The 60948-nt window shown below is 44.2% G+C and overlaps 4 protein-coding genes and 1 non-coding gene across 8 annotated transcripts in view; all 5 read left to right on the plus strand.

Annotated features, from left to right (window-relative positions):
* The window catches only part of KHDC4 (KH domain containing 4, pre-mRNA splicing factor), a 13851-nt gene extending 5148 nt beyond the window's left edge, over window positions 1-8703 (plus strand). Inside the window, 13 exon segments of the mRNA XM_075192738.1 lie at window positions 202-281; window positions 473-525; window positions 676-839; window positions 1169-1380; window positions 1502-1562; window positions 2028-2085; window positions 3362-3619; window positions 4141-4298; window positions 5287-5293; window positions 5296-5398; window positions 6489-6583; window positions 7171-7238; window positions 7241-8703. Of these exon segments, the coding sequence (XP_075048839.1) occupies window positions 202-281; window positions 473-525; window positions 676-839; window positions 1169-1380; window positions 1502-1562; window positions 2028-2085; window positions 3362-3619; window positions 4141-4298; window positions 5287-5293; window positions 5296-5398; window positions 6489-6583; window positions 7171-7238; window positions 7241-7372 (1449 nt within the window). The 3' untranslated portion in view covers window positions 7373-8703.
* Window positions 1644-1774, plus strand: LOC142109471 (small Cajal body-specific RNA 4). The gene has a single exon (XR_012680390.1).
* A 7052-nt stretch (window positions 8704-15755) lies between the features above and the next one.
* On the plus strand, window positions 15756-23034 carry NOP9 (NOP9 nucleolar protein). 2 transcript variants are annotated; one of them, XM_075191831.1, is made up of 11 exons: window positions 15756-15847; window positions 17022-17304; window positions 17583-18035; window positions 18870-18950; window positions 19037-19178; window positions 19536-19728; window positions 20103-20243; window positions 20327-20446; window positions 20669-20899; window positions 21803-21908; window positions 22515-23034. In XM_075191831.1, exons 1-11 carry the CDS (start codon window positions 15779-15781, stop codon window positions 22670-22672), a joined length of 1977 nt encoding a protein of 658 aa, XP_075047932.1. In that variant the 5' UTR covers window positions 15756-15778; the 3' UTR covers window positions 22673-23034. The 2 variants fall into 2 exon arrangements, with proteins under 2 accessions (XP_075047932.1, XP_075047934.1); XM_075191833.1 differs by having other exon boundaries at window positions 15786-15847; window positions 17009-17304.
* A 3557-nt stretch (window positions 23035-26591) lies between these two features.
* VPS72 (vacuolar protein sorting 72 homolog) lies at window positions 26592-31744 on the plus strand. Its single transcript, XM_075191870.1, has 6 exons — window positions 26592-26800; window positions 28507-28659; window positions 29715-29835; window positions 30176-30352; window positions 30477-30621; window positions 31018-31744. The coding sequence occupies exons 1-6, from the start codon at window positions 26684-26686 to the stop codon at window positions 31391-31393; spliced, it is 1089 nt and encodes a 362-aa protein (XP_075047971.1). The 5' UTR covers window positions 26592-26683; the 3' UTR covers window positions 31394-31744.
* A 1307-nt stretch (window positions 31745-33051) lies between these two features.
* On the plus strand, window positions 33052-60709 carry TMOD4 (tropomodulin 4). Of its 3 annotated transcripts, none has more exons than XM_075193234.1 (10): window positions 33052-33180; window positions 42792-42941; window positions 43505-43661; window positions 45723-45845; window positions 49411-49500; window positions 49910-50040; window positions 53187-53294; window positions 55435-55578; window positions 59542-59686; window positions 60039-60709. In XM_075193234.1, exons 2-10 carry the CDS (start codon window positions 42822-42824, stop codon window positions 60059-60061), a joined length of 1041 nt encoding a protein of 346 aa, XP_075049335.1. In that variant the 5' UTR covers window positions 33052-33180; window positions 42792-42821; the 3' UTR covers window positions 60062-60709. The 3 variants fall into 3 exon arrangements, with proteins under 3 accessions (XP_075049335.1, XP_075049336.1, XP_075049337.1); XM_075193235.1 differs by lacking the exon at window positions 33052-33180 and adding an exon at window positions 39630-39733; XM_075193236.1 differs by lacking the exon at window positions 33052-33180 and adding an exon at window positions 41550-41574.
* Window positions 60710-60948: the final 239 nt, after the last annotated feature.

Consider the following 60948-nt stretch of genomic DNA (forward strand, 5'->3'; position numbering starts at 1 on the left):
TGGACTGTTAATGGTATTCAGTGTACCAGTCATGCCATACGGCCGTGGGCGTACTCCAGCAGCAGATTGCCTGGCAATGATACCTGAGCCACTGGACGTGCAATGGAATGGAAGGGATTTCTGATTAGTTAATATGTAATATTTGAAAGACCACAGATTATGAATATAATTTTCATACAATGCACACGTTTACCTCTGCAGATTAGTCGGCTGAGTGGGGCGGCAGTGTCCACGCGTGGGAGATACATGACGTCGGAGGAAAAGGCTAAATTGGGCCCTGGGTATGTATGTCCGGAGTGACACCATCTTGTTTTACTCATAGCTGTTCTTCCCGCAACCCCTCGTTCCCCTGCCCTCTATATGGCAGTCAGTCTGTATTAAATGACATGAGTTTTGACCCTTAGACTGTTTGTGCCATTATCCAGGGATTATTAGCTGAAAGTCTTTATTCCTCCACCTTTTGCGTTTGCAGAGATCGACCGCTCTATCTCCACGTTCAGGGCCAGACGCGGGAGCTTGTTGACCGTAAGTATTATATCTCTGCTAGGAAATGAGGTCACATTACTGGCTGCTGTGATTGGCACATGACTTGTGTGTGATGGATAATACTGTGTGTTATTGGTGTGATTGTGTTACCGTCCCCTGCCAATGTGAAACTGTCCTGTTTCTTCACAGGAGCGGTGAACCGAATCAAGGAAATCATTACCAATGGAGTGGTTAAAGCAGCCACGGGGTCCAGTCCGACCTTCAATGGAGCCACTGTGACCGTATATCACCAACCAGCCCACGTGGCCTCTCTGCCTCCCATAACACTCACCAAACCACAGTTCCAGTCGGGGGTACGGCTCTTTACCTAAAGATACAGTTCTTCATGACCTAGGTTCCCTGCTCTCTCTCTAACTGTTTGGGTTGCTTTGCGGCACAGTGTCCATATGCTATTACAAACTGTAGTATTTTGACGTAGCAAGTTGGACTCTTTCGTTCTTGGTAAAGATGTTGAGATTTGTGTCACTCATTGCTCTAGCTTAGGATCTGTCCCTGCCCACAGTGTAAGATACAATAGATCAGATACTTTCTCTCTTTGAAAATCTATTAAATGGATGTTGTTGGGGGGCTTACAAAAGCAGTCTGGGGGGGAGTGTAAGAGTTCCTTGTGCTTTACCCGCAGATGCACTATGTACAGGACAAGCTGTTTGTTGGGCTGGAGCATGCTGTGGCCTCGTTCACCGTGAAGGACAAGGTGGAAGGTCCGGGCTGTTCCTACCTCCAGCACATCCAGATGGAAACCGGAGCCAAGGTGTTCCTCCGCGGGAAGGGATCCGGGTGCATCGAGCCCGCTTCTGGGCGAGAAGCCTTTGAACCCATGTACATCTATATCAGGTGCGTCGCTGTCCTCTACACCAAAGACCAGTCTGAATTGGGTGTTCCCGACGTTTCATATTACAACATACTTCTGTAGCTGACCATAGAGCACTAGTAATTGGACGTATTCTCTCCTCAGTCATCCAAAACCCGAAGGGCTGGCTGCTGCCAAAAAACTGTGCGAGAATCTCTTACAGACAGTAAGTGTCGCTGCGCTACCCTAGTAACAAACCGTACTGTCAGCTCAGCTGTGGTTCTACCCTTTATATAATATGTCGTGTGTTGGAGGGTTAAGAAAGCAGCGTCTTTGAAGTGGGTCACTGCTGATACCCCCCTCCTATAGCAAATGTATGGCCAGAGAGCAGCCGCGCTAACAGACAGAGTTACAGGCTGACTGCGCCATCCTACATACGTCAAGGCTCCCGTTATATATATGTTGTCATCTTTAAATTTGGGTACAGCCATCTTGTTAGAGCCTAGCTCTGCGTTGGTGTGTTATAAATGGTGTTTAGAATTTGACCCATTTTGATGACCGTGTCAAACCAATGTAAAACACAATATAAACAAGCCCGTTGGCAGGAACAGTTATTGAATGCTATAACGGTATTACAATACTCATGGAGCCTGGAGAAGATGAATACTAGATATTTATTCTTTGTTCGCAGGTACACGCGGAGTACTCGAGGTTTGTGAATCAGATCAGTTCCGCTACTACTATGCCCGGTACGTATATCTCTCCTGCATCTTGTGGAAACTTAGTTGTTGTTAGCGCTTGTCCAGCGCATCTGTGTATCTAGCGCAATGATAACCTGAAGTGTTGGTTCATAGATCAAAACATTTAAGCCTGCATCGTAGCATCAGAGGTACCTCATTGTATGCAGGTCCTACACTGACCTATATGCTTCAAGCACCATTAAATGCCGTTAACATCTGGTGCACTCATCTCTGTTATAGGTGCTTACATCTAGGCTTGTGAGCCACACCCAAAAAGGCCTTAAATAGGCTTGATAGACAACACGTGGCAATATTTGCAAACAAAATCGGAGCAGAAATAAGCCGGCGCTTATTTAAACCCATGTTGGACATAGTACCAGTAATATAAAAGCCCCATATGTATACAAACAAATACAGTTATTGCCGGCGTTTGTCCTTAACACTGCATATCTGTGTGTATCTAGCAAAATGATACCATGGGATATTGGTTCATATTGTGATCAAAACATTTAAGCCTGCATCCCAGCGTCAAGGGTGCCTCGTTATATGCAGCTCACGACATGAGGGATTTTGTTTGTGTAGTGTCCTGCAAGCACCTTGGTAGCCAGCCATTAATATGGTCGCCCTCTTTCTGTAAACGGTGATACTGGGGGTGTTGGGGCTCTATTATTTGCCGTTGCCCGTTTTGATTGAAAAAACTTGTTTTGTTTACAAGAACAGTGCAATTTATTTTATATCTCCAGACTTTGACGCCACAACGGCTCTTCAGCAGATGAGAAATGTGTTAGGTGAGATGATCCTGCATTTCATTGGGGGTCTCTGTAACGGATAATGGCAGAAACGCGTTGTATGTTGGTCGCAGAGCCATTTTGGGCTTGATTTGTTTCCCTTATTGTGCAACACGCTAGGAACTGTTCACAAATACCTGAAGCTGTCTCCGTTAAAACTCCTCCCTCCCCATAGGTCCAGGGGACTATTGTAGTTCACTATAGTTCACCCCGTCCAGGGCAGAATCTCCTTGCCCCTCCCCCCACACCTATCAACGAGCTGCAGAAGGGAAAGAACCGCGCTGGCTGCTCTGAGCTCTCCAAACCGCATTTGTTAGAAACGCGTTTGAAAAGGGACGGACAGTGATTGAAGCTGGAGAGAAGAGTCTTTGGCTCTCTATTAGTTGGGCCTTCTTTCCAAGCCATTTTCTAAATGTGTACCGATACCCTTGCCAATTGGTTAAAATATTGTCTATTGTAGCGTATAAAGTTTCTGAACTGCGCTGTGTTCTCCGCAGGGTATCCGCAGCCACCGCCCATGGGCACCGTGACCATGCAGACGTCGTACTATCCAGCAAACGGCTTCCAGACGGGCTTTCCCGTGGCACCGCCGATTCCACCGCAACAGCCTGTGCAGGTGCCATACGTGGTTCCAGCACCATTGACCAGCCCCATGCCCCCATTGCCTTCCGTTGTGGCCACAATGCCTGTACCCCCAGTGCCATCTCACTATCCGATGCCACAAGTGCAGCCGCCAGTGACTGCCATACCGGTAAGTGCACCCGAAGTTGAGCAGATTATGGGGGACTACGTGCTGCTCGTTTCTATCCCAAGAACAGATTTATATTTTGAAGCCTTTTGGCACACAACCTAAGCCCCGCTATGCTACGTCTAATAAACATACAGCTTTTATGTATAACTTGACATGACTGTCCTATCACACAGCATGATATAGTGACACTATTCTGTACAAAGCAATTGTGTACCCCGCTGTACAATTTGGCCATTTTATTAACTTGAATTCCTCTTATCTGTTAGCTGTTATCACTCGTTTCATCTGCAAGGGGATAGATTCACCACTTGCTGATGTATAATTGGTCTGTGAAATTGGGTTTTCCTGGATCATAGCCAGATACTTGGCTCCCCAACTGTCCATAAAATCTTTTGTTGGTTTGCCGTGACCTCCCCATCCTATATGAGGACTACTAGACGTAAATAAGACGGTCAGGATTGGGTGCTTGGGAATGTTTGGCCACCATGATCCAAAACAAGTTCTGATCTCCCTTTCCACCTCCAGGTCCAATGAGTACTCCTTTCGTTCCACCTGCCCCTGTTAAACCCACCACCGCCGCCATCACCGCACCTCATCCGGCACAGAGCCTGCTCCAGGGACAGAAGAGACGTTTTAAAGAAGAGCTGCCGGAGGAACAAGACTCCAGCCTGCTGGGTTACCAGGTGCTTTACCCTATCCATATACATTGGGGTTTATATTGCCATATCTCCTCCCAGTGCCACTCAGCGCTACACACCGCCGGCCACAGGCCGCCTTTGCTTGAGCACAGTTTAAATGACTGAACCACTCCTGCTGATGGAATATTATTATAGCCTTGCACCCTGAACTTAAATAACCCCCTACGTAGGGCCAATGCATGTGTACGGTTGGGGTTATTTTATAGATCTCTTAACGCTACATTTATGCGGCGTAGTTGCCTTTAATCTACGTCACGTGCTTCTTACCGCTATACTGGCATGCTGATCTCATGTTGGTTTATGCTTGTGACCCAAGTCTCCTGACCGTGTTTGTTAGTTGAGCTTCAATCATCATTGCTCATTGAGGCTTCCTTACAGCGTTCCTGTCATCTCTAGCCTGGCCTCACCCATCCACTTTCTTCTCAAACAAGATGATAGAAGTGACCGGACTTGTTAACTGCATATTATAGGTTTTTCGTTTACAGTGGGAACAATCAATAACAGTTTACTGTATTTCAGAGCTGGACGTGTACGTTTTGGAGCTATGTTCTACTTCTCCCAAGTGGTATTTTTAAATCCAAATCTGGGATATTGAAGCTGAAATCCAACGCTTTGTTACGTTGTGGAGCTTACTGCTTGGGAGTACCACAACTTAGCTCCAGATCCTCTCTCTCTCTCTCCTCTCTCTTTATAACACAACCAATTGAAATTTTAAGTGGACAAGGAGCGGAGAAGCTTTGAGCAGTGGATGTCACCTGAGTCTCATAGTGCGGGTACACTGAGATGGTGCAGCTTTCAGATATTGCTAGTTCTGCTGTGTTTTTTAGTGGGAGATGTTCCTCTTGACTCCCGAGGGGCCTGGGTCTTCTGCCAGGGCCCCCCTCGGCAGGAGGGTTGTAGGCTGAGATTGAGGAGCAGGTTATGGCTGAGAACCTCTAGAATTGCTAATGCTGCTGTATTTTTCTGCTCATAGCATGGACCCATCATATGACTAATTTAGGTACAGGCTTCCTGGCCCAGAGCAAGATGGACGCTCCATTGGTCAAACCAGACGGAACCGCAGGCAAGGACCGAGAGAGGGACAGGTGAGGGCTGTGATTAGATGTGCTGTAATAGAACCGCTTGATTAAGCCTTCTAAGCAAGGAAAAGTGGAGGCGTTGCCCATAGCAACTGGATCAGGTTCCAGTTAACATTTATCCAGTGCATTCTAGAACATGATATTTGGAATCTGGTTGCTATGGGCAACACCTTTACTTTTTCATTTCAGAAGGCTCGACAAATGTATACCTTGGAGTAAATAGTTCAGCTTAAACAACGCCTTCTTTCTCTTATAGAAGCTGAAGGTCTTGGGGTCAATCAGTAGTTTGTTTTTTATTTTAGACTAAATTTGTTTAGTCTCTGGTAAAAGAAACAGTCTCTTTAAAATATAGATATTCTGCCACTACCAATCAATCATAAATATAGCAGTGCTCAAACTGATATATAGTGTAGGATGTTATTTTTTTATTTTTTTTAATGCACTCTATTTAAAATCGGCAGATGTTTGTTGCATATATAATTACATTTTCCCTTGGCCTGTTTCTTCAGGCTGCTTCTTAATGATTGATTATTAATTCAGATGTTCCACAGTGTTATGTGGACACGATGGCAACCACAGTCACATGACATATTATAACGAGCAGAGAGGCTTTGGAACGCCCCTCTGAGCTCTGTCCGCTCTGACATCCTCTTTCTCCTCTCTCCCCCCCCCCCCCCCCCCCTCTGCCGGTCACATGACCTGCTGATAGCTTTGACTCAGTGACAGCTATTACTGTTTGCCCTCCAGTGAGGTACTGAACAAGGAGATAGTCATCTGTAGGAGGAGAGACAGGAACAATGACTTGGATGCATGCTTAACAGCTACTTAACTTGTCTAAAGACAAATGAACCATTCTATAAAACATCCATTATTTAATATATTTACAATGGGGATTGTAGGGATTCTTCCCAAGTACACTGAACATTCTATTTTAATAATCTTTATATCTGCCCAGAAAGTTGTTGCCATCATTGAACGTTCAACTTCTTGATGACAATAACTGTTGTATTAAATGAGCTGTTAGAAGGCACTAAGCATGACTACCGCCTCGTTTCTTTTGCAGTAATAAAACGAGAGACGTTCTGTCTTCCTGTAGGCAACTGATGCCCCCACCCGGCATGCTTGCGGCAGCGCAGAAAGACGCGGAGGAGAAGGCGTCGGCGGCCGGCCGGAGCTCGGCGTTAGCAGATGGTGAGTGTTACGGGAGCTTCTGTCAGGCAGTAACTTCCGGGCTGAACGTTGGGTGTCTCAGATGCGGCACAGAAACCCCCATTCCCCCTGCCAGTTACCCGGGCCGATCAGATTTCTCCCCTGGAATCTGCCGGTTCCGGTGTCCTTATTTCTTAAATCCCATGGACTAGAGGTCCGGCTTGTATTTAAAACTGACCCTGCAGTGATGTAAACAGAGGGTGGGGACGACTATGTGCTGGTATCAGTGTCTCTGGTTCATCTCTAACTGCATATTTTTGTATTTTTTTGTGTCTTCTCTTTTTTTTTTTTTTTTTTCTCCTTTTTCCTCTTCTCTTCCATGTTCGTGGACGTGTGCCTGCGCCGTGGTTGACCTTTTGACATCCGACCCGTGGCCGTGACCTCTGCGCCGGTTACAAACTCCCAAATGGTGTCTGACTAATGCATTTAATTTCACACAAATTAATGTATACGTATGCTTTGCATCCTTCTTTTTTTGTTGGGTTTCTACCGTCTCTTGTCTACCCTTCGACCATATCTTCCCCCCCCCCCCCCCTCCCCGGTTCCCTCTTCTGTTTGTTCTCTTTCAGATAACCACGCCAAGAAGTTGAAGAGCAGCAATAAAACCTTTGGGTTGGTGGCCTACGCGGGAGACTCCCTTCCGACGAGGAGGAGGAGCACGGCGGCCACAAGGGATCCGGCCCTTTCTCACAAGGCTGGAATGTAGGATACCAGTACTCGGCCTCCCAGCCGAGGCCCAAACAACAGATGCCCTTTTGGATGGCACCCTAGGACTCTTATCTGCACTCCGACCACCCACCCTGCAGTGACCTGTAGCGATGATCTAGCATGTACTCTACACAACGACCTTTGTTAGTGGTTTTTGTTTTTTTAAAGCAAGGAAATTCGATGAGCAGGTGAAGAGAAGCAGATGGGATCAATCTTTATTTCAATCCCCCGGTTTTTGTTTTTGACCCCCCCTCCACCAATACCACTTATATTTAAATGTTGGTGGGAGTTAATAACATACTGACTACACCTCGACATTTCTGGCATATCAGACAAGCCAATTACATTGTGAGGACCCCGTAGGAACATTTTTTTAAAACTTTTTCTTGCTTGTCTTCCTTGTGTATTTGTTTATATTCACGCCAAATAGACTGCTTTCTACACCCAATTTAAATAACAAACAAACCCTTTTTCATCAGTGTTTCTTTACATCCAATAATTTGACCCTGTAGCCCTACCACTGAGGCAAGCTTACAGTAACCTTTTTAAGGCCAGCGGTGCGAAAACACTTGTCGGATAAAACATGTTCGTATTCTAAGAATGGATCATGTTTCACTCGGAAGCGAGGCCTAAAAATTTACAGGTTAAATTGGATATATTTGGACGCTTCCAATAGTCGATGTCCCAACCATCTCGGTGAGGCAGCTTGACAGGTCGGAGTGAATTGATGAACCGTACAAAGTACCGGGTGCCTTTGTTCTATGTCGTATATAAAAGCTACTAATAACGTTTACAAATATATATGGCAAACGTAACTTATCAGGTTTGATGTATTGCCATTGGTCAGTCAACCATATTAGATCACTCTGTCCTATGATGGGTAGCTTGGTAAACATCCCACCCCATTATAATAACTCGGATCTTTCCAGCTGAAACTTGTCCATACATATCTGTAAATGTTAAAAGTAGCTTTTTCCCATAGGGCAATTTGGTTTTTAAAAAGAGCCTTGTAGTCAATCTAGCTTATCTCTGTTGTGTACACTTAACCTAGTCCGTATTGACGGGAGTCTAACGTAGCGGTTTGTTTTTTTCCCTCGTACTCTCCACCACACTGGAAACTGTCTCTGCATGTCGTCACTGTGGGGGCAGCACTAAACCCCCCCCAGTCTTCAATTATTTATGTACCTGCTATTGTCGACCTCTGAATATATTGATGCAGTTCCGTCTATACATTTATTTTTTTATTTTTTTTTTTGTCTGTAGACACCTAGGATCCCACTGCCTCTGTATCATGCAACCTGCCAACACCGCTTTGTACCTTTAAATAATTTTTGCTGTAAATATGGGAAAAAAAAAAAAGATCTTTTATTGTAAATAAATGTATAAATATTCAACTTGGTGTGAATGATCTGTGTGTACCGGGTAGTGACCAGGCATTACGTGGACATTGGCTTCAAGTTTTCTTAAGTAAATGTGAAAATAGAGACACAAATATTGGGTATGTTACTATATGTTGGCTACATACACTGTAGGTAACTCGTGTGGGCTGAACAAATATCTAGCTGCATAGCTATGAATATAGACTCTTCACATTGGTTACACATTACATTACCCTGGAAAATAATACCAATACCAAGACAGAAAAAAGCCTCCGTTGGGTAGAACAGAGGTTCTACAAAAAAGGTAACAAAGCAGACTCATTGTTGGCAAATAGTCTTAAAGCTTCATTATGGCCTATTACAAAACATTTGCCCCCCAAATTACTTGCCAAACTATCTACTCTATTTAATGCGATATTACGGGGGGACACTTTCCATCCCGACTCAACCTCATCTACTATCATAGTTTTACCTAAACCGGGAAAAGACCGCACCGCTTGTGCAAATTATCGTCCTATTTCCCTCCTCAACTCTGACGTAAAACTCTTAGCTAGGATTTTGGCGAACAGATTGAATGGAGACCCAGACCAGGTGGGATTTATTCCTAATAGACAGGCCCCGGATAACACTCGCAGAGTAATAGATATAATTCACCATGTCAATTCAAACAAACTCCCCTCGCTACTTTTGGCTTCGGACGCGGAGAAAGCATTCGACAGGGTTTCCTGGCCCTTTATGTTCTCCGCGTTAGAAGCTTTTGGTTTCCGAGGACATTTTCTACAAGCCATTTTGGCATTATACTCTAATCCCACCTCACGGGTTATGACGAACGGCCAGGTGTCCAGTCATTTCCACCTACACAATGGCACAAGACAAGGCTGCCCGCTGTCCCCCCTACTGTTTGCTCTATGCATTGAACCTCTAGCAGTCAAAATACGCTGCAACCCTGACATAACTGGTATCTCCCTGGGTTTAGAACAATATAAAATCTCCCTCTTTGCCGACGATGTATTACTAACATTGACAAACCCGATGGTTTCACTTCCAAATTTAATGTTAGAACTGGAACATTTTGGCAAGCTATCGGGCTACAAAATCAATGACTCTAAGTCTGAGGCATTACCACTTCATATTTCTCGTACCACTAGAGAAGCGCTCCAACAGTCGTTTACATTTCAATGGCGGCCTCATTCAATCAGATATTTGTGGATTAATATCACTAAACACTATTCTGGTCTTTACACTTCAAACTATCTACCTCTACTAACCAATATCCAACGAGACTTATCTAAATGGGAGTCCATGTACATTTCTTGGGTAGGCAGAATTCAGGTAATTAAGATGAACATCCTTCCCCGTCTACTTTACTTATTCCAAACTCTCCCAGTACCAATCCCTCGCAAAATCTTGACAGCGCTCCAATCGACCTGTAACCGGTTTATATGGCAAGGAAAGAAACCTAGATTGAGGAGGACCATGTTGGCTAAGCCCAAAGAGGCCGGAGGCCTCAGCCTTCCGCTAATACATGAATAATTTCTGGCTACTCAGTTAAGTTTTCTCATTTCTTGGCACCTTATCCCAGGCCTGAAAAAGTGGGTAGACATTGAAAATGCTTTGTCAACAGTCGCCCCTGTGCATCACCTACCATGGCTTCCCAGATCCAGCAGACCTGCCACGGCATATTCCTGCCCCTCCATATCTTTTACACTAAATTCCTGGGATCTGGCCAACAAAAAACATAGCCTGGCACCTTACCCGTCTCCTTTGACACCTATCTGGACTCACCCTCTTTTTCAGCCAGGTAGGTCAGAAGTGATAGCCGACTGGTGGAAAAGGCATAAAATAGAACGCTTCCTCCATATTGTGGGGGAAACCGCACCTGCCTCGTATGAAGTAATCCAGAATAAATGCCATCCGCCATTATCGGCTCATTTCCAATATATACAAATTCGGAACTTTATACAGTCACAGGCCAGATCCACCCGACTGCGTAACAGATCCCCATTTGAGCGACATTGCATACATTCGACGGGACGCAGGGGTAACATTTCCATTTTGTACCGCATGCTCATATCCCCTCTGGACCAAACTCCTGAACCTCACGAGGAGGCTTGGCAACAAGATCTGGGGATAACATTGGACAGCGAGGAGTGGTCTATCATCCGGGAGAGAACTGCAAAGGTCTCCATAAACGCAGGCATTCAAGAAAATTGCTTTAAAATTTACCCGCGCCGGTACCTAGAACCAGAAAAACTACACCGTATGTAGCCATCTGCCTCTGACCGTTGTTGGCGTTTGTGTGGAGCTAAGGGTAGTTTCCTGCACATTTGGTGGGAATGCCCAGTTGTTCAGGCTTTCTGGAATCTAACTCTGGCCATTACACGTAAGGTAACTGGAATCAGAGTTATTAAGGTACCGGCTCAGGTATTGCTAAATCAACCTATTCCTGATATTAGCAAGGCCGAAAACTGTTTAATCGCTCATATCTACCAGGCTTCCAGGCTACTTATTGCAAGAGCATGGAAGCAACCGTCCGCTCCTTCTAAAACAGAGCTGCTTAATCGCATCTGGTTCATCTCTATGGAACATATCTCTACTCTACTAAATGACACTGTTCCTAATTTCCGGGAAGTTTGGACACCGTGGTTCAAGTGGCAAAAATCTCCTGTTCCGGGTACTGTCTGATTCATATAACCTAACCCTATACCCTCCCTCCCCTCCCCAAAAACAAATAACAAAACCACCGCTTCACCATAAATGTTTTCAAATTTTAATAAGTAATAGATTGCCCTGTTTCTTCTTTCAGCACTGGTTTTTTTTTATTATCACTAGGGCTAAAATTTGATATGTGCCAACCTGGGTCTTCTATATTTGTATTATCTGCCAATTGTTGTTGGCTCAAATGCTAAGTATGTCACTTTTTTTTTGTTTCTGCGGTTTCAAAATAAAAATTTTTTTAAAAAAAAACAATCTCTGCAGCAATTTTATGAACTGGGACAATATGCCTGTACCACTTTAACGTATTAATCTGTGCACTCTGATTAAAGTGCTACATGGACAAGTGTACATATCAGTCTTCATTCAATAGGGTTACACAATGAATAGATTTGCAGTTCTCTGAAGAAGCTCTCCTACTTAGAAATAAGGATGGATGTAGCTCAATATATTTCTTTATAAGGTGCCACAATGAGTCTGCAGTGTTGTACAGAGAATATATAGTAAGACATTACAAGGCAAGAACCAATACAAGAACAGACAATGAACTACAATATAGGCAACTCAATATGCAAGGTATAACCAGCAGTGAAGAGGGGGAGAGAATATCTCCCAAATTGAGGAATGGGGAGAGGGGGGAAATAAAAATGAAAAAAACAGCTCAAGCTGAAGCTGTACTAAGTTGGCGCAGCAAGTGGGATCAGGTCCATGATCAAGGGAAGGCACTGGAAATGCTAATGGAGAAAGGAGGACACGAGGGAAGAAGGCCCTACCCGCAAGGGCCTGCAATCTAAAGAGACCCAGACGAACGGGGATGAGTTAGGAGAAGAGCGGACAGGTGTTGACAAAGAACTGGGATTTAAGAGCACTTTTGGAGAGCAAGTGAATTCCAGAGGAAGAGAGCAACATGGGGAAATTCTTGTTGGCGGTCATTGGAACGAAGAGGGCGGGACACAGGTGAGGATTGGTGGAGGGTAAGAAGGTTGAACTGGACTCTAGCAGAGAGGGGAGGCAGATGTAGAGTGGTGGGGGGGGGTGAGGTTCAGCAGTGACTGGATCAGCCCATTTTGCCACCTGGTCTTTGGCGGTGGTCCTGGTGGAGATGGACCTTACACAGTTTACCTGGGATTCTTTCTCACCATCAGTAACCAACTTTTACTGACCACTCCTACTGGTGCCACCAGACACTTGCTGACTGCGCAATTAAAGGAGAACAGTACTGCCCTACCAGGCTCCTTCCTCGACACCTGGAACCGCTTACTTCTGGTATAGCTACTGTGAGCTGGCTGGTACCTCCTGACCTCTTACTATGGGTCCGGACTGCTGGATAGCGGATAGAGCTTTTACAGAGACGCTGACATCAACACTGGTCAACCGGGAATTGCATTAGAGTGTGAGCTCTTATAGAGCAAAAAACGGTATGCTGCGCTCAAATCTAACTGCCTCCAATATAGGCTAATAAAAATAATGAGTGGCAGATCACGAGTGGTCAAGTATATAAAATCAACATGTTTATTGTGTATATTAAAAATCATGCATGTAAATACCTGTATGCTTACAAAGGTATATTGTGAGGAAAAATTGCAAAAACTACATCACAGTGCACTATGACGTATATGAACCACACGCTACTGATGAAAGAAAAATATAACAGCTGTATATTATGTAGCCAATTGTGTGGTCAAAGATGTTAATTAGAAGACATGAGCAATGCTCTACGATTTCCCCACAAAAAGATATATAGTGCTGATAGTTGCCGTTATCATCAATCCACCCGTAGTGGTAAGTTTCTTCCTATGAATGATAATGTCTATATGGCCATATATATAACTCCGTATTGGGCAGAGATGAACTAGAGCCTTAATTCAAACAAGCTTTATAGTATAAGTTCCACATATAAATGTATATTCCGCTTCATGCTCCATAGATGGAAAAGACACATATGTGAGTAGAATATACTGTAGTACTCACTGTCTCTGATGGTAGGTATGATGCGTTTTTCCACATACCCGTATAGATTACACCTTTGCAGACTCGTCTTTTTGAGGTTACTGTGTGTCCGATGGTTGTAAATAGTGATCACACACCTTCGTAGTACGGACTGGAATCCTAGGTGAATGAAGATGAAACCTATTTAGGCTTTAGCGGGATGCTGACAAAAGTGCCTTGAAGCGCTACATCGAATGGATAATACTTGTATGATCCGCGGATAACAGTGATGTCTGTGACCGCCTCATACGCGGCTCTCTGATGAGAATGCTCCACGGAGAAAAGAGGATGGTAAAGGCAATTGTTTGTCCGCTTTCAGATGAATCCAATAGTACAACTCCTGGGTGGGTTGAACCAAGTGCAATGGCAATTACAGCATATAGCCAAGTGAAAATAAAAATAGCACACTAGGTAAAAAAAAGTATACAGAGACCAACTAAATTGTTGACTCTATGCCCCTAACGCGTTTCATTACGGAACGTAACTTCTTCAGAGGGAATGGCCAGAATCATTAGAGGCTTATGGAAGCCTTTATATACACTGCAGTTTCAATCAACTCACTGATTAGACTTTATGTAGCACACATTTGTGACAACTCGTGATCAGATCTAGCAGCACACATATGTAATTGTATGTGTCTGCTCCAAACGGCGGCAAGTTCTACCAAGGATGATTTTGATTTCAACAATTATATACCATTATAATAATAAATCGTATAAATATAAGACAACAATAAACTAGTGTCTCTGTATTATTTTCCTTAATGGTAAAGTATATATCATATATTACCAATGAATAAAAGTGGGAAGTAAGTAAAAAGAAAATAAAAGAAAAAGAAAAAAATACAAAATATAAAATAACAATACCAAAGAAAATGGAAATAAGAATAAAAATAAATAAAGACACAAATGGTATTGTAAAATAAATACAAGTGTGAGCTCTTATCCGTTGATCTAAGGATACAGCGGTCAATAAGCGACAGGCAGATCACCCCGAAGTACAGATGGTATATATAAGTTGGAATACAAAATACAGCTCTTTATATTCTGTTTCTGACACACGTTGGCAGGGGTTAGTCCAGGCCCCCCTGTCCATCTGATCGAAAGCTGTGTATTCAGGCTAGAAAGAGGTCTTGGGCGTTTTTAGAGCTTAATTACCATAGGATTTTCTTTTTACGTAAAAGTTACAGAAGTTGCCTCCAAAATGGATCAATATATTGTGTATATTATGTGTTTTATATAAATACCGGGATCATCATTTATTTATATAGCACCACTAATTCCGCAGCGCTGTACAGAGAACTCACTCACATCAGTCCCTGCTCCATTGGAGCTTACAGTCTAAATTCCCTAACATACACACACACAGACAAGGGTCAATGTTGATAGCAGCCAATTAACCTACTAGTATGTTTTTTGGAGTGTGAAGCACCCGGAGGAAACCCACACAAACACAGGGAAAACATACAAACTCCACACAGATAAGGCCATGGTTGGGAATCGAACTCATGACCCCAGCGCTGTGAGGCAGAAGTGCTAACCACTGAGCCACCCTGATGCCCGTGACTATTTTCTTTAAATGTTATTAAGATGTGTAGTGGAAACTTCTGCTATGTGTCCGATCTGACTAACTGGTCATATGTAGTCAATGGGTCAGACTCGCCTCCTGCGTACAATAATTTGATTGTAAAGTTTAGGCCTAGCAGTGTTAGGTGAGCGCAGCGTCTCCAACAAATACCGGTTTCTATTGGTCAATGGTTTGGTGTCTGTACCCACGTATAGGTGTATATGGGACTTTCTACCTCTTTGTGAAAGAAAAATACACAAACACGTCTCTGAACATACCTCAGTGGTAAACGAGTTAGAATGAATACAACTGCTTTCTAACATGACTCTTGAATATAAATGAAAGATGGCTGCAAACAAGGGTTATATAGGGACAGCAAGATGTACAATATATATATATATATACATATATATATATATATATATATATATATACATACACATACACACACACACATACATTGTATATATATATATATATATATATATATATATATATACACACACACACACACACACACACACACAGATATCAGCATTATCTCTACATAAATCCATTAATAACATAGTACCCATAATTTATGGACCATAAATGCCCACTGACCACATAACTATACACAGTACCATGTAACATTAAATGATTACTGTTTCAGAGCTTTATCTTAAGCACTTTAATTGCAAAAACCTCATTAATGTCCCAGACAGCAGGGACTTCGAGAGCTGAGTGCACTGACACCCACAGATACAATGTATCTACTGCAGCCAGAGACTGTTACATTGTATCACTGAGAGGTCACATGACGGTGGCTGGACGCCGGGTGATGATGTCATCACTGCTCGCCGGTAGCACATGTGGGCAGCAGAGTGCTGGAAGGAAATCTGCAGGGGAGGTAAGAGGTGATCTGACCCTGGGGTAACTTGTATATTTACCCCCTGATGTGTTATATAGATGTCTGTGAGTGACAGGGACCCCCTACCTGCTATTATAGAGGGGTGGGCTCCTTACTGGGGTTAGGGCACTTTTTTTTTTATTTATTTACAGGCTGTCAGTAAATTTACTGATGGTTCTTAGATATCATCTCACTATGAAGCAGTGTCCTGCATTCTCCTCACTTTCCCTCTGGCTGGCAGCTGTCAATGCAGTTATTCTATTTATGCTGTACAGCTACAGTAACTTGTAGTAAATACACACTGCTCACTGGTTGCATTGTAGATAGGGGCAGATGCCTGCTAGATGGCTGCAACTCTTGTCGGGAATATGCATCTGCGGTGATTGTAATCATCTGGACAGAATAAGGGATATTTGGAAAAAACATTGGTGCACAGATAATTGTGCAGATAAAGATACTAGTATATATATATATATATATATATATATATATATATATATATATATATATAACCATCAAACAGGTTTCTTGCAGCTGTCCTACAAATGTACCCCACATTGTGAATACTGTGTGTGTATGTTGGTGTATTTGTGTAGGTAGTTCCAACACAGGTTTGTAGACAGTGCAGGGAATGGATGTAGCTACAAGTGTTAGATCTAAAATTTAATATATTCAGACTGGCTCTCCCAATATATGCGTCATAGGGGTTGTCAGACAGTTTAGCATCCCAAATCACTTTAACTCTATAGGATAGGTTAAGGATGAAAATAATAGTATTAATATTGTTGTTGATTTGTGTGTGTGTGTGTGTGTATGTATATATATATATATATATATATATATATATATATATATATATCTTAAATGTTCAGTTAATAAGTTTTTGTTTTATTATATGTCATAGTTGCTTTATCTCAGTGATCACACTTCACAGCTGTCTTGTACGTGTGTCAACGTCTCCATCAATCCTTCCTCTCTATTGTATTTACACATGATATTGATGTATATAGGTAACAGCCCTTCACTGGCGCATATCCCGTCCACCATGTGTATTATAGTGAGTGTTAGAGCTTTGTGTTGCAGTCTGTGCTTGTATTATACTCTGGCTATAAATCTGCCTCCATAGCTCTTTCCCAATATATAGATTTATGACGGGGGTAGATCTGTCTTCTAGATACCGGGAAGAGGCCTCACAATGAGCACTGATAAGAAGAAGAATAATGGAAAGAAAAGACAGCGGCAGATTGAGGAGAAGCCCCGAGGGGAGGAAGATCCACCGAAGAAACAGAAAAAAGAGGGCAAGAACCCCAGTGCTCAGCCCGAGGACACCCCCACAGGCCAGGGCAACAAAGGAGCACCGAAAAATCTGCTACCACGGCTGGACCCTAAATCTGTGGGGTATTTCCGCAGGGTGGGAGAAACTTTACAGCAAGACTTTGAGTCAGATGATGACCGTGGTAAGAAAAAAAAAATTCAGACCGTTCCTTTCTTGGTGTTTAAATGCTCTCTCTAAAGAGCATTGGGGGATATTTCTCTACCCGAGCAGACACAGAGTGACTGACATCTTGACAGACTTGCTCCGCAGAAACTCACATTGTGGGTTAGTTGACAGTCCGTAGAAGCCACCCTTGTTTTTAATACAATAATCCCCATTCAAGGCTGATTCCATCCAAGGCTTTGTGTTTTGTTTATGAGTGGCGTTTTCTAGTTTGAAGTTGCCTCTTATTTGTTCCAGGTCTCTTCGTCCGGAACGTCTTTAATGAGGTGAAGGGGAGCGAGCTGGCTCTCGCCACGGACATGTCCGGGAGCATTGTGCTGCAGAAGCTGCTTTCAGTTGCTACGTCGGCCCAGGTGTGCCAAGTTCTCCTCGTCCTCAGTGGGCACTGGCAGGATGTGTGCTGGCACTGCAGCGGGGCACACGTCATCCAGACTGCCCTACTGCAGTATCCTCGGCTCCAGGCGCAGGGAGGCCCCGAGCAACAGGAGGAGGATGAAGAGGAGGAGGAGTGTCAGCCCAGCAGTAACTTGGAAGAGATCGTCTTGAGTCTGTGCTCAGAAGTGACGGGCAAGTTTCTCTTGTACAATCAGAACACGCATGGTAGTTTCATTGTACGGACTTTGTTTCAAGTGCTTAGCGGGACCATCCTGAATCAGGAGACCACCAAGAAAGCAGCACAAGGAATAAAAGGTAATCTGAATTTTACACCCGGCACCGGTACCACCTAGCCCTGCTCTTCAAGGGGTCGTACAAACCTGTTTCAGATCACGCTCTTGTGGAATGAATTAGCGGCTGTAGGAAAGGAACCCCTCACTCGATGCCCAAAAATCACAAACCAAATATTGGAATTTAGTCGCGTGTTAGAAAGTAGCCCTTAAAAAGACAAACTTTATATCCCTGGAAATAAATGAACAAAATTAGTATCACTGAACACACTACTTATAAGAATGGCTTGGATAACTTTTATCATCATCATCATTTATTTATATAGCGCCACTGATTCCGCAGTGCTGTACAGAGAACTCTTTCACATCAGTCCCTGCCCCATTGGAGCTTACAGTCTAAATTCCCTAACACACACACACACACAGAGACTAGGGTCAATTTTGATAGCAGCCAATTAACCTACTAGTATGTTTTTGGAGTGTGGGAGGAAACCGGAGCACCCGGAGGAAACCCACACAAACACGGGGAGAACATACAAACTCCACACAGATAAGGCCATGGTCGGGAATTGAACTCATGACCCCAGTGCTGTAAGGCAGAAGTGCTAACCACTGAGCCACCGTGCTACCCAGGAAGTAATCGTCACACACTTCTCCCTTAGTCTAATCAAAGACTAGACGCGCACAGCTTTGCGTAGTTCAACAATCCAGCAGTCACATCGCCTTATTGCCGCAGCGTTACTGTAACACCTTCCTATCGCTTGTCTTATGTCAAGTCACTTGCGTTCCTGTATCCCTTGGGGTCTCCAGCCTTGTCTTGCTCATGTAACTCACCTTGTTTCCCCCTTCTCTATTGCAGTAAAATCTGTATTTGAGGTTCCGAAAAGTTTCCTGCAACAGCTAAAGGAGCTCAGCGGACTCTTCAGTGGTCATATCGGAGGTGAGACCTTATCACCCCCCTTTTAACATCATACCCCTTATCTCCCTGGGGTGCGGAACTGACTCTTATTCCTGTCTCCTCACCAGTGTTTGCCACCAATAAACTCGCCAGCCTGGGGATGCAGGTCGCCTTGCAGGTTCTGCAGAGGAAGTCGCCGTCCGCCTGCGCGGCTCTTTGTGATGACGTCATTAACTACCTGTCTTCCAGGAACGCCTCTGGCGACGGCAGGTGAGGGCGCTATGGTCTCCGCAACGGGTAGAGACCGGGAGATTTCTGCGGTGTATCATTAATCTTGTATCATATCGCTATGGGGCTTATTCACTGATGAAGAATGTCTTTTGTTTTTGAGCAAGCCGCCCTCGGCATTTGTTGAGAATAATATATAGATTTCGATGTCTAACTTTTCAGCTACAGAACTACACCTCCCATAGTGCTCAGCGCACCAAGATGTAGCTCCGTAACAGCTGATTTGCCCTCTCTGGTTATATATTTGCCCTTTGACCTAAGCATCGTGAAAGCTGTTTTCTCATTCTGTCCTGTGACCTCCTGGTGAGTCCCCCTATTAATATTTGGCGCCTCTCTCAGCTCCCTCTTGGTCTTCCTGAAGGATGAGACCAGCAGCCGCCTTCTGGAGAGAATTCTGGAAGTGTCCGAGAAGAAACAACTCATCCGCCTCTTTAAAACCCACTTTCAAGGCCAGCTGCAGGAGCTGGCGGCCCACCCGATTGCCAACTACACAGTGCAAAGGCTTGTCTGTGCAACTCAGTCCAAGAAACTGGTTAGTATTTTTTTTTACTTCTTGGTGGAGGTTATTAGCGGACGTCAAGATATTCTTCTGAAATGGTGGTTTCCACTAAAGGAATAAGGTTAGAAACTCATCATGGAATTTTTCTGTTGAGAGTGTAGCCCCAAGCCGAGCACCGTACCAGTCAACGATCCGGTAGACAACGACTGGATCATGATCGTACAAACAGGCGCCAGTCTACGGTAGACGTGATTTGGCTGCTCGTCAAGTCCGACCTGGCCTCATCTCGTTCACTTTGGCCACACGGTCGAAGCTTAGCCAAGAGTTGTCCCTCCTTACCGCTCGCCGTTGCCTATATAATGTACGTAGTGAGGTGTAATTATTGGAGAAATGTCTTGTCTTCTCAGTTCTCAACGCTGTTCAAGGAGTTGTCTCCGGCGTTGGAGGACGTCATGGCCAAAGGTCACATGGGGATCATCACGACTTTGGCAGAGGCTTGCAAGAGACTTCAGTATCACCAGGCGGACCTCGTGTCCCAACTCATGGAGGTGCGTGTCCAGATGTACCAGATCTGAGACCACCAATCTCCTTTTTCATCTACCGATATTAAGTAGTCTTCCCATCTCCGCAGGCCTTCCACTGTGCCGCTCCGGCCTCTCGCCGCGTCGCTTGCGTGCCGCTCTTCTTCTCTCTACTGACCTACGAGGTTTATTACAAGACCGAGGAAGAGGAAGAACCCTCTGAGCACAAAGTAAGTCCATGGCAACATCTCAAAGTTTAACTTCTCTACTATCTCTCTTCTGGTTGGTGGTGGCGATTCTCTACGAGAATTATCTCTCTATGGTTTAGTCAATAAATATGGTCAAACCTGTTTTTGTTGATATTTATAAAATAATTTGCAATGTAACATATTTTTATCCTGAATTGACATTATTCCTTATTTCCAATAACTGATCTGTGTCACTCTTTTCAGGATAACGCGGAGATAAAACTGGCATCCGTGAACTATCATGGCTCCGTCCTGGTACAACACCTTCTGCATTTTGAAAATCCCGCCCCGGCTCTGCACAGCTTGGGGAGTATGACGGAAGCCGACCTCCAAACCGTGGCTTGTAGCCAGGCTGGAAGCCACGTATTCGATGCCCTGCTCAACAGCGCCTCCATAACAGAAAAACAACGGAAGAAAGTGTTGCGCAAGCTGAGGGTAAGGCTGTATTTCACGGCGTCCCCAGTTCCAATCATCTACTTCTCTGATTGAACGCTACACCGGGATAAACTAGATTGATGACCTATCCTATCTGATACGCGTCGCCAAGTATAATGGGTAGAGACAAAAATTATTAAAATAAGACTTATTGGGGGAGAGACATTATTTAGTTAATTAATACTTAAGGCAAAAAATTAAATAAATGGGCCCCTTAACTAGAGCATCAAGTATGGTAACTAGTAAGCTGGGCCAGGTCTCTCGCCACCACTGTGCCTGTCTGCCGTCCTGGTGAGAGGTGAAGCTCTGCCCAGCTTACTAATTAGCATACTGGTCAGGCTGGTTAGAATGTTAGTCACTCTAATGACCACACCCCTTCCTGGGTGAATGGACATATTTTCTTGTTTTGCTTCCATAATCATATAGTTTTAAAACAAAACACTTCCTTCCCTTCCTTTTTATTCCTTATTAAAACTCTATTTCACTTTGTGGTGCTTAGGTAGTCTGTGTTTTCCTTGAAGGTTTAACGCCTAATTAAAATTACATTTGGGGTGTTGGACATGGCATCCAATCAGATTCCAGCTTTCATGTTGGTATTGCAATTTAGAAAACAAAAGCAAGCATCTCATTGGCTGCTAAGGGATACACTCCCGTGCATTGGCTCTTATAAATGAACGGCTGGAAAAGAGTCTGTGATGTCCGTGCAGACCTAATAGCCGGTAGCCATCCACTAACAACCAGCTATATTTTTTTTATAATTCCCAGTGATCAACGCTTAACATCCACCAAAACAAATGCCTATACGGACTTTTATAGATAAGTTACTGACTGTGTATCTGCACTGATGTCACAGAATTACCTCTGTCGCTGTGAGTAATACATAAATATCACCATTTCTCGCAGACTCGCTCCATGGAGTTGGCGTGTAACAAACATGGAAGCCGCGTGCTGGACCGTGTCTGGAACGTATCCACCATGGGCGTTAAAGAAGAGATCGCCAAGAAACTAGGTAAGAATCTATGATCTTGAAGGACATCGCTGATCTTTCACATGTATGACAGCCAGCAGGTTAGGCGGATAAAGCTAATTTATGATTGGTTGCTTAAGGTTAAAGTACAATGGAGATCATTTATGAAGCTCACTTGACCTAGGTTGTCCATGCAGTGCACATCAAGGTGTACGCCTACTCTCTGTTTTTGGTTATGCTGGGCAAAGTGAGCACAGAATTGGTCTTCACCGGAAGGCGTAGGATTCAACCCCATTACAATTAAAGGACCTAACACGATTTTGAGAATGAAATTGATAGTGGGCGCCTTCTCCGTCCCAATATGTAATTTTAATAGTCTAGTTCCACAAATTGAAATCTTATTTTGCACTCCTCCACAAAACAAGACGTATCGTTGCGCCTTCTCCGCCCCTCACTGCGCCAACCTTCTGTGGTCGACTGCAAATTTCTGCACCTCGGCGCACACACTGTCATCTAGCGCTGCAAAACCACCCGCATCGGCGGACATCTAGGCGCCCTTTCCTGTTTGGCACTTTGTAACTGACCTCCCTCTGCTTCGTAGGACGGAATCAGTGCGGCATTACTCTCGTTTCTCTCTCTCTCTTGCAGTTGAAAGACTCCGCGAGCTGCAGAACGACCCCATCGGACACCACATCGCCCGTAACTTTGCCCTGGCTCACTTCGTGAAGCGGCGGAAAGACTGGGAGGAGCACCAGCAGGCGGAGAACAAACGCCGCAAGATGTTCGCCGAAATCCTGGAAGACTAAGGAGATGTTGGGTGGCAGCAGCCGTAGGCCGCTCTGTCGTACGTTGACCAAGATCTTGTGGTGGTGCAACACCGGAACTCTCGCCAAGAGTGAAGAGAGTACACGTTACTCTTCCCTCGTGTAGCGCTAACTGCGGATATCTGGTGTGGTCGTTCCTGCCATTGTGGTTGAATCGCAGATTCTAGTTATCCGCATAGAGGGAGTTGACGTGTCTCTCCCGATTCAAGAACTGGCCAGACACCGCTACTTTTTCTGTTCCGTTCCTCTTTTCTTCTGTTGCTGGTTATTTCAGGATGTCCACGCATTGTGTTTAGATAAATAAAAAAAAACATTCGTGTTCTAAAATTCACAAAGTTCTTTGTATAAAACACCCCCTCCCCCATACAAACATGTTTATGAGGAATTTAAACGTTGTCTGTAATATTAAACTATTTTATCTAATTTTAATTTGTAAGTTTATTTACAACCTTTCTACATTAGTGCAGCTTTAATATCTGGGTTGTGTAGCACAAGCAGCCATTCTGTCTGCTGACCTACATTAGGGTCTGTAGTGGCCTTAATGGCTGTAATTCAGTTTATTCGGTAGCCGTTTCCAGAATCACTTTTACCGTCGAAGATGACGCAAGTAGCACAATGTATTGTAACCCATAGCGACGGTATCTGCCCTGCTCAATCTATAGCTGCTTTGTCTAAGGAAAGCTCACCTCTAATTGGTCACTTTGCATGTCAGTAAGAAAACAAAGATCCTGTTACCCAATTTAATTCTGAAGCCACTGCTCAATGCTATGATATAATAAGAGGGGGGTACTTAATTAAGTGGTGCACGGTTGGCTGTACACAAAAGGTGATGTCACTCTAAGCAGCCAATCGGATTATGTCATTTTTCTAGTACACTTTGGAAAATGAAGGCAATCTTCTGGTCACTACGGCTTACAGCACTTTTTTTTTTTTTGCACCGTTACCCGTTTAGAAATATCCCCAGATAAATCCCAGCTGTTTTCACCGATTGTCATTTGGAATGTTTGGATGCATTTCGGGCTGATAATTGTGGATTTATATATGCGAACGATAGGTGTGGACAACCGTGATGAAAAATTTAAGAGCCAGAGAAGCTATCGGTACTTCCTGACCTTTCATTAATTGTGATATTCGGATTACAAGAAGCGGCCATCATTTCTAGACAGTCCAGCAAATAATGGAGCATAGTCCAACACATAAATGTCCTTTTTAATCTGATTTAATGGAGTTTTTAACATTTGTCCTCGCTGAAAGGTGGACAACTGCATGTTGGGAGGTTTGCATCTACCCTGCAAATGTTGTTAAAAGCACTTTTTAATTTTTTTCTTTGCTTTTCACGGATACATTTATATCATTCAGAGATGTTTATTAAGAGAAGGCACAAATAAAGGAGAGAAAAACTATATCCTGCTACAACGATATCATTACAAGCTAAAAAGAGAATTAGAGGGTTAATGGGTGGGCGCCCAGTGTCCTTCAATGGACTTGGAGAAAACGATTTCACGTAAGTATAAAAAAAAATTTTTTTTTCCTGATCATCCAATTAGGGGGATACTGGAGACCTCTGGGACTTCCCAGATCTGCCGCTAAGGATGGGTTACGCTCAGAAGAACGGTTGCAAAGTACCATCCGTCCAAAACTAGTATCCTTGGATGCAAACACATTAAATTTGTGAAACTAAAAGTACCTGTTTCCTCTGACAGAAAACATTCAGGTCTTCCTGCAAAGATAGCAGAAGTCAGGACAACTGAAAGGAAGATGTTAGCAGTCCTTTAGGTTCACACAGCTACATTTAAGTTCTCCGCTCCCTGTGGTAATTCTTAGCCTGTCTTTTAGCATAGTCTCCGCCACCCTGTCGGACAACCTCTTAGCCTTTTGAAGAAAAGGCAACGGACTTAACAGGTCTTAGATTAAGAGCAGATGCCACAATGGGCCCAGTGCTATGGTGAGAATGCCCGTGTACCACAATCTTCTTTTTATTTTTTTTTAAGAAACTGTGGAATCATTGCTAACGATGGGAACAGGGCAGTAAGATGAAAACAACATGGCCTCTACCATCAACTCCTTTGGATCCCTGGTTCTGGAGCAGAAGTTCTTCGGTGATTCAACCGAGAGGTCCAGGTGGCCGAATAACAGTCAGTCTCCCCCCCCCCCCCCCCACCGGACTTCAAAAGAGCAGCCATAACTGCCATGACCATAGTGCACAACTTCGGCTCTGTCGCCAGGCCGAAAAGCAGAGCCTGAAATTGAAAATGGTGGGTTCGAATGGCAAATCTGAGAAAATATTGGTGGCCTACTTAGGCAAGTCTGCATCCTTCCATCGGTGTCTATGACAGACCTCAGGGACTCCATCTTGAGCCTGTCTACCTGAAGCCGAGTGTTTAGAATCTTGAGGTTCAAAATGGGCTGAAAAGATCCATCTGGTTTCTGGACCAAGAAGAGATTTGAGTTAAAAACCCAACCTCTTCTGCTCTTGTGGGACTGGAATGACTGCCCCTGAGAAGACTAAGGGATGAATGGCTTCCTGCAGAGCAGAACATTCTGCTTGGTCTCCGGGAAGACATGTGGTGAAAACCCATCTAGGTGGGGACTTTCCAAGATCTGTGATGTTAACCTGCCTAAGATTCCTCTCACCCAGGCGGCTGACGTTTAATAGAACCACTGGTCCCGGAAAAAAAGCAGACTGGCTCCCACTACAAGAGTTATGGGTAGGCAGATTGCCCGTCGTGCCGACTGTTTGAGGCTCCTGCCTTTTCCCCTCTGATGACCTCCAGGAGGAACGTAGAGGGTTGCCCTCTGAAATTCTGGCTCGCTGCTTTTTCTGAGCAATGAAAAGAGCGAAAACTAGGGCCCTTAGGTCTTGGAGCATTAACAGGCAGAGAAAAAATCTTTATGCTTAATTCTTCCGTCCTGCTCCAACCTTAAGGGCGGCAGCATTTGGAATGGGAATGGTGGTGGTCCTGGATAACAACGCACTGGGGGTATCCACCTTGGGAGGTGACTCCCTTTTAACCGTACCCTCACTCAGGAGAGGATAGGGTGTAACTTGCATGAAGCCTGGACCTTATGTTCCGGCTTCAAAAAGTGAATCTTCCAAGTTAGTGGAACAAGGGAAGGAAATCAGTTGTCTTGCCTTCTGTTTAAACAAATTGTCAGAAACCTCGTGGACGTCAGTGTGCTGAATGTTTAGTAGCTGGTACACAGCCCATACTATATCATCCACACCACATCTACTAGAGCAATCTAATTCAACACAGGAGGAGCCCTCAAAGTCAGAATCCTCTGGGAAGCTGGAATTTGAAAGTGAAAACATTAATTTTGGCTGAACCTCTATATTCCAAGGTATCTAGTGTCCATCAATTGGGTGACAAAGAAACAACATCACATAACATGATAAAAACATCTTTCTGCTTGTGTCCATCTATTTTCCTGCTGTAATAACATTGTCTGAATGTAATAATTGGTCTTGGTTATAGCTATTGGAAAATAACTGGGAAAATCAGAAACACAATCCCACCCCACCACTCAGCTACATGCTTACCAATGATCAGAAATAAGATGTGAAAGAGAAAATCCTGAATTGACACCAGTAATGACATACACACAAGTGGTGGGAGCCTTAGTTAACTTTCCATCCCAAATGATAAGTCAGAGTCCTTCATTTCAATTTATGTGCAATATTATTCCATATATTATTATATTTTGCACTTGAGTAATCAGTACTTTTATTTGTCAGTAAAAAGTATTACTAAAGGTAACCCTGATGTGGTTGGCAGGATGTGCCTGTCATATTGTGGTTGGCACACGTACGGCGGCGGTCTGTTTGCTCCCAGTTACTGTGAGTTTCTATAGAGCGTTCTGATTGGCTAATCCGCGCCTCCCCGCTACACAACGTAGGCGGTGATTGGCGGAGCTCGCCTCGCTCGGTGCTCGTTGGCTGGGGCTTGATCCGCAGACTCGTTCAGTCGCTGACCGATCCCGGGAGCTGCAGAGATGAGTCTGGCGGAGAGCAGAGCGCCCCGTAAGACGGCGGGAAACCGCATGTCCGGTCTGCTGGGCCGGGAGGAGGAGGATGACTTCTACAAGACCACGTATGGAGGCTTCAATGAGGTCAGAGCCCGGACCCCTCTGTTCTACGTGTTATATCCCTGGCTGCTGGCGGTCTACAGGGACTACAAGTCCCAGCATGCCATGCTCCAGGTGCAGAGGGACCACAAGTCTCAGCATGTCCTGCTCCACTCTGACAGCTGTGTCTCTCTAGGTACAGAGGGACCACAAGTCCCAGCATGTCCTGCTCCACTCTGACAGCTGTGTCTCTCTAGATGCAGAGGGACCACAAGTCCCAGCATGCTTGCTCCAGGTGCAGAGGGACCACAAGTACCAGCATGTCCTGCTCCACTCTTGACAGCTGTGTCTCTCTAGGTGCAGAGGGACTACAAGTCCCAGCATGCCCTGGTCCACTCTGACAGCTGTGTCTCTCTAGGTGCAGAGGGACTACAAGTCCCAGCATGCCCTGGTCCAGGTGCAGAGGGACCACAAGTCCCAGCATGCCCTGCTCCACTCTGGCAGCTGTCTCTCTCAAGGTGGTGAGGGACTACAAGTCCCAGCATGCAAGTAATAGACTTGAGATAATAATAAATAAATAATAATAGAAATAGAGTGAGACTTGTAACTCCAGTGGATCATGGGTTGCCAGATGTAAGCAGGGCATGCTGGGACTTGTAGTTCCACAAAAGCCAGTGTGCCACTTGTGGCGATGCGTGCTGAGTCCCACAACAACCAGTGAGTAACAGCAAAACTCTGAAAATAAGTTGACAATGTGAAGCTTTATTATTATTAGTTGAGATTATTTGTGAATTCTGTTTTAATAGTAAATTAAATGGGTTTTTAGTTGCAGGAATTATCATCATATTTATATAGAGCCACTAATTCCGCAGCGCTGTACATTGAACTCGCTCACATCAGTCCCTGCCCCATTGGAGCTCACAGTCTAAATTCCCTAACACACACACACACACTAGGATCAATTTGAGCCAATTAACCTACCAGTATGTTTTTGGAGTGTGGGAGGAAACCGGAGCACCCGGAGGAAACCCACGCAAACACAGGGAGAACATACAAACTCCACACAGATAAGGTCATGGTCGGGAATTGAACTCATGACCCCAGTGCTGTAAGGCAGAAGTGCTAACCACTGAGCCACCGTGCTGCCCAATCCTTTATTTGACCCTTATTGTGGGTGTATTTATTACAACATTTTAACCTAGGTTATCAGGAATACAAATAAAACAAGACTGGGAACTGTTGATGGATCTTACTGTGTTGGTGATTTGCGGTGTCTGCAGCTCTTTGTACGACGCTGTTTGTTATGAGAATCGATGTGTATGAAACACATAAAAATTGCGTCCTTAACAAATCACAAGGGCCCTGTTTTGGTCCATTGGAATTATATGTATTTATTTAGCCGTGATGTTTAAAGTTTTACAGTAAAACTATATAAACAAGGTTGCACCTGACGTCCATGAACATAAATGGAAGTTTGTACTGAGTTAAAAGTAGAACGAAGATTCAGCCGTAGCACAAACAGCAATCGCTGGGTCCAACCTTATTACAGCTGTTCATCCCAAACACTGATATCATCCCACCCACTACCAGATCAGCCAGTGCATGACCATCTTTAAGGTGGAAAATATATATATATATATATATATATATATATATATATATTTGGCAGTAATGGTCATCTTCCTTTGTTATGAGCACATGCTGTCATTGCGACTCTTACAATAAAACATACAATCACCTTACGTTCCTAGGAATCTGGCGATGACGAATATAATGAGGATCGATCCGAGAGCGAGGACGAGGTGGACTCAGATTTCGATATCGACGAAGGGGATGAACCGACCAGCGAGCATGACGACGACGAACCCAAACGGAAGCGGAGGGTGGTAACCAAAGCCTATAAGGTGAGCGATCGTTCCTTCATCACGGAACTCTAACCTCACAGTGTACTTTTGTTGGGTCCCCCCTTTGCATGCCCTCTCGTATTTTGGAACCGCCAGACCCGACCACACCCTCTGTGATGTCCCTTACCTCTAAGTCACACCCCCAACCTGTCATGTGTCATCACACCTGAATGATTGACAGGAAGGAGATACGGGGACTATAGAACGGAGACAGAAACAACGGCTCTGTAGGCAAACTAAGCTCCTATGAAAGCCAGGATAATTCCTAAATCTTATGTATTCTTACCAACGTATCTTAATGTTTACAACAGATAAATAATGTGAAAATGGCTCATGTGCACTTGATAATAAACAACGTCCTACATATTTTTATATAATAAAATATAATGTTTTATTTTGTTAACTTTTGCATGATTAACAACAGCCGATGCAGCTCAGAAAAAGTTATCTCTATATATTGTGCACACACGAAAACCTAATTACTTTTGTACTTTGCTTTTATTGTCAGGTTGGTAAAATAAATATAAGCATAGAGTTCAACACTCTTTCTTGTGACCCTAACGCTAGATAGATAGGGAACCAGCTCCCTAGCCACCGGCCACTATCTGGCATCGGTCACTCCTGATCAATAAAACAGACAGGTTTAAGTAGATTACACTCCTCCCACAGCCCTAACTTGATGAACAGATGACACTCCCACCTTGCCTTTAAAAGGGAATTCTCTGCAGGTGGTCTGTTTTGATTGCAGACACACCATGTCAGCTGGCTGCTTGCTGTGGAGTTGTTGTTTATAAATCTTTAATCTTTCTTTCCTGCTGTTAAGAACGATTTTCAGGTCCTATTGTCACTTTTCCAATAGTTCTAGGCTGTGACTGCAAGACAAATAAAATAGTGAAGGTTATTCACACTACGACCCCTTACTCTGATCAATGCTCCCGACCATTCATGTTAATGCCTCAACCAAATACGTGAATGGTAGTATTGTAATGTGAATAGCGAGGTCCCTATGGAGTAGTAAAGCTTTATAAACTCTGTGTTGCGTTTGACATTCGCAGGAGCCAATTCAACTTCTGAAGCCTAAAACCAAACCCAAACCAGACCCTGTGTCCACCAGCGCACCCAGGAGCCGGCCCGAGAAGCCCCCTCCCCAGGAGATCCCTGAAGACAGTGTGGACAGTAAGTTTTAAGCTGCCTTTTAGCACTAGCTGGTAACTTAGGGTGGGGACGTTTTTACTTATTAGCGCAGGTTAGTAATTTAACTTATTGTATCAAGTATTGTAGCCCACAAATCCGCTGCCTCCTCTGCGTTTTGGCGTCAGGTCCGCGTTGATAGAAGGTCGGTGTCTGTTTGTAGAACCCAGAGGCCTGAATTCTTTATTGATCTACAGCAGTTTTGCAATATGAAATCTTTTTTTTCTTGTTTCCTTTCTAACCGTTTTTTCCGGCTCCTTTGTATAAAGTTTGTTTTCCTTAGAGACAGTGTGAGCCCCTATCTCTCTCTCTCTCTCCCCATTAGGCCGGAAGCAGATGCGCCAGTCTACCACCGAACACACTCGCCAGACTTTCTTACGGGTACAAGAGAGACAGGTGCAGTCCCGCAAGAAGAAAGGCCCTCACCCCGACCGACCTCTGACCCAAGAGGAGCTACTGAAAGAGGCCAAGATCACAGAAGAGATAAACATCCGCTCGCTAGGTATCTATCTGTTTATAACCCTTGAAATGGCGATAGAGACCCACCCTCTTATTAAGGGATTTTGTGTCTGGCTAGGATATGTGGATGATTGGTGCCCTGAGATTTGCGTCCTTTCTCTTGACAGAGAATTACGAGCGTCTGGAGGCGGATAAGAAGAAGCAGGTACAGAAGAAAAGAAGATGCGTCGGGCCGACCATTCGCTACCACTCTGTGGCCATGCCGCTGGTCACGGACGTCACCATAAAGGAGGAGAACGTGGACGTGGAAGGGTGAGTACAGTTTTGGTGCATAATTGACAGTTTATCTGCTGTCCTCCCATTTGCATGCCCCACCCACAATATGGCTGCCTGCGCGGTAAGATGTGTTAAGAGTTTTAACGGGAAGCTAAACATTAAAGAAATATAGATGCATTGTTGAGGAGGCTGAAATCTGTTCTAACGCCCTGCTGAAGCAGAAAACGGCTGCACGTTGCCATTTTTCTCTGCAAGCCTATCCCTCATCCTGTCACATGACACAGATTATTAAATACGCTGACAATTTAGTGCTTTGATATGTCTGTCTGGAAATCATAAACCTTAGGGCTTGCATTGCGATCCATCCTTTAAGCCCTTGGAGGAACATAATTACACACAGACACTGAACCGCACACTGTTGTGTCCTTCCAGGTTGGAGCACGAGCAGACGGGAGATCCCAACACGGCGCCCCCTGTAAGCAAATCCTCCCGCACCTTCATCACCTTCTCCGAGGACGAGACCTTTTACCGGGTTTTCCCCCGAAACAAACTCAAGTTCCCCGTCCGAGAGCTGTGTCCGGTCACCCACAAACCCGCCCAGTACAGAGATCCCATCACCGACATCCCCTATTACAACGCCCGTGCCTTCAAGATCATCCGGGAGGCCTACAAAAAGTACATCACCGCCCACGGCCTGCCCAACGCCGCCATGGCGGCCTCCATGGGACCTGCCGCCGCCGCGTCCGACAGCGGCCAGCGCAACACCCGCCAGAAGATAGTGATTAAACAAAACGTTTCGGCGACATGATGACTTGGGGCTCCGACCGGAACTGTCGGGCTGTGCCGGATATCTAGGAAGTCGCTCATCGGTCAACTACTTTGTTTTGTATTTATTTCCAGGATACCGCGAAACATTGACTCCAATTGGCCGGAGGGAGATGGTTCAGACTTGACCGCCTCAGGGATTGGTCAGTTTAGCTATAGAAGCTATAATTCCAACACCACTTAGGATGTTGTTTACTGCGTGTTACAACTTCAACTTTTTTTTATTGGTGACAGTGGCGGGTGCCATGTTTGTTTGTCTACCGCTGCATAAAGTCTGTATGGTGGTTTTGTTATCGTTCATTATGACGCCAAATAAATGAGCCCTTATTATGTCTCTTATTGCTCTACAAACGACTTAATGTCCGTACTACGGATGGGTTATAAATTCTCCCAGACTGGACCCTGGAACCGTCATGCGGTGGAGACTACGGAGTGTTTGAAATCACCCTAAAAAACCCCAAAGAGTGAGAGAACTGCGTTTATACGAATAGAGATCTCCGGAGGAACCCATTCGTTTCCCTAAATGAACTAACAAGGTGTTCTGTATAAGTAGATTAGGGAGAAATGTCTTCATCTCCACCGAGGTGTAGATTTATTAAAGCTTCTTAAAAGGAAAAGTAGAGGTGTTTCGACCAATCAGATTCTAGCTATCATTTGTTTAATACATTCTAGGTAGAATCTGATTGGCGACGCCTCCACTTTTCCTTTAAATAAGCTTGTCCGGTGTTGATATACCATTGAATCATAGTTACTTTATGGTGACGGCTTCTTTTAAACCGGCATTACCTAAATCTCATCAATGGATGAGGTATAACCATGATCCAACCATAGTACACTATTGCTTATTGTTTGGTGGGAAAACTGTGATGTCATAGAAGAGGCGGGGCTTAGTGAGTGACGTCAAGCTGTGCTCATCTGAGATCAGAAGCCTTTCACCCTGACCCCCCCCCCCCCCCCCCCCCTGTGCTGTCAGTGACCCCCTGACAGGTGTTTGAGGAGCAGCTATACAAACGTTCTGCGTCTTGACAAACACTTGTTCCCAAATTTATGGCCAAGGCCGCTCCTATATCAAACAGGGATGTATTTTAAGACAATGTTTTCACCAACATTCAACATATACAAATCCATACAGGGTCTTCTATAGTCCAGGCCTGGCCAACCTGTGGCTCTCCGGGGGTTTGTGAAACTACAAGTCCCAGCATGCCCTGGCAGTAATCGGCTGGCTATCTTCTAGCAAAGCATGCTGGGACTTGTAGTTTCACAACAACTGGAGAGCCGTAGCTTGGCCAGGCTTGTTTCATAGCTTCTCTGGCTGACGGCATGCTGGGACCTGTAGTTCCACACCCGGTACCTCCGATCTGGGATGTATTTTACCTTTGGCATTTACTGCCTGTTGCCAATAGCCTCATATTTTATTGTGCAAATATTATGCATTATACTGTGTTTATTTTCTGCACAGTCACTGACTTTTGTAGTTGTTGTTTCACAATCTCATTTTAAATCCACTGTACACCTTTATGTCGGTCTTATGGGCTATCCCCCCCACCCCCTACCAGTGACCCAAACCACGTGGGCTGATGAGTTCTCAGAGCAGGTGATACAGGGTGTCCAGGGTGCAGTTCTGCGGGCTGACCACTAGGTGTCTGCCAGGGAGACGGAGAGATCTCTGCACCAGCTGGAGCCTAATGACAGGCAGGTCACACCCCTTCCAAAATATCCCCTTTACCAGCCTAGTCAGACCCCTCATACAGCAGGCAGGGAAGTCACAAGGTAAGCATGGCTCCAGGGCTGCTATTCCAGACCCTATTTTATTTTTATTTATTTTGTAAGAGCCGTGTGGCTATACGCTAATCATGGCATGGTTCTAAGCTAATGCATGCCTGTATCTTGTATTGGTAATTGCAAATGAGTAACTGGATTTAAATGAGTCTTGTGTTGTAGATAGAAGCCAGTGAAGAAATTGTCTTTTTTTTTTTTTCCCTCACCTGTGAATCGGTAAGAGAGGGGTTAGCAACTGTTTGTCTTAAGTTTTTGGGGTGCGGTGACGGAAAATAATTGTTTTTGCAAAATAGACGACCATTAACATTTGGAAAGTGCGTCAGTCTCGAGCTGGTAACACTATAGGGGGATAGACAGAGGCTTGTTGCCAGATATATCCCTGTTTAGGGACCACGGACAGATTAGACCCATATTTGTGTCTGTCTAGCATTAAACAAGCACACGTGTGAATATATTATTTTTATATATATATATATATATATATATATATATATATATATATATATATATATATGTGTGTGTGTATATATATATGTATATGTATTATATAATCCTACACCGCTGTACTGGACTGAAGAGCTTGCAATCTCCAGATTTTTTTTTTTAGCTTTCTAATACCTCAGAATATAAATCACTCCCCCAGAAGGCCATAAGGGATTATCTAGCCTATAGAAAGGCATCCTGTGTCTGGCCAGCTTTCTGGTACTTGTAGTTCTGACTTAAAGCAATGCCTGTTAGGATTCGGATTAGCACAGACTTGTTCCTTAACATCGGGCAAAGCTGCTCTGTGGCCATCTAACTGGTGTAAATCCTAGCGTTTTAAAAATGATCCCTACGGGACAGGCAACGATTATCCCAGTGCGGTCGCTGTGTTGTCTTAAAGCTTTAGGGGTCTTGCTTAGTGGATTACGGTTAACAAGGCCCCTTCCGCGACGGGTCAGTAATGGCTGTGTATATATATATATATGTCTGTGTGTAATGTATGTGTTCATAAATATCCAAGTAGGGTGTAATATATATTATAGGTTATGGGTTGCATTAACACCATCCACCCTTTCGTGCAAAATATTTTGATAGGACGAATTGTTTTTTTCCTTCCCTCCCACTGCTAGGTTGATATAACATGTATTTGCAATTACAAGATGGAAGCAGCCATTTTATGGCCTGGACCAATATTGATGAGATCAAAGCCAATCGTTTCGCTTAGAACCAGTGCTCCAGGACGGTATTATTATAAATATTAGTAGCTCTTTGAAGCTACTCGTTTGCTATTTAAACCCAACGTCAAATTAGACCCAATGGTCATTCGCTCGCAATCCTCCCAATTGTTAGTCTGAGGTGAAAATCTCCACTCGGACATTGCATCACTGGACAAATGGAGACCTCTCCTGGCAAAGTTGACTAATTTTCAGTATCAAAGCTAAATGGATCAACATTATCCAGTTTTCATTGATGACCGTGGTTTCCGGTGCGTTGATAGGCCGCGTTGTGATGAATGTTGGTTCAGCTCACAAAATGGCTGCCTGCTTGTACCCTGTGAGTGTCTACAAGCCCTTACATATATATTTGTAATATGAATAGTAGCCCTTTAACATGACACCTTGTGTTTAGAGGACCATGCCACAAGGACTTAGAAAATACCAATGTCACAGCACTGGGTAGTTACGTTCACCCCACCGCCCCCCGTGATCCCTGTCTTCTCCTGCTGCCATTACTACGCCGGCTTACCGCTTTGTTCCACCTTGGATTTTACCTCACACGTCCTCTGGCTTGGATAATTCAGTCGTTTTATGACGTGTGATATGTGAATAAGACTTTTTTACCTCACACGTTTCTGCTCATAGAGCGGTTTGTTCATTTACGTCAAGGATTTAGCATGTGGGATGGACTATCGCCGAAATATGGCAGTGTACACTAAGCAACTGATGGATTCTAGATAGATCTCTTCTAATATGCTAGGCATGGCCGCTCATTCTCTTCTATATTATTTTGTTTATGGCTTTATTTATTTTTGTCAGGGAGGAATAGTGAAGTTAATAAGTTTCCCCTCCGTGTGAAATACTTCATTCTCCGCCAGCGTTTTGCAGACGCGCCACATGGCCGTGTTCACCAAAAAGCTCGTTTGTGCACCCGTGCTGGCAAAATAGGTTGCGCTACGGTCTAACATGTTACAATGCCGTGGTGTGAACAGCACCGTAGACCATAAATGTATGAAACTTGCTAGAATGGAAAAAAAGTGGAGGTGTTGCTTGTAGCAGCCAATCAGATTCTAGCTGTCATGTTCTAGAATGTATAATCTAATTAGAGCTGGAATCTGATTGGTTGCTACAGGCAACACCTCCACTTTTCTTATTTAGAAGGTGTGATGTGTTTTCCTCAAAGGCTGTTAATTGAATTACTTTTACTTAGTAAACTGCACCCTGTACAACACTTCCTGTGGAACTACAAGTACCAGTATGCCTGGCCAATCAGAGATGGGACTTGCCAACAACACGGTTAGCTTAGGCTGCTCCCAGCCTGTAGGTCCTTGTTGACCAGGCAGCTTGGAGCGGGTTAAACCCTCTGTAGGGTGAAATCGCCGATGCAGAGATAAAGGGATAATCTCCGTCTCCTGCTGACACCTCCCTGGACTGGTTCCGTTTCAGGGAGCGGACAGTTGGCGATTCTCATGATCTCCTGATTCTACCTCTCGCCTCTTTCCTGCTTGAAGAGAAATACCAGCTTGATTCATCTTCTAAAGGGTCAGTAGAACCAACAAATCCATCAAATGTTTTACATTTCTACTTTTGTTTTCATTTATCACCTAGAGTGCAAGCTCCTCAGCCAAGATAGCATTTGGTGTGTGACGATCATCGCTCTCTCAAATCCTCTTGTAGCCGTGCTAGACGTCGTTATATGGGCAACTGGGGCCTTCCAGGTTTTTTTATACATGATTTGCTGAACTAACGCATGATCTTTACCCGTGTGTTGCTTTTGATATGCTTGGTGTGTCCCTCGTTTACCCAGGCGTGTCCATTTGTTTATTTGCCCAATGCACATTGAGTTATAAAACGTCGCTAAAGCCGGGGGCATTGACTGGCTCCAGTCACGTCGGTTCAGTCCCAACAACATGGCTGCTTCGGTGATGTCACTCCTAGCGAATTGCTAGGTTATCGTTCCCTTTGGATTCTCCGCTCTGTGTTTGTGATGGGACTTTAAGACAAGAATGGCCCAAAAAAAATAAGGAAGGAATTTCGTTCTAACTTTATAAAAACTAGGGGGATTTAATCAATAGACCCCATCAATTTAATAACATGGTTATTAATCCACGTTGTGCTCCCGTGGTCTCAGGAGGGCGATGAATTATCCTCTTAAGGCTCTGGTTGCAGATTGCTGGCAGTGGACGTTGGGGATGGGAGAGAGAGAGAGAGGGAGGGGGGGGGGGTGAGGGGTCTTTAGTGACTGACAGGTGCTGCTGTCCTCTGACACTTTATACAGTCTGCAACTCTGCCACCCCCCACCCCCCCCTCCAGCACCTTGTGTGTGTTGTAAATCCATCGCAGCCAGTGCAAACGCCCAGAGGGGTGAACCTGGGGGCATTCCTTAAATAACCCACTGCACGCTGACTACCCCCCTGGTGACCAGGGCTGAGAATATCAGCCACAATATGCACAGATCTATCTGATCAAAGTGTGATCTGTGACAATCTATATCACTTATACACCACCCGTGTTGCAGCTGTCTGACACTCACTTCTGACGCTAGCCGGCTAGATCTCTCTGGCTAATGTCAGAAATCATATGGTTTCCTAGTGGGTTTTTTTTTCTTTCTCTACCTGACACTAAATAAAGTATCGGAATGAGGCTGGACTAAGGTTTTGTTTGTCCACAGACTTGTTACTCGCATCACACACCTTTCTCTCCAAAAATCTGATTCTTGTCTGCCCTTCCCCCCCCTCCCCCTCCCTCCCTGGCCTACCTACCTTTAGCCCTCACAGCATACGGAGATCACAGCTGACATCATTGTAAGCTCCACTGTATTTTAATTTATAACATATACAACATGTTTAGTCCGGTTACCCTACGCGTTCTGCCGCCTGATTTGGCTGCAGAAATGGCAGCCCCTGTTGCTGAGGTAAACCACCAATTGGCATTAGTTTAGGGGCTCTGTGTACACCCACAACTACGTTTTGCACTTCGGTGAAGATCTTCTTTAAAATTCTTTATAGCCTATCCACTTGTGTGCTCTAGTTTTTGTCAAACAGGCATCAATTCATTTTGGATTGATAGTGGTCTGAGCTCGTACATCCACCCTCCTTCCCCCAGTCGCCATGATAGACTCGTATACACGGTCAGGAAGAGATTGGACATTTCTAGACGCAGGACAATAGATGTAATAAAGACAATACCGACCTTCGTGTTTAGGATTCATTTACAAAATAAATTGTGGCAAATCCAGCAATAATTTAATAGAATAAAGCGGGAACTTTCTGTCTGTTTACTGGGTTTAATTCTCACTATCTGTTCCTGTATTGTATGCCTAGATACCTTCACAGTGCCACTTCTGTTCTGTATGCTGGCTGCAATTCTCCGTATCTGTTCCTATACTGTATGCCTGACCACGTACACAGTACCACTTCTCCTGTTCTGTATGATGGCTGTAATTCGCAGTATCTGTTCCTATACTGTATGCCTGAACACGTACACAGTGCCACTTCTCCTGTACTGTATGATGGCTGTAAGTCTCAGTATCTGTTCCTATACTGTATGCCTGAATGCGTACACAGTACCACTTCTCCTGTTCTGTATGATGGCTGTAATTCTCAGTATCTGTTCCTATACTGTATGCCTGAACACGTACACAGTACCACTTCTCCTGTTCTGTATGATGGCTGTAATTCTCAGTATCTGTTCCTATACTGTATGCCTGAACACGTGCACAGTGCCACTTCTGTTCTGTAATCTGGCTGCAATTCTCCGTATCTGTTCCTATACTGTATGCCTGAACACGTACACAGTACCACTTCTCCTGTCCTGTATGCTGGCTGTAATTCTCAGTATTTGTTCCTATACTGTATGCCTGAACACGTACACAGTACCACTTCTCCTGTCCTGTATGATGGCTGTAATTCTCAGTATCTGTTCCTATACTGTATGCCTGAACACGTACACAGTACCACTTCTCCTGTCCTGTATGATGGCTGTAATTCTCAGTATCTGTTCCTATACTGTATGCCTGAACACGTACACAGTACCACTTCTCCTGTTCTGTATGATTGTTGTAATTCTCAGTATCTGTTCCTATACTGTATGCCTGCCCACATACACAGTACCACTTCTCCTGTTCTGTATGTTTGCTGTAATTCTCAGTATCTGTTCCTATACTGTATGCCTGAACACGTACACAGTACCACTTCTCCTGTTCTGTATGCTGGCTGTAATTCTCAGTATCTGTTCCTATACTGTATGCCTGAACACGTACACAGTACCACTTCTCCTGTTCTGTATGCTGGCTGTAATTCTCAGTATCTGTTCCTATACTGTATGCCTGAACACGTACACAGTACCACTTCTCCTGTCCTGTATGATGGCTGTAATTCTCAGTATCTGTTCCTATACTGTATGCCTGAACATGTACACAGTGCCACTTCTCCTGTTCTGTATGCTGGCTGTAATTCTCAGTATCTGTTCCTGTACTGTATTCCTGAACACGTGCACAGTGCCACTTCTCCTGTTCTGTATGCTGGCTGTAATTCTCAGTATCTCTTCCTATACTGTATGCCTGAACACGTACACAGTACCACTTCTCCTGTTCTGTGTGTTGGCTGTAATTCTCAGTATCTCTTCAGTATCTCTTCCTATATGTATGCCTGAACACATACACAGTACCACTTCTCCTGTTCTGGATGCTGGCTGTAATTCTCAGTATCTCTTCCTATACTGTATGCCTGAACACGTACACAGTACCACTTCTCCTGTTCTGTATGCTGGCTGTAATTCTCAGTATCTCTTCCTATACTGTATGCCTGAACACATACACAGTACCACTTCTCCTGTTCTGTATGCCTTCTGCAATTCTCAGTATCTGTACCTATACTTTATGTCTGAACGTCCAACACGGGCTCCTGTACTCTTCCCCATTATCACAGTTTGAACTCAAATATTTAGACCACACCGATTCAGGAAACTATAACCTATCTACTTGTGGCCATTAGAAGTCTATCTAAAGCAGCTTGCGTTGTTTAGGATTACCGGTCCTAGAAGATAAGACTGCATGTAGTACTGTGTGTGTTACATGTGGGGTTGGCCTCCTGCCGGCTCCTAAATTCTGTCTGTTTAGATAATGATCTCCTGGCTCACCAGCCCCAGCTGAGTCAGGGTGTTGTCTACAGAAGATTAACTCTTTCTCGGTGGAGCCGGAGGGGGGGACGACCGACCGACCTCTTACCGGATCTTCGTGCTGCTGGCCGGGGGCACTCTCCTAATAGAAGGGGGTAATCTGGAGATCTTAATGCTGACACCCGGTTCTTGAGAACAATCTGGAACTAGGTGATGTCATTGTGGAGGTGTGTATGACATCGATGACATCATAGCTGCCACCTGTCCCTATTTTTAAGGACAGGTTTGTTGATCTGTCACAAAGGTACCAGGTCTTCTGTCATGTATGTTTACTCATTATCTCTGTCTATTCTGCTGGCTTTATAAGGACTATTCCTAGTACATGCATTATGATGCCCCAGCCCAGGGCAGAACTATAGGGGGAGTGGAGTCCACGGGGGCAGGAGGTTCATTAAACACTCCCCCTTTGCAAAATTAAATATGACTACATTTTTAGATGATAATAAAATAACTTGAAAATCATTGTTCACTTTTTTTCCTGCAGCTGTAGGGAAAAAAAAGCATGTATTGAAGTTTTATATAACCTATCTACTTGTGAGCTGTATGAATTGGAGCATACGTTCAGTTGGGCTCTCACCGCCGTCCACATCTTGACCTGCTGATGTGCAAATCTGTTGAGACTGCAGCCTTATCAAGCGGTACAAAGCTTTTCAATTGTATCACCCGTTCATTTCAATGGATTATGCAGCATGTCTGCTACATGTAGAAACCCCATTGAAATAAATGGGAAATCTTTCGGTAATAAATCAATTGAAAATCGGCAGCCTGATAACCCCTTCCCCAAGTAATACTCAATCAATTCCAGCGGCAGACAGCCCGGGCTGGTTCCCGCTAAACAGGGAATCTACATGTGTGGGGTCCGCCTGACATCTTTTTTGTTCTTCTTCGTTCCTTCAGTGGGGCAGGATAGGAGCTGTGAAACAACAACACATCTGAACATTGGCGCTAACCGGTGCTAAATGATAAAATCAGGATTTACGTGGGACTCCCATTTGCCATCAGCCAATCACAAGCGCTTACTCAGAAAAGCTGCTTGTGATTGGCCGGTGGTGAAGGGGGCCCCTTACTTTAATCTCAGTAGTGACTAACTGGATCTCTAATAGTGTGTGTGTGTGTGTGTGTGTGTGTGTGTGTGTGTGTGTTGGGGTGGGGGACATCAATGCTGTGGAGCTAGATTTATTTCAATGGGGTATTCATACCATGCTGGAAACCCCATTGAAATGAATAGAGGGGACGGGGGATATCTTCAAAGTGCGGCGACATGCTTTGAGCGCACTGAAATGGAGCAAACAGCATCCAAAGAATATAGAACCACAGGCAGAGACAGTTGCACACAAATAGGTATGAACACATAGAATAGAGTTTTATTTTCATGTGTGATTGCTGCATTGCAGAAGTTAGGCACAACGTTTTAATGCCAGCGGGTGAAGGGTTCTCCAAGCCAAAAAACGCACAGCAATATTTGCAAACCGGCTTTACCAATATGGGAGATGTAAAAAAAAAAAGTGGACATTGTTGTCAAAACTTAAAATGGGAACAAAACAAACACTGGGGTTGATTATAAAATACAGTTTTTCCTGCAGTCACAGACCGGGACACACAACAGAGTTTCGGCTACTGTACACATTATACAGGTCATTCCGTAGAGCTACAAACACTGCAAGGAGTGGAGGCACATTGTTATATACAGGGGTAGGGATATGATATAGACAGAGACATACATTTGGGAGCCAATGGAAAGCTTATTCCCACAGATCTATACACCGTCTGAGCAGAACTTAGGAGGTCTGGTATCTTGCTGGTGTCATCTCTTGCAGTACAGGCAATGTGACCCATAGGCAGCTGTTAGTGTCACTTACAACGTGTGACACTGTGATAAGGCCACGAGCCCAGGACCTTTCCATATACGTTTGATCTCTGTACAGTACAGTGTCGTTCCACCAGCAGTCCCGATTTTGTGGGGGACTGTCCCGAATTGCAGCCCCAGGACGGTGGTGAGGTTTTGTCTGTAAGTATGCCTGGTTTGGAGCTAATGTGAGCGTAGCTGGATAATAATGTTATTTGTGTAGCACACACAATATATCCATTGGTGCCTATAGAATATATAAAAAAGCATGTGGGATATGTGCAGGGAAGTTGCATTGAGCGGGTCGGGCTGACGCGTTTCACAATTCCGCATCACTCTCTGGCCAACAGGCCTAAATGACGTCACTGCAGACCTGCAGGTGTTTTGCTTCATCACACAGCGGTGGGCCGGTGCAAATCCCATAATTAGTACCCTCATCCCCACCCACTTCCGAGAATTTCAGCAGATTCTCTCGGAAATTCAGGAGGACTCCCAGACAGTTCGGGAGAGTCGGCATGGAGCGTTTTCATCATGGTTTCTTACCTGCTGGATTTTAGCCAGACCCCTTGGTCAAAATAACTGGAAACCAGACCGCCTATAGATTCATTTTGGAATATTACAGTGGGTGGGCTTTGGTGGTATATATGAAATGTCTCCGCGATGTCTCCATTTCCTAGAACATTTATAAGCTCATCATGTCTCACCATGTAGAAGCAACTGGCTCTATATAACCGTATTTCTTTTTAAACTGATTCCCTTAAGCAAATAATGTATTTTTACACTGAGCAGTAACCTCCCTGAGATGGTCACTAGGTCCTCACAAATCTATTTCGGGTTGGGTCTTCTCTAACTCACTCGGCACTTACACCCGACCTGTAGTTGGTGCGGGTGATACGACTGAAAATCACGTACCTTAGAGATGCCCAAAGCTTAAATCAGACGCTGTTGGGTGCAATTGAGCATATGCTATGTGTGTATGCCCCTTTCCCTCCCTGTTCCGTCCCTGAAAACCCTCTTAGTCGACTCAGTAAAACAAGGTACCGTAAGGGGGATTTCGATTGGTTGGTTGGTTGTGTGACGTTCAGCTATATTGCCTAAGACTATCGATGGAAAACTGTTTATCCCACCTTATCTCATAGTATGAAATTATCTCCTATTACATCTAGTAGAGAAGTTATAAAAGTAGTCATGAAGTGGATTAAGAGAGGTAGAGGTGGCACAAAGATCATAGGCCTGTTGTCCCTTGGCCATGAGATTATCATCTCTACAACCTTCAATCCATAGAGCGATGGTTTCTGTTACAAGTAATGTAGAACGTTCCTCGTTGATGTGTGTGCGGTGTACTAATTAGATCTCTGCTTCTGTCTTCTTCTGTGAAGGGGCTGAAAAGTGCTCCTACCACCACCACCATGTCTTACCAGAAGGAGCTGGAGAAGTATCGGGACGTAGATGAAGATGAGATCATGCGGGGGATGTCGGCTGAGGAGTTGGCCCAATTGGACTTAGAACTTCAAGAGATGGACCCTGAGGTACAGATTAGCGCTAATATGTCAGAGAGAGATGCCCCTTTAGGCAGAGAAACTCCATGGAGAGTACTGGCCAAGGTTACACACGTAGTTGTCCTACTTGAAGTTTTTCGACCAGTTTCTTTGTTCCTCCATAGTTAAGCCAGTTGGCCGGCACCAAGAATAAAAATTGTCTTCACCTCCCGGAGCAGCTAAATTCAATTTAAGTAGTGACCACTCAATCATTTTGTTCATTGTACAGTCCTTTATACATCATGAAGTAGAGGAGGAAGACAACCAACCTTGGTTCTTCAGCTATTGTTGAACAAAGAACCAAGCCATAGACCTCTTAGGCCAAATGTAGAGTTGTATAAATGTTTCCAAGGTTATCGGTTAACAATAATACCAGTCGGCACCATATTTCACTTCCACAATGAATAGTTAGTCTAGACGTTGAGGAACGTTGAAGCTTTCATGGCGCAAATGTCTACATTTTATATAAAACAGAAGATCTATCACCAGAGTTGCAGGACAGGTACCGTGTGGACGGTAGTTCTAATGACGCACGTTTCCTATCCATAATACAGAACATCCTCCTCCCAGCTGGGATGCGCCAGAGAGATCAGACCAAGAAGACCGACACCGGCCCGCTAGACCGAGACGCCCTTCTACAGCATCTAGAGAAAGAAGCCATGGATGCCGAGGAGAGAGAAGACCTTGTGCCATTTACCGGGGAAAAGAAAGGTAAATAAAGAGATATCAACTGCAAATTAGATTGACGTGACGTTGAGGTTTACCCATTGAGACTTTAGACAACCCCTAGTTGATTTGGACAGTCGGTATTAAACTTGGCACCACTTGATGACATCATCGGTGCCCGACGTCGCCTAGCATTTTTATACTTCCTTTGACAAGTATTGATTGATCCTTAATCGTGGGTTCCGGCCCATTGTTTGTAAAGAACAACTAAACCGACTGTTTGACATATCAAAAGCCGTTCCTACCATACGGCAGTTTTGAGAACCTGTCCTCAGGCAGCAAAACCCGATTGGCAGCTAATTTTCCCACTTTCCCTCCTGGACCCTAATTTGCCATATCCCCCAACTCCTGACACTTGTCACCGGCCGTAGGCATGAGACGCGAGTGGCCTACGGGAACAAGAGAGCGAGACAGGAAATATTTCGGATCTGCTGCCGTTAATCTCCTCAGCCGTATTTAATTTTTAAGCACGGAGCTTTATTTGTGATTTTGCTGTTGTCCTATACTGCAGCCCCTTAACATCGCCTCCCCTCCCCACGGCACGGTGACAGATGTGGACAGGTGCAGTCTATATTCACTCTGCTAAACTCGCCGACTCTCTCTCTGTTACTCTGATCAGCTGTGTTGCTGGGGAGGCGAAATGATTTGTAGCTGCATAAACAAACACTACATGTGGAAATAAATCATATATATATGTGCAATGATATCTTTTTTTGTTCCTGGGGTAAAAGGGGATAGTCTGTACAATGCAGGAAGCGAGGACGCAGGAACTACAGGTACATTTTAAACTAAAAACAAAATAAAGTAATCCTAAAAACAGATTCTATCCATCTCTGACCAATGACTAGTCTGTACTTAGCCGGATGTTGCCGCAGAGCGCAATAAGTTATTGATAACAGACTTTGGGCTAGATCTACTAAAGGGCGGTTTGCTTAAACCGCCAGATGTTGGCGGTTTTCCTGGCGGTTTCAAAACCGCTGCATTCCCTAAAGGCCAAACTGACTGCTCTATACTAAGTCCCGCGGCAAATGAGTCAAGCTTTGGCTAGCCCGCCTACTGAAGAGAAGAACAGCCAACCAGGAGCAGACTCTCATTGTCAGTAAAGAGAGACTGTTCCTGATTGGCTGTCCCTTTAATCAGTAGGCGTCCATCTGTTCGACAATGCTATTTAGCATTGGCCTGGCGCCCCCTAGAGGACCGGGACAGTAACGCGGCCACGTGTGATTTGGCTGATTGTTGCGGTTTGCTGCCCATCGCCGGCGAATCGTGTTTGAACCTCCTGGATAGTAAATCTGGCGGTTTGGAGCTTGAACTATAATAAGAATGAGATTATAAAGAAGAAGTAATGAAATATGTTAAATATAGTTATATTATGATAGTTTACCTGCAAGGTAGATAATGAATAAAAGTGCATATGAGTATAATAATGGCAACGGCATAATGAGATGTAATAATTAAGAAAAAAAAAGAGATCCAAATATATTTCGACAATCTCGATAAAAAAGATAATAAAAGATAATCAATAAACAGTGTGGATGTATGAACTTTGTTTCATATAGAGGAGCATTTCTCATGTATTTTATGGCATTTTATATTACAGTTGATGGTTTTGTATTTTGTGTTCATTTTGAAAGTTTTGTAGTGTAAACATTGTAATGTTCTGATTGGCTACAGCTTGGTCTAGTCTGTAATTATCCTAATGCTCTGATTGGCTACAGCTTGGTCTAGTCTGTAATTATCCTAATGCTCTGATTGGCTACAGCTTGGTCTAGCCTGTAATTATCCTAATGCTCTGATTGGCTACAGCTTGGTCTAGCCTGTAATTATCCTAATGCTCTGATTGGCTACAGCTTGGTCCAGCCCCTGTAATTATTCTAATGCTCTGATTGGCTACAGGTTGGTCTAGCTCTGTAATTATCCTAATTCTCACAGTGAAGGTTTAGTATAATATCTAGGAAATCTGTGTTTAATTAACCAAAATAAATATGATATAAATGTACAGTAATGGGAAATTTTGTTTCAGATATTTTCTTTCATTCCCCGCAGGTAAACCCTTTATCCCGAAACAAGCAAAGCGCGAGATACCCAAAGAGGAGCAGATCACGCTGGAGCCGGAGCTGGAGGAGGCGCTGGCCAACGCTACCGATGCTGAGATGTGTGACATTGCCGGTAAGAGGGGATGAGGGGGGGCTCAGACATCTCCGCAGTACTCTGACATATACACGTTTTACCACAAAACCCCTCAAAAGCCTCTTGTTACAGTGTATAGGAAGACACAGTGTAGTTGTTGTACCTCACCTTTGTTAAATGTAAAACAAACCCACTAAATATGATATTAATCCAGACATTGCTCAATGCACGTTGCCATATTTTTGTGAAAATCTGACTATATATCCCAAGTCACTCTCATGATTAATAATAATATTAATGAGATCAATAGTGTGCTCTGACTGCAGAAGTATATGTTACAGCTATGACATGTGGGCTGGATTTATCTAATCCCTCACCCAATCCTGCCACTATCATCTCCACAAAATAGCTTGTATCAGACTCTTCCTCTTCATTGATGCCACCAAAAGGCTCATCCACTCTCTGATCATCTCCCGCCTGGATTACTGCAACCTCCTCCTCACTGGCCTCTCCCGCATCCGCCTCGCTCCACTTCAGTCTATACTCCACTGCTCCCTAATCTCCAACATCATCTCCATTCATACTTCTTATCGCCCCCAGAATATAATTATTGCTCCAACACTAGTCAAACGTATCCCAAAGAAAAAAAGCCCTCGTTCAACTGAGGGAATCCCCCACCCCTAACAGTCCTGCCTTAAAACATCCCTGTTAGTAGGAGTAGCTGTTTGTACACCACTGCCATGTAGTTGTCCTGCATTTGTGTAGAAGACAAACTTTCCATTCCTTGAAACCCATTTACCTCCCAACATTTAGAATCGCAAAATCAGGCCCCGCCCCCATTCTGACCAAACCCCACCCACAAATCAGCAAATCCCACCCACTTTTTTGTTAAGCCCCACCCTTTTTGCAGCCCGTCAACCGGGATGTCTCTCCAAAATCGGGTCACTCGAGAGATAAACATTTAAAACATCCCGTACCTCAAAATAAAACTTAATTTTGGCATGCGACCACAAAACTATGTTGGTACTGCCCACCTCCTGCCATCACAAAGTGCACGCCTTTTCACCCACCGCAGACTCCGCCATATTGACAGTCAATATGGAAGACGTACGTTTGCATGCTCTTTAGTGACCTCTGGTGGCTTCAGGTGGAATGTCGACCCTCAGCATGAGGAGGTAAATTAAGACGATGATTCGTAGTGACTCAAAAAACCGATAATCCGCAGGGTGATCTAGCTGTCTAAACACGGGGTGTTAGAAGATCTGATGTGATCTAGTACACAAGCTATGCCCATCTCCTGGAGACTGTTCCTTTGCTGTTAAACACTGAATCTCCCTAAGGCTATTGAGTCTCTTAGACAGCTGAGCAGTCTAACCTGACAGCAGCGCGAGACACACGGACAGAAGCACACATAGACACACGACAGAGCACAATCTTTGTCCGACAGCTTCTACCGGTGTGACAGCCCCCTTCACCCTCACGTCGTCACCCTCCGTATCGCTCATTCCTGCCTCCGTTCTGCTATACAGTTGTGATTTTAACGAACATTAAATGAGTGACAAAGATTACCGTGACCCTTTTAAAAATCCAAAGTGGAGTTGCGTTTCGAAAACACGGGAACATAAACTTTGGTAGGAGGGGGGTGGTAAAGAGTTTATGAATTCATTTTTATCTAACGCGTATTAGCCCGACGTGAAAGACGAGGGGTTATATACAAACATATTATCCAGGAGCCGCTAGAACCCTTAATCATGGCCCTGTGATGTCTACTGAATGATTTGTAGAAGCGTGGAACAAGATTTCAGCCAAGGAAACGCAGCAATATAAATGACACAGGTCTGAGAATAAAGCATTAATATCAACAATAATGTCCAAACATGCCCTTGTTGGCCATAAATTGCAGAGTGTATGAACTAACAATCATCATCATCATCACCATTTATTTATATAGCGCCACTGATTCCGCAGCGCTGTACAGAGAACTCATTCACATCAGTCCCTGCTCCATTGGAGCTTACAGTCTAAATTCCTTAATATACACACACACAGAGACAGACAGAGAGAGACAGACTAGGGTCAATTTTGACAGCAGCCAATTAACCTCTTAGTATGTTTTTGGGGTGTGGGAGGAAACCGGAGCACCCGGAAGAAACCCACGCAGACACAGGGAGAACATACAAACTCCACACAGATAAGGTCATGGATGGGAATTGAACTCATGACCTCAGCGCTGTGAGGCAGGAGTGCTAACCACTAAGCCACCGTGCTGATCACCGGTCCAGCTCACTGTGTGATCCGGGCCTTTAGCTATTGCTTGGGACAGACAGCACACGCGTCATACGGTAATGACATCCGAGCCACATGTACGTTCTGTATGGCCATAGATTTGGCTGTCTTTATACCTCCTAGTTCCCCTGCTCGTTCCCCTATGGTCAGTACAGTGCTGAAGTTGGATCCGGTTCAGATTCTATGTTTAGTATCGGGGAGTGACAGGCAGACGGAGATATCCTCTTACCTTGTGTGTACAGCGTGGTATATCTATCCTTTCACTGCAGAGACCCCACAGGGGAGATACATCCTTACAACTTATCCTGTGCATAAATCATTGGCCCCCAGATGGGAGATTGACTGACACTCCGAGTAACTTTAAACCTGACTTAAAACCACTACCTGCAATTTTTAATGCACCAAGATAAACAGGGCCTGATTCATTAACAAATGCAAACAGAATGTAATATGCAGGTTTTAAAAAAGCGCACGTACATAGGACATACGCACGTCCGTATTAAACAAGGAGCGGATGTGAAGATACGTCTGCTGATGAATACGGGTATAGGTCCGTTCTTCTCTGACAGACATCACACTGCGGGATACGGCCAATACATATGTGGGATATAAAGTCACAAAAGAACGCACAGAAAAATAAAAATTTCAATTAACGTCACCTGTTAATAATATAGTAATTAATGACGGAACATTAAGAAATAAAAGAAAGTCCCCCCCCCCCCATAAAATACATTTATTAGGATTATATGAATGTCTACTGAACATAAAATGCATTTTTACAGTTGCTTCTGATTGCAAACACATATTCTAGCATGTAAACACAGCCCTCATCACTAGTAATCAGCTCCTACACCCGACCTGTAGCTGGTGCAAGTGATATGACAGAAAATCACGTACCTGAGAGATGCCCAACGCTTGAATCGGACATTGCTGCGTGCGCTCGAGCTTGGCACGTCCTTACTGTACATTGACTACGTGCATACGTTCATTCCCCTCTTCGTTCCGCCCCTGAAATCGTAGTAATTGCGCACACAATACTCAAATTGCCATTTACGCTCCTTAATGCATCAGGGCCTTATACAATACAGATGCTGGCAGATTTTCACCAATACCAAAACACAGTAATAAGTTTTATATTAGTGAATTTTGACCTCATCCTTACAACCAAATCCAAGCTATCGTCTTTTAAAACCCATTATGAAGCAATCGAGAGGGCGCCAATTCCATGCGCGACAGATCTCTGAAATACAATGTACGATGATGTGATGTCCCGTGTGCTTTGGAAGTATCATTGACGTCATGTGTTCTTATATTCCAGCCATCTTGGGGATGTATACGTTGATGAGTAATAAGCAGTATTATGATGCTATTACTACTGGAATCATCATTAACAAGGAAGGAATCAACAGTAAGTACAGAGCGAGTCTCTAAGACTATTGATGCAAATGTATTGGATTTCATGCTTGTTTTGTTTGAAGAGTGTCACGGTTGGGCTGGATCTTCCATTCAATGCAAAAGTATGTGTACTGCGTTGTGTGATTATATATTGTAGGGGTCTCTGTTTTATTGTATTTGACACCTAGAGGAGGCAAACAATGTCTGTAGAGTAATGATGTATAAAACATGTGACACCACGGTTAGATTTATCAAACTTTCCAGAAAGGAAAAATGGAGGTGTTGCCCATATCAACCAATCAGATTCTGGCTATCATGTTCTAGAATGTACTAGAAGAACGAGAGAATGTCCTGTACATATATTTCTTTCTTTACATATTCGGCCGTCTCAGTACCGCAGTGTGTATATGTCTTCCTTATAGGTGTAGTACAGCCAGACAAATACAAACCTGTCCCGGACGAGCCCCCAAACCCAACCAATGTGGAGGAAACATTGCAAAAAATCAAGAGCAACGCAGCGGATCTGGATGAAGTTAATCTGAATAATATAAAGGTGAGTATGGGGTTATTGTTGTATACAATTTGTTTTTATCTTTACAGTTTATGAATTCACTGTGAATCAATGAGTCGCTTCGTGTAGGCACGTGGTGGAGGCAGCCATTTGTGGGATGAATCTCGGTTCAGCCGATGAAAATGGCCGACTCCACAATATGTTTTATGAAGTGACTCAGTGATGTCGATTTTGATTTAACCCACATTATGTATACACTGGGCCTGATTCATTAAGGAAAGTAAAGCAAAATTATTAGTAACTTTGAACCTGGACAAAACCATGTTACAATGCAAGGGGTGCAAATTAGTTGCACGTAAGGAAACTCTGGCTGTTTTTTCATGTAGCACACAAATACTTGGTAGCTTTATTTTTACACTGAAATTTAAAGTCGAACTAAATCTGTCCCCACATTTTAAATTTACATCCCCCTCCAATGCAACATGGTTTTGCCAAGGTGCAAAGTTGCTCATTTTATTTCCTTTCATTTCCTTAATTAATCTGGTCCAGTTTGTGTGTGGATCCCTGCCCCTGTGTGTGAATCCATTCCTCCCCACATTGTATTTCTACAAAGCAAGTCTGCCACACTGTCATTCCCTCCGTGTCTGCTCTGTTAGAGAAGTTTCTCCCTCTTAACATGGCAGCCCACTGCAGGACAATGACAGACAGCATGGAGGAAATTTCTAAATTCCACTGAGGATGAGGAGATAGGAGATAGAAAGGGCCAAAGTTGTGCGATTTAACAATCAAGAGGGTTAGAGTAGTAAAAACAAGCGTGAAGAGGGAATTGTCTTAGAATGGGGCCGGTTAGGTAAGTGTTGAAAGGTGAGTTTTGAGGGAGTGTTTGAAAGATTCAGGGCAATGAGTGCGGGCAAAGTCCTGAAGGCGGGAGTGTGAGCTGGTGATAGATGGTTTGTAGAAGCGAAGATCATTGACAATACGCAGTGGGTGAGTTGGGGAGTATTTCTTGACAAGGTTGGAGATGTAGGAGGGGGAGTCAGAAGATTGTGCAATGGGACACAGCGGAAGAGGAAAGTCGGGAGTGGAAGATTAGTCACGACGTCGCATTCAGCACAGATCTCAGGGGAGACAGCCATTTATCAGTCAAACCCAAGAGGAGAAGATTGCAATAATCAAGGTGGGAGACAAATTAGAGTGTCATCGGCACAGAGGGGATTTTGGAGGTCAAAGTAGCGGATGATATGACAAAGAGAGGAAAGTAATGGGCCAAGAGCAGAGCCTTGGGGAGCCCCAACAGATAGATGGACAGAAGGGGAGCAGGCACCATAGGAAGAGACAATGAAGAACCGATCAGAGAGGTAGGAGGTAAACCAGGAAAGGACAGTGCCACGAAGGCCAAGAGGGTGAAGGGTGTCAAGGAGGAGAGGATGTCAACTGTGTCAAAGGAGCCAGAGAGCTCATGGAGCAAGAGCTGGGAGAAGTGGCCTTTCGACTTAGCCAAGAGTTGACCATTAGTCACCATGGTGAGGGCAGTCTTGGTGGAGTGGAGAGGGCAGAAGCGTGTAAGGAATCAAGGAGGGACTGACCGTTCAGAACGTGTGTACGGTTGTAGACTAGTTGTTCAAGAAGATTGGAAATGAATGGGAGTAGGGATATGGGGCTGTAGCTGGAGAGTAAGGCAGGGTCCAGAGATGGTTTCTTGACAATGGGTGTGATGAGTACGTGTTTGAAGGCAAAAGAAAAGATGCCTGTAGAGAGAGATAGGTTGAAAACGTGAGCTAGGTGACTGTGAGTGTTAGAAGAGAGAGAGTGGAGGAGGCAGGACAGTGGCGGGTCGAGAGAACAGGATGAGGAGGTAGAGGAGATGAGGAGTGAGAGGACCTCAGTGTCCGTGACAGGAGGGAAGGTGGGCATGTGTTTGAAGGCAAAAGAAAAGATGCCTGTAGAGAGAGATAGGTTGAAAACATGAGCTAGGTGACTGTGAGTGTTAGAAGAGAGAGAGTGGAGGAGGCAGGACAGTGCCGGGTCGAGAGAATAGGATGAGGAGGTAGAGGAGATGAGGAGTGAGAGGACCTCAGTGTCCGTGACAGTAGGGAAGGTGGGCAGAGCGGCAGGGGGCTTTAAATTGGACTGGGGTGAGGGACGGGAGAGCTGTAAAGAGGAGATTTCATGGCGGATGGAGTTGATTTGATTTTTCCACTTGAAGTAAGAAGCAACGTCATGGGCAGTGACGGTAGGCTGAAGGGGTAGTGGTGGGGGGCAGTGAAGAGAGTTGATGATGGAAAAGAGGCGACAAGGGTTGTTGGACTGGGAGGAAATAAGGGGTTTTAAGCAGGACTGTTTGGCAGGAGAGAGGACAGTGTAATAGAATGATAGGATGAATTCAAAAAGGGTAAAGTCTGCTTTAGAGCAGGAGTTTCTTCAGAGGTGCTCAGCAGAACGGGACTTAGAACGTCGGAGGTGATGTGTGGTGGCCAGGGGTGGCTTTATCTAGGGTTGCAGATATGGTGGAGTTATAAAAGGAGACTGCTGTATTAGGGCACGACAAAGAGGAAATGGGAGAGAGGAGTGATCCAAGAGTGGCAGAGAAGCCGGGGTGGTCAAGATCACGCAGGTTGCGTAGTGTCTGTAGGGTTTTGGTTGCAGAAGGTAGGGAGAGGTGGAAGGAGAGGAGGTTGTGGTCAGAAAGTGGGAATGATGAATTATAATCGTTACAGAAGTTAGAGAATACGAGGTCAAGGGAATGCCCATCATGGTGTGTGGGAGAAGAGGTCCACTTGGTGTGACCATGGGCAGAGCTGATGGAGAGGCGTTTTCAGGTAGAATTACCATCGGGGGCATCGGGAATGTTGAACTCCCCAAAGATGAGGGTGGGTAGGGGGGAGGAAAGGGAATGGGAGAGCCAGGCGGAAAAAATTCAGAGAAAGTGGGAGGTGGAGCCTGGGTGACGGTAGATGATCGCAACACGAAGGTGGAAAGGGGAGAAAAGACTTAGGGAAGAGACGTTTTTTAAAAACGTGGATGTTTTTAATCCGGCCAGGTCAGTAGTATTAGCCATAAAGTATTGCGATATGCACAAAGCCAACGCTTCAAGCGCCAGTCACGTAGCAGCTACTGTGCAGCAGTACCACATCACATCTATCTTGTATGTATAAAACCACTTAATGTCTGTTGTTATCTCGTTGCAGGACATTCCCATTCCGACGCTAAAGGAGATTTGTGACGCCATGAAGAGTAACACTCGTGTAAAGAAACTGAGTTTAGTAGCTACGCGCAGTAACGATCCTGTGGCCTTTGTAAGTTCCCCTGTAGCCCTGGACTCATAGGTGGAGGTGACATCCTACATCAGTGTCTAACTGGAGTCCAGTTTAAATAGACACCCCTGCAGATGCTGATGGCGTCTCCAGGGGTGCAAATATGTTACTGTCTGGGTGGATTTTGGTGAAATGGGGGATGAGTGCGGATTAGACCTATTTTCGCACCCACAAACAACACTGAGTTTTGCAGCATGAGATTAATTATTATGAGATCGATGTAAGATACATAAATAGATCATCATCAATATTTATTTATATAGCGCCAGCATATTCCGTAGCGCTTTATAATTGGGGACAAACATAGTAATAAACAATACTGGGTAATACATACAGAGAGGTGAGAGGACCCTGCTCGCAAGCTTACAATCTATGGGACAATGGGAGTTGGATATATATTGTTAAATCTACATATTACATTTCGGTCCAGACAGATCGCAACGGTAAAAGTTGTATTCGTATGCTATATGATCCAGTCACACGGCAATGTTGATCAGGGGGTCACAGGGTTGTTGTCTTGTGTGAACTGTGTAACGGGTGGTCATAGGGTAACGTAGGGAGGTTAAGAGGGAAGTTGAGGAATATTATAAGATTGCATGAAGAGGTGGGTTTTCAGAGAATGCTGGAAGGTTTGTAGACCAGAGGAAAGTCTTATTGTGCGAGGGAGGGAATTCCATAGAGTGGGTGCAGCCCGAAAAAAGTCTTTGAAAACTACTTGATAGCTTATTTGCACACTGAAATGTAAAGTTAATATTTGTGTTCTACATGAGAAAACAGTCAGTATTTAACTTATGTGCAATATAGAAAACTAATTTGCACCCCTTGCATTGTAACATGGTTTTGTCCAGGAGACTACTTACTCAATTTGTTTTACTTACCTTTCCTAAATGGATCAGGCCCCTATGTGTACATCTTGCAAAACCTGCTATAATTGACCAAGGCCACAAGATGGCAGCAGAAAGTTGAAACTTTCAGTTCAATAACAAGAATTGCAGAGCAGACCTAGTCATCTAATGACTATGTATATTATATATTATATCCATTAGATATTAAATCACCTAGCTGTAATGATGATTCATTAAGTAAATGCGCCTCTCTAGATATAAAAGAATAATTGAACTGGAGGCCATTTGCTAGAAGATGACTTTAGAACCATTAGTTGCATTACATCTGTAAATTAGCGAATAACGCGCACTTAAAAAGCTTCATTTTGCTAATAATATTCTCTAAAATGAGTGGCAGCAATGTAGGTCAGCATAGCACCGCCATTTGGCAAAATCTACCTTAATGTACTTTTATAATTATATTTCTTGGAAACCTTACCTAAAAATAACACATAATACCATAGATTTTACAGGTCACGTTTTGTGTAAATGGGAAGAAAATGTGTAATTTCTACGGCTATGTCTGATCAGCGTAATATCCGCTTTGATGGAGGACGCACAGAACTCGTAGTTTAGAATTCCATAAACTACCAATTTAACAAAAAAAAAAAAAAAGGAACGGAATGTTGATGCTAATTTGCATAATACAATGAAACAGGAGTGTTCTAAATAACGCTGTTTCCTCTGCACTTATTGCTTCTAAAGCGATCGCTATATCCTCTGCCTAAAAACAGCGTGAAACTGGGGTTCTCAATCCTAAACCAAATCTCGCTAACTATTCCTGGATTCATCACATCCCTCATTGTGAAACTGGGACGCCGAACTGTGCGATTGTCTATAGCAATATTGTCACAGCTTAATTAAATTAAATTAATAAGGAAATTAATTAATAACTGGATTAATAACTATATTATTGGGAAATGATGTAAACGTATTAGAGGCTACAAAAATTGTATAAAGTTAAACTTTTCAGGTCACAGTAACTAAACAACAAAATGATGAGTAGATTTTCCCCACCAAGCATTTTGAGGTGTCCCTTAATATACTCCACCTAAAAAAATAAAAGTAAAAACAAATAAATGAAGTTAGATTTGCACATCTAACACAACATTCTTATGAATATTGGTACAGCCCACAACATGTCCGCCTCCGCTATGAGTAGACGATGGGTACACATTAGTATCGCTAAGCACTTTGCTGCCCCCTGCTGTCAGGTAACCTCTCCTATCTATCCGCAGGCCGTGGCTGAAATGTTGAAAGGAAATAGCACTCTAGAGAGCCTGAACATCGAGTCAAACTTTATCTCCAGTGCAGGGATGATGGCTGTTATCAAGGCCATGAAAAATAACTCTACTCTGGCTGAGCTGAAGGTGGATAACCAGGTAGGTCATTATTTATTACACTCGCTGCCTTCTATTTAAAAAGACATTTAAAGCTTGGCATCAGCCTATAGGAGCCTGTAGAAATAAGCCACCGAGTTGAAAGGCCCTCCGACCTTATCACTGGCTCCACCCATCTGTACAGAAATCTTGTATCTCAAGCCAATCTGAGACGTAGGGCCTAGGTTTGTTAGACAGTAAACTTTGGTAATGCCCCTAACCCCCATGCCAGCAATGTCCATGGTTCAGAAGTATCTCACTTCGTCATCTTTGCCCCAGAGCTCACAGGCAAGTTTGTCAGCGCGGCTTGCCCAGATGTCGACGCAGCTTTTCCAGTTGTCGATGCGGCTTTTACCGTTTTCCGTGCGGCTTGTCCAGTTGTCCATGCAGCTTGTCCAGTGTGTTCCGTGGAGGAGTACAAAAAAAGATTTAGTTTGCTAAGTTTTAGTGAAATAATAGTGTGACAACAACAAATGACAAATTTAAAAAGGTTATTCATTAAAAAGTAGGAAGGTTGAATAAACATTTACTTAGCTTCGGATGATCAAGTGGTTAACAGGTCACAGATATCCTGATAAACCCGTCGGCACAGACACTGGCGGTCCCTTATAAAGTGAAATTCTGTTTACAGGAATCAAAGTTTTATCTATGTTTCCTTAAAACTCGGCACGTCTCGGTTACTATTTTGCAGAAAAAAAAGAGACATTTACGGGAAAACGAAACTTAAGATGAAGATGAGTCCCTTTCACCATACCCCTGTTTCGATTATGTAGGTTTCGTTGTTTCTTGTAAGGTGCTTTGGTAACTCCGCCAGACTTCTGTGCATTTGTTGCCCGTGGCACACATTTCTTAACCCCGCACATAGCAATTTGAAGAAAGATATATACAATAAATAGAATAATCAGCATGGTAAGTGTGTCACACCTAGTAAAATGTCGCTAAAGCTTCATACTCAGAAGGTAACAACAAAAGAAGGTCAAATTTAAAATCTTAAGAACAAAAAGCCTTTTATTTATTTTAAAAAAAAACTTTTGTGTCCATTCTCTTCACGTGACCATTGTACTTGACCTTTTAAAGTTCCAGGTAACTCTCTATCCAGCCTCGGGACCCTAGAAGGTTCCAGATATCCCACCGATAATCTTCCTTCCGATTCAAAGGCAGCAGAACTGTTGGAGATCCAGGCAATGCCTTTTTCTTCTTCCGATATCTGATCCCAGCTCCTTGCTTCAGTCACCGGTGTAATTTCCGTTGAAGTTGACCAAACCTGCCAGGGTGAGAGTCACCTGACCTGCTTCTATGGCTATTGCTCCTTTTTGTAGGTACCATTTCCATTTTTGGAGAGTCTTCTTCTGCATCACGTGAGTTCTGGCTTCCAGTCTTTTTCGGACCTTACGCCAGTGAACGAAATTCCCAGACTGAAATGGAAACTTTTCTTGAGATCCTCTTGTACTTGAACACGGGGGACAGGCGTGCAAGTTGTGTTCACACTGCGTTGGAATATGAATCAGGCCCCCGATGTGTGGTGTTGGACCACACCAGCCTTTGCTACTTGCAATGCATGCTCCTGTTCCTTAGTCCAAACAAACACACTTCTCTTAATGGTAATGCTGTAGATTCTTCTGTGCTACAGAGGTTCTGGCTTCCAATCCTTCTTGCCTTCCCCAAGCAGCGATCGGAAAATCTATGTGTATGACGACAACCCCAAAATTTTCTGTTCCCCATAGGGGCAGTAAGTCCTGCAAAAGACTCTCCCACCTCCCCCCTCTCTATTTCTGTTATTTACACTACCCTCGTTTCTGTCCCTCAAGCCCGATGCCTTGGGGTCATCTTCCTTCTCTCTGGCCTACCTGATTCTCACCTTGACCCTCTTAAGTCTATCCTCAATGCTGCTGCCCGACTCATTTTTCTCTCCCGCCACTCTATCGCTGCTGACTCCCTCCAACAGTCACTACATTGGCTCCCCATGGCCTACAGAATTACATTTACGTTCCCCCCCCCCCCTCACCTTTAAAGCTCTTAGTCAATCTTCCCCTCCCTACATCTCCAATCTCATCTCTACCTACACTCCTAGCTGCCCCCTCCGCTCTGCCTGTGACCGCCGCCTCACTACTTCACTGATCACCTCTTATCACTCCTGTCTCCAGGACTTTGCCTGGGCTGCTCCCCAGCTGTGGAACGATCTTCCATGTTCCATCAGATTAGCATCTACTCTCAAAGGCTTCAAGCGTGCCCTTAAGACTCATTTCTTTATTCAAGTCTATCATTCCTAGTCCTAACTCCCTTGTCCTGGCTCTCTACCCCAGTTAGTACCACCCTATTTGTGTCTCCTCCTTCCCTTTAGGATGTAAGCTCTCGTGAGCAGGACCCTCTTTCCTTGTGTGCTCCTTCTACTATTCCATCACCCCCTGTACCTCTTGACCTGCTTCCCTAGCCCTGTTTTCTTAAGCTTCGGCCTACTTCTCGCTGATTTCTACCATCACTTTCACTCATTGTCCCAGAAATAATTTGATTTGCATTACCAATGTTACGTGTGTCTGTGTATATATTTTTGTTCATTTTTTTGTTCTTTCTGTATCATGTTGTGTCATGGGTCACTGTTTTTTGTATGTCATGTATGGCGCTGTGGACCCTTTGTGGCGCTTTATAAATTAATAATAATAATAACTCTAATAATAATAACAGGTTGTGGTATAACCTTTGTCAGGCCAGAGCACAGCATGCCCGGGATTTTCACCGTCTTTCCGCACCATCATCCAACATTCCGGCAATGTATCTTCATTTTCTGCAATAGTCCATAACATACGTTGGGGCTATGCAAGGGAACCGTCTCTGGTATCTCTTTGCGTGCTCCAGGGATGCAGCATTGCTTTAGATTCACAGGTTTGCCAGGAGGTGGTATATAATCTGGTGACTATTTCTCCGTACCTCTCTCTACCTCCTTCATCTCTGAATTATCCCGTTCTGCCAAGGCAGGCACTGAATAATTCATGCTCTTCTCTTTTAATTTCACATGATTTATGGAAGAAATTCTTAGACACTCTTTTAAGAGATTGACCTGATCCCTTGCTGCTTGCAGCTCAGTTTCAATTGCCTTTCGGGCATTCGATCTCTCTTGGAGCTCTTGCAAACAAAACCTTCCCACCGTTGCTGTATCTTGCTGCTGTGCTTGCGGAAAAGTTACTATATTCCAGGCCTGACCATTTGTTTATGTTTGCACAAATAAAGAGATAATGGCCCCCAGGGTCCAACCTGGGTCATCCGTTTGGGAAGGCAGCTCGCTAGCTAACCATTAGTCCCCTTTTTATTCTTGTTAGTAAACCACGTAACCATCCTGCCTGGTTGCGCCGAAGAGCTGATGCTAAAACAGATGGCATCACAGTAACGCAACAATTGTTTCAGCAACGACTATCTCAAATGGTTTCAGCAATTGTTTCCACGGCGTCCGGTTAGCTGTGGCGATAAACCAGCGCCTTTACACTCTCTCGCACTTCTTCCTAAAACACCACACGCCCCCTTGTCACCGAAATATACCAAAGCATCTGGTTTAATAAAGAAACCGCAGGCTGTTCTTTGAGCTCTGAGGCACAAGGGGCTGAATTTGCCCCCGTGGGCCACCAGTTCTCTATTAGAGTTGACCCCTGGAAATGATGGAGGGCAGACGGCTGTGACAAAGAGAAGCCCATAGACTACTCCATGTCAAGAGCATCCCCGGATGTGTCCGATTCACCCTGCGCTGTTGCTTCATTTAATTAATTTAAATTAATTTATTTCACTATATGTCAGATTTACTGAATCTACTGACAATGAGACTTAATTCAACTCTACGTTCCGTATCTCAGGGGAGATGGTTTCTGTACTTAATGCTAAAGACAGTTTGATAAAGACGAAAGGTATCATTGTTAACAATTATTGTAAAATAAATGTAAAGTTCCTAAGTAGCTCAAAGTCATTTCTCATGTCCTGCAGCACCAAAACCTCGGAGACACTGTGGAGATGGAGATGGCCTCTATGCTGGAAAACAGTCCTTCTGTAATACGCTTTGGGTACCACTTTACGCAGCAGGGACCAAGGGCCCGGGCATCAGCCGCCATCACCAAAAATCTGGAGATTCGTAAGTGTCCAACGTTTTCAGAAGATCTAAGTTTCACGACCCTATAACGTCACTACAGCATTGTCCTCCTCTTTAAGGAATGGTAGATGAATGTGGTCAGGTTGAGAGCTTATTGTCCTTGAATCTCTCCAATTTGTACAGATAAATTCCGACAACCCTATTGGTTAGTTTAAGATATTCCCAACGATGTTGTCCCAATAGCTGTTTAAGTCTAAGATGTTCCGTGACCCAACTCTAGAACTTGGTGGGGGCGACATAACAAACTCTCTCCTCAGTCAAGGTCTATGTACAGTGGGACCTCTTGATGGTTAAATTCTTAGCAAGTTATATATGTCTCCTTTTTTTCTGGCAGGTCGCAAGAAGAAGAAAGTTTAAGGAATCTATCTTGTGTCTTCCGAGACTCGATTCAAGTCCAGCCTCAGCGATCTCTTAGGTGGCGCCTATGACCCATCTTGCCCCGGTTCATAGGAAATGCTCCTTCAAGTGCATTCTCTACCATTTGTATATCATGTCTTTATTAATGTGCAATCCTCTTATAAATCATATGGGGAAACCTTAGCTCTTGTCCTGGAATGTATGTGGTCCCGCCCTCTCCACCCATCCTTTCTCCATGTCCCCCTTAGTAAAAGAACTTCTCTGGTAACGCTGCAAATTGCTGTCTTAACATAAACACGTCACCTACACACACCGTAAGCAGCCATTTTGTGAGCTGAACCAAGCCTCATGGGAAACTGGCCTATTCCCCAGGAACTGGTGACATTACGGAGCCAGGAGACACTTTGAGCCTTAGTAATATGACTGGTTCCGAAGTATTAAATAGGCAGCGTTCTCATCCTCTTAGCCCACAAAATGGCTACCTCCACTGTGGGCGAGTGTCAGGTACAACTTAAACCCTCCTATATCTGCTCATTGCTCAAGATATCTCTCGTAAAAAGTCAGATTGGTGGGAAAAGGGGGACGATATTGCAAAAAAAAAAGTTAATTGTATTTAAGTTATGTAAATAAATTGACTTTGACCTGTTATTTTTCTGAATGGTTAATTGCCCTGTTTTAAGCACCCGCAGAATTTCAGCAATTCATTTTTTTAAGTCGAATTTAATTTTCAATCAAAAATTTGGTGGGTGGGGTTTCTGTTTTGTCTAAATTATTTTTTAAAGTAGAGAGTTCACCAAGAAAGTGTAACTCTTTGCATAGCGTTACTTTCAAGTCATTGGTACACACTCGGCAATGACTCAACAATTACTGTTAGGGCTCACCCCTTT

The sequence above is a fragment of the Mixophyes fleayi genome, chromosome 12 (genome assembly GCF_038048845.1).
Source record: "Mixophyes fleayi isolate aMixFle1 chromosome 12, aMixFle1.hap1, whole genome shotgun sequence".
NCBI classification, from domain to species: domain Eukaryota; kingdom Metazoa; phylum Chordata; class Amphibia; order Anura; family Limnodynastidae; genus Mixophyes; species Mixophyes fleayi.

Excerpts from the sequence above, each read along its gene's own strand:
- NOP9 (XM_075191831.1), top strand. The coding sequence starts at position 15,779 with ATGATGTCATCACTGCTCGCCGGTAGCACATGTGGGCAGCAGAGTGCT. Across the intron at positions 19,179-19,535 it reads AACGCCTCTGGCGACGGCAG|CTCCCTCTTGGTCTTCCTGA; the intron begins GTGAGGGCGCTA and ends CGCCTCTCTCAG. Across the intron at positions 21,909-22,514 it reads AGAGATCGCCAAGAAACTAG|TTGAAAGACTCCGCGAGCTG; the intron begins GTAAGAATCTAT and ends TCTCTCTTGCAG.
- VPS72 (XM_075191870.1), top strand. The coding sequence starts at position 26,684 with ATGAGTCTGGCGGAGAGCAGAGCGCCCCGTAAGACGGCGGGAAACCGC. Across the intron at positions 28,660-29,714 it reads TGGTAACCAAAGCCTATAAG|GAGCCAATTCAACTTCTGAA; the intron begins GTGAGCGATCGT and ends TGACATTCGCAG. Across the intron at positions 30,353-30,476 it reads GATAAACATCCGCTCGCTAG|AGAATTACGAGCGTCTGGAG; the intron begins GTATCTATCTGT and ends TTCTCTTGACAG.
- TMOD4 (XM_075193234.1), top strand. The coding sequence starts at position 42,822 with ATGTCTTACCAGAAGGAGCTGGAGAAGTATCGGGACGTAGATGAAGAT. Across the intron at positions 49,501-49,909 it reads TAACAAGGAAGGAATCAACA|GTGTAGTACAGCCAGACAAA; the intron begins GTAAGTACAGAG and ends TCTTCCTTATAG. Across the intron at positions 59,687-60,038 it reads CACCAAAAATCTGGAGATTC|GTCGCAAGAAGAAGAAAGTT; the intron begins GTAAGTGTCCAA and ends TTTTTCTGGCAG.